Source organism: Silene latifolia, chromosome Y, assembly GCF_048544455.1.
Source record: "Silene latifolia isolate original U9 population chromosome Y, ASM4854445v1, whole genome shotgun sequence".
Lineage (NCBI taxonomy): Eukaryota > Viridiplantae > Streptophyta > Magnoliopsida > Caryophyllales > Caryophyllaceae > Silene > Silene latifolia.
This window is the reverse complement of record NC_133538.1, coordinates 126,574,801-126,646,889: the sequence shown is the minus strand read 5'-3', so window position 1 is coordinate 126,646,889 and position 72,089 is coordinate 126,574,801. Positions and strand designations below refer to the sequence as shown.

The 72,089-nt window shown below is 39.7% G+C and overlaps 1 protein-coding gene and 1 non-coding gene across 2 annotated transcripts in view; one reads left to right on the top strand and one right to left on the bottom strand.

The window, feature by feature from the left end:
- Positions 1 to 47,556: 47,556 nt before the first annotated feature.
- LOC141637042 (small nucleolar RNA R71) lies at positions 47,557 to 47,663 on the top strand. Its single transcript, XR_012541606.1, has one exon. It is a non-coding gene; the product is annotated as a small nucleolar RNA R71 (small nucleolar RNA).
- Positions 47,664 to 70,587: 22,924 nt separating this feature from the next.
- The window catches only part of LOC141628868 (uncharacterized), a 2,702-nt gene continuing 1,200 nt past the window's right edge, over positions 70,588 to 72,089 (bottom strand). Inside the window, exons 2-4 of the mRNA XM_074441957.1 lie at positions 71,588 to 71,972; positions 71,207 to 71,412; positions 70,588 to 71,130 (exon numbers count right to left, since the gene is read on the bottom strand). Coding sequence (XP_074298058.1) covers positions 70,588 to 71,130; positions 71,207 to 71,412; positions 71,588 to 71,972 — 1,134 coding nt within the window. The remainder of the gene's footprint in view (positions 71,131 to 71,206; positions 71,413 to 71,587; positions 71,973 to 72,089) is intronic.

Sequence of the window (72,089 nt, the reverse complement as noted above, 5' to 3'; positions counted from 1 at the left end):
GTCATTAGGACGGGTTAGAAAACCGTTTTAAACTTTGAAAGACGGTATGCATATCAAAAATTGTGAGAATTGAAATCGTCATTACGACGGCTTAGAAAAGCCAAGTTTGATTTCCAAAACGAGATTTGAAATTTCGAAAGTTGCATGGGTTGAAGTCGTCGTTACGACGGTTTGAAAAACGTTTTTGCTTGAAAACTGATTTGAATTTTGAAAATTGCGGTACAATTAAATCATTACGACGGCGTAAAAAGTTTTGAGAATGCAACGGTCGGCGACAGACCGAGGTTTCAAATGGCCATTACGACGACGTAAAAAGGGCATTTGAAATGGTTATAAAAACCGGGTTTTAAAATGGCCATTATGACGACATAAAAAGGTGTTTTGAAACGGTTGTAAAAAAAACAGGGTTTGAAAATCGTCATTACGACGGTCTAAAAAGGTGTGCAACGGTCGGCGAAAGACCGAGGTTTGAAACGGCGAGTATAACGGCGCAAAATGTGTTTTTGAAACGGTTGTAGGAAACCAGTTTTGAAAGTCGTCATTAAGACGGCATAAAAAGGTGCTTTGAAATGGTTGTAAAAAGCGGGTTTGAAAATCGTCATTACGACGGCCTAAAAAGGCGTGCAACGGTCGGCGAGAGACCGATGTTTGAGATGGCCATTATAACGGCACGAAAGGGTGTTTTTAAAATTGACACGGAAGGACTTATGATCACATAACACATAAGCACTCGCAGTTCATTATATTATGCATAATGCTGACACGGGTTTTGGCTTAATAAGGGTGGTTACACACCAAGCGATCAAACCCCTATTTGCGAGAGGGATACCAATCCAAACAAAATGTGTAAGGAGGGTGCCCTACCCTCGTGCTCGAAGGTGATGAAAGCTCTTTGACGAAACAGAAATGTGTAACGTCAACGGTATGCTTGACTCAATCGGGATTCGAAACGCGGGGTTGAGAAAACTCACGCCGACGGGACAAGCTAATTGGTTGATAAAGGTTAGGTTAAGAGCCCGGACAAGGAACCCTACTTATGACTGTAATATCAATTAATGCACTTTAACCACGATCTCGTTCGATTTTCACCTCTATGGATCACAAAGACACAACTGTCCTAGTTTTCCCCAGCGGAGTCGCCAATCTGTGGACATGGGCCACAGGCCGGTCTGCGGGCAAGAGCCAACTACCGGTCCGTAGTCATGGGCCACCTATACGCCAAGCCAATCTTTAGACATACAACAGTCTTTTGAAAGCCACGCTCGGTGACGTAAAAAAGCTTTCGACCGGATCGCTTTAGATCGGTCGGTTTCGTCTCGGTAAAGGTCTCGAAACGATGCAGAGATGTTCGGAGTCGCCACCAAGCATTTGTAGGATGCTTGGAACCCGTTCGAATCCACTTTATACCTAAGTCAACTAAGGCAAAAAGAGGTGTTTTACATAGGTACTAAACATAAGGAATCGTCCCCTTTTTAACATTCTATGCCTAAAATGACTCTCGTGCGCCCTGGATAAGGCCATCCACTATCCAAAGGTTCCAAGTAAGGGGTGAGGGTACGTATTAGGAAGCCCTTTAATCGGACACCCAATCCCGCCCGCGTTAGCGGCCTCTACTGATCGATCGTGGTTGCTTAAGTGCAAGAGTTGATAAAACGGTTTAAATGCATGAATGCACATCCAAATGTCTTAACCTAACATGTGAAGATTTCCTAAGTCGGTTGTTTATGAATGTACCAAGAAAGTGGTGTCAAAGTTGGATTTAGATTGATTTGCATGTGAAAACGAAAATTAAACATCCATTTACCAAATTCGGGTTATGGTGCTTAACACGATCCATTTATTTGAAAAAGTGTGTTTAAAGGATAAAGTGTAAAAACATAAACTTGTCAATCTGATCCGTCATGTATTTGGATTAACCATAATCGGCATCGTCCTAGAAAAGTACTAAAACGGGACATAACAATGCCAGGCAGCCCCATTGGGGCGCGAGCCTATTGGCGAGAGAATGGGGCCTGTCCGGCTTTTTGAAACATAAAAACAGACGAACTCTTGTGGCGCGAGCCATGAGTCGACCCAAGGGGCGTCTTCTGGTTGTTAAAAAAGGTTATGAAAAAACCGTATTTTGTAATGAACGATTTGCAAGTATTGTTTGCATGCCTCGGAATAATTACAATTATGTTAGTAATACTCGTTGTCGGATTTGCAAGTTTGAAAAGCGTAATAAAATGTGTAAAAGGAAAATGTTTGATTTGAGCTAATTATGTTAAGTTCAATTATTTATAATCAGTCAAGTTAATCATCGTACTCGGATTAAACCGACATGGTATAAAGAACCAAGGATGATTTTGGATTATGACTAATATGTTTGCAAATGTAAATAAATGAGAAAGATGCTAAGTAAAATAAAAGGGTGTTAAAATACCCATTAAAATGTAATTAACCAATAATATCATCAAGTCACGGAATAAACCATCATGGTATAAGGAACCAAGGATGATTATGATTTATGGTTAAAAAGTTTGTCATAAAAATGATTTGGAACATTTGAAATGGTAAAAACCGATTACAAATAAGAAATGAAATAAAGAGGAAATGCGAGAACAAACACGTTTGAGTCTGACCCGAGACCCACAAGAGGCGCGAGCCTCTTTGCATAGCAAAGGGCTTCTGTCTCGGGCCAAAACTCGGTTTAGGCTCGTCTAACCTATATTTGAATTGTGTCATACATTGTTCATGCATATAAACTCATAAAAACAGTAAAGACATGAAATAAATGAGATATTTACACCCTCAAACTTTAGAGACGGTTTTCTCGTTGTGACTACTCGCGATCAAAAAAGTTTAAAAGAGTGCCTTAAAAAAGGATTTTGTTTTGAAAATATGTTGTTGAAAAACATGTTGATTGATGAATTGAGTTGGTCAAATGGGTCGGTCGAATGCACGGCGACGGTATCAAAGAAAATGTATAAAGCTTGTGTTTACGATCGATAGGTCGTAAACACGTGTCGATTTTGTGACTTAGAAAGTCGAGTCTAGAAGTTTAAGAGAGAAGTGAGGGAGCGGACGCTCGCGTGAGTTTTTTGGTGTGTGAAGGGTGGTATTTATAGAGAAATGTAGGGAGGTAGGTCGGTTGAGTTTGCTTAGAGGCTAAGCAGACACCTGCTTTAGGAGCGAGCTACCTTGTGATACAAATGAGTGTATTGTCCTTTTCAATTGGGACGTGGCCTTTGCTCTATCCCTTGTTTGGTTTGTTTGATATGTGGTGTTTATATAAGATGTCGTGTAACAATATGGGCATATAATAAGATGATTTTGGTGTTACTTGGGGTAGGTAATTTGTGTGCTTGACTCGGGTTTGACCCGTGTGAATCGGGATTTGAATTTGGAGTCGGTTTTGGCCCGGTGTCAGTTTTGACTCTAATTAGGGTCATTTTAATGGAAATGACATGATAAAGACATTCATGGCATTATTTTCGACATTCAAGATCTGGTTTGACTTGGGTTGACTCAGATTGACTCGAGTTGCGGGTTTCTGAGTCGGTTTTGGGTCCGAAGACGATTTTGATTCTAATTATGGTCATTTTAATGCAAATGAAGTTAGAAAACTTTTGAAATCATTTTTCATATCCGAGTAGTGCATTAAACCATCTCATGTATAGCCAATCCACGCACGCATATCAAAAACACGTTATAATCCGATCATCATCGGGTGGTTTTTGTAAGGTGGAGATACTAGGTATCTACAGTCCCCAATAATAGTTATCTATTTCATTTTTAGGGTGTTTCATTCTATAGTTATCTATTTCCATTTATGGTATGTTATTGTAGATCATCTCCTAAGTAAGTAGATGGATATTATAATTTTGTCTGGTCCAAAATCACTCTCTTTTTCTTTTTTTAAATCACTCTTCTTTATTTCTTTAATCTTCATGCCAAAATATATACACCTTTTTATCCTTTAAAACAAAAAGTACATCATACAAAGTATCGGATGACATTTGTATTAAATTATTCGCAACACAAATTTTTCTAAGAGTCGTTTTCTCAGTAATGTTTATGTGAGTTCGACCTCTCACATAATAGGGTAATTGTTTTGTTTTGTTTTTCTTATTTTTTTTGTTAGTTTTTTTAAGGATAGTTTTATTATGTCTCACATTAATTAAATATAAGACAATCTCTTAAAAAACTTACGTATCTAATTCTATTAAAATTCTATCTACATTTACAAATTTAATCTCCTCGCTAACTTCCATTGTATTTTTTTATATCGTTTTATATAGAAAAATCGGTACAGAAAAAATTGTGCTCCATATTTGCTTGTGCTGAGTCTCCTTGTAGCTTAGTTGAGATAATGTGCATTGATATGCATGACATAGCGGAAATTGGACACACCTATCAAATAATTTTTTGATGAGTTAGTACATAAGTTTGGTTAAAACAAACGAAATGTACTAATAAAATCATTAATAATCAAAAATTAAACATACATGAGAACTTACAAAATTGTATGAAAAAACATAACTGCTGGGAATAAAAAGTATCATCAAAAGTAAATATATACGGAGTAACAACAGAAACATAGGTATCAAATATCAAGTATCAACCCCAGTAAACATATACTCCCTTTGTCCCGGTTTTTTGTTGTCCTTTTTTTGTTTTAGAGTGTCTCAGTCAATTGTTGTCCTTTCTATTTTAGGAATACATTTGATGAACAATTTGGTCATTCACACTTTATTTGATCCTCTAAATCATTTAGTAATTGGTCCTTTCCTCTTTTATTGGTCTTTGTGCCAAAATCAAAGGACAATAAATAACTGGGACGGAGGAAGTACAACGTATACACCCAAAAACATGATATATTGCTTTTAAGAATTTGAGGGAGATAAAAATAATACTCCGTAGTTTGGTATAGATACGTAAATTGATTAGAATAAATTGTAGTTATGCACGTATATATAGAGTTGTTGTTTGAATTGACGTGGCAATATAAGTTAAATAGAACTTTAATTCGATTAACACGTCTTGAGGTTAGCTGTCCTTTTTATAGTCTGCAGGCTTGAAACGTCGTCATTGTCCAATGAGACTCATGAAATAAGACAAATTCCGGGGATTAAAACGGGCAAGGCGCGGTGCCTGGGCTTGGTTGAAAGACGGCACTTTGACTTGGAATAATTGTTGAAGACTCAAATGATAGATATGCAATCAGCATGATAACTTATATGAGCTGTAGTTTTACTTTATTATTTTATTACAATTACAATTTCTAGAATATTGAACTCTCTAATATTGTTCGAAAATCTCTTACCAATAGTCTCATATTCTTAATTTACAACTTTCTATTTGCTCTAATTTTATAGATTACCTGGATAGTTATGTTATGAGTAAACTTTCCTCTACCAACAGACATTGTATATTACTCATACTATAGTTCTTAATAATAATCTCTCTTTAAAAGTTAAGTAGTTGAAAAAAGATGGACTTTTTGCGATAAGTTTGGAAAAAGCTTCATTTAATCAATTCGCCTAAATGTATGAAGGTGATAATTTTCATTACCTTAATTATGGAGATATACATGCTTATTGATATCTTCTCTTATGATCAATCTATTCATTCCCATCCATAAATACCTGCAACAAAAGCGCCTATATGTCAATAACATTTATTAAAATATACGTCATACAATTGAAACAATATACGTCATACAATAGAAACAATATACGATAGAAGCAATTATGAATCAAGCGCGAAATGAATACATGAAATGGGCTAAGTAATGGTTAAGTACCAAACTACCAAAAACATATAGACACAAAAAAAAAGCGTAGCAAAGAGAACAAAAAATAAGAATTGTGTTAGTTTTCATAAACAAATCCACTATTTATAGGAGTATAATATTGTAGTAGTTAACATGGTTAACTATTCTAATTCTAATAAAACTATATCTCTCGCAAACACTATCAAAGTACTATTAAAGTACTGCATACAATTTGGTAGACTTTCGTTAAGATAAACATAAAATATAACCTATTATTAAATAAATAGGTAGTTTAACTCAAACGTAATTTGTTAATATTGGACTCTCTATAATCGCTCGAAAAAAGCTTCATTTATTAATATAGATAGATAGATAGATAGATAGATAGATAGATAGATAGATAGATAGATAGATAGATAGATAGATAGATAGATAGATAGATAGATAGATAGATAGATAGATAGATAGATAGATAGATAGATAGATAGATAGATAGATAGATAGATTGATTGATAGATTGATTGATAGATTGATAGATTGATTGATTACTTGATGATAATAATGATTTGAACTTTCTTATATGTTTATATACAAGACTTATGTTGTTTGTCTCCTATTTAGAGTCGGTGATAGTATGCTAAATAGGTTTCTATCTTGTTATTTTTTTTGTTTATAATTATATCACCCAGTTTAATCCGGAATCAAGTCGGGTAGGACCATAGGGCGGTTGTAACACTCACTCATACCAAGGTGCGTTACCAGGACCACCCTACCATGAAAGAGTGTTACCATCTCGGTTGCCCGAGGTTAGTATATATCAAAAGCGTCTGTCCTAAGCATATTTATTAGAAATACTATAAAGTATAAATGTTTACAACCATACAAATCCAAATCCAAAACCAATAAAGTGAATCCAACTGATGACAACTACAAAATCATAACTAAGACTCATCACTGTGATACTACAACAGGTGAAGACGACTCCCCCATGACCACCCAAGCTCACCAAATGCAATACCTGTCAAGCCTGCTCACCATCCCCGAATGGATCACAGTAGATTCCACGAACCACAACAACGAGGTCAGTACCGTTAAATCAAGATAAGACAAACAAACAATGTAACTGGCTGATCATACCCTCCACAGTAACTGACTACACACCGAAGTGTGTAGCCCTGCCGGATTACCCATCGCAACAGGTAATCCACTCCACCGGTGGGGGACCGCAGCCCATCCCCACCAAGTCCAGCTCATCAACGAGCGACAATCCCTGTCCCTTAGTGTGCACATCCCCTCCCGTGACGGGTTCCACGGAGTGCGATCTAGGGTGTGAAGCCACTCCCGCAAGTGACTCCACCACAATCAACACAATCATCACCACACCAGAGGTTCACAGCTGTCACAACACCACAACCATCACAACACAATCACATCACCACCGTCACCACAACACCCATACTCCGACGATCAGCAGATAACAACAATTACAAAACAACACAAATCTTAAATCAATTAACAATAACTGAGTAGGGAAAACCCTACCTTAGCAACAACAGCAATATGGAGAATCAGGTAACTAGAATGGCTCCTCTACGAAGTCTTCTCCTATATAATAATCACATAACACAATTACACATTGCACCATCCCCTTTTCCCCCAATTCATGCATAAAGTAAACCCTTAGAATAATTCATCAATGACATGGGAATAAGGACTTACCGACGGTGGAATGAACGATTGAATGAAAACGCTACGATGATTACACACACAGTGGAAGATTAGGGTGTGATTAGAGTATCGTAAAAGTGATTAGGGTTTGAAATACCGTTTAGAAACTGTTTTCACACATAAATAATCCCTAAACACTCCCGCATCAAACCGCTGAATAATTACACGCTAGACCGGATACTCGGTCGAGTATGGAGTATACTCGGCCGAGTATCCTCTACTCAGTCGAGTATTCGTCATACTCGGCCGAGTATTCCTCGGTAGTAGCCACACAGAACACACTTTTGACACTACTCGGCCGAGTAGGCTCTACTCGGTCGAGTACTTAGCTTATGAAAATCCGTAGTATTACAGTCTTCCCCCCTTAAAAAGAACTTCGTCCTGAAGTTCACACTCTACCCTAAGACCAGACACAACAACACCCAAAAGGACTCCCCAACGAACACTTAACAACACCCAAGAACTACACAAAACATCACAAGGCCCACTATCCCGACTCAAAATAAGACAAAACACACGCGCGACCATCTCCTACCCCCCTAAAAAGACAATGGTTACGTCCCTGTAACCAATCAAACCTGATTAAAAAGATTAGGAAAGCGTTCTCGCATAGCTTCCCCGGGTTCCCATGTGGCCTCTTCCACATTGTGATTAGACCAAAGTACCTTGAGTAAGACGGTCTCACCATTCCTTGACTTACGAATTTTGCGATCTAGAATCTCTTTGGAACCTCGGCATAGGATAAGGACTCATCAAGCTCGATATTCCCTACCTCAAGTATATGTGACGGGTCACTCACATACTTCAAAGTCATGTGAAACATGAAAAATATTGTGGACTCTATCCAAAGCCGGTGGCAAAGCTAATCTATAGGCTACCTCGCCTATACGGTCCAGAATCTCATAAGAACCTATAAACTTCTGACTTAGCTTACCTTTCTTTCCAAACCTCATCACCCCTCGCATAGGTGACACTTTCAAAAGAACCTTGTCACCTACCGCGAACTCTATGTCTCTGCATGGTGCAAATCGGCATAACTCTTACGCGATCTTGAGCTGCCCTCATCTTTTGCCGAATCATCCGAACTTGCTCAACCATATCCTGTGCCACTTTGTGGTCCTAAAACCACAAATCGAATCGTCATCCCAACTAACTGGACTTCGGCACTTCCGTCCATACAACGCCTCAAAAGGTGCCATCCCGATACTCGTATGATAACTGTTGTTATGAAAACTCAATCAGATCAAGTCTATCCTCCCAGCTGCCCCCAAACTCCATGACACATGCCCTCAACATATCCTCTAAGGTCTTGATGGTTCTCTCCGTCTGACCATCAGTTGCCGGATGAAAAGCTATACTCATCTTTAAGGTAGTACCCATCAACTCTTGCAATTCTTGCCAAAACTTGGATATGAACCTCGCATCACGATCAGAAACGATATCCTTGGGAATACCATGTAACTGTACCACCAGGGCCGGCCCTGGGGGTGGGCAACTGTGCGGTCGCACATGGCCCCCAATTTTGAGTGGCCCAATATGAGTCCAAATTACTGAGTACAGTTATATATGGTTAATATTTCGCTTCAAAATCAACATACTGTTAATATCTCAGCGGTAGTAGTTAACCCTTGCACTCTGAACATCTAGGGTTCGATTCCACTCAACAGTGAAAGCATCTTTATATTTTCATTTTAAAATCAAATAAATTGTTGTTAATGAGGTTTTCTTTTAAAAATCAAATAAGTTATTGTTAATGAGGATCGAACCCGTGCAACCTTATGACATTGGGAGTAGTTTAACCAAGATGTCAATGAACTCTTCTTGATATTTAAATAGCAAAACTTTAATTTCTCATATATGAGTTGGGGGGGCATAAGCTCTTTTTTTTAATCAAATTTGTGCTGATATTTGTTACAATTATTGATTCATTTTTCCAACTTGCTTTTTTCTTTCTTTTTAAGGACAAGGCAAACAAATACTTCGTAATTGAAATAGGGGGGCTAGTTTATATTTATATATTAACATAGGTATAAATATACTAGGGGCCTATTTTTTTAGTTTCGCACAGGGCCCCCAAAATGACAGGGACGACCCTGCGTACCACATGTCTCCTATAACCCAATGCCAGTTGCATCTTAGACCAGGTATCTTTCATCGAAACAAAGTGAGCTGACTTGGTTAACCGATCAACAATCACCCAGATCATGTTATTACCTTGCTGTGATCTAGGTAATCCCACAATGAAGTCCATAGATATCGACTCCCACTTCCACTCAGGTACTTCCACAGACTGAATCTTACCCTGTGGTCTCCTCTGCTCACCTTTGACCCGCTGACAAGTCAAACATCTAGCCACGAACTCAGCTACATCCCTCTTCATGTTTGGCCACCAGAAATTCATCTTAAGATCTTTGTAAAGCTTGTCACGACCTGGGTGAACTGAATAAGGAGTACAATGAGCCTCCAACAAGATCACTCTCCTCAACTCCGCATCCTCTGGGACACACCATCTCCCATCAAAGCGAACACTCCCATCTGTGTGGATAGATAATCTGGAAACTGTTCCACTCTCCACTCTTGACTTCTATTCCTGAATCTTAGGATCAAGCTCTTGCTTACTCTTGATGTTCTTATACAAGTTTGGCTCTATTGTCGAATCCCTGATGGTATCCCCCTTCCATATCATAAAGATCCCCATCTGAGACATCTCATCCCTTAGCTTCGGCAAGCACATGGCCGTACATAGCGAATGAACGCTCTTCCTACTCAAAGCATCTGCAACAACAGTAGCCTTACCCTCGTGATAGATGATCTGCATATCATAATCTCCGATCAGCTCCATCCACCGTCTCTATCGCATGTTAAGCTCCTTCTGATTGTAGATATACTTTAGACTCTTATGATCGGAAAACACTTTAAAGGTTGCCCCGTAAAGGTAGTGCCTCCAAATCTTAAGAGAAAAAACAACTGCACCCAACTCCAGATCATGAGTAGGGTAATTCTCCTCATATGGTTGTAGCTGCCTCGAAGCATAAGCTATAACCTTCCCTGCCTACATTAGAACACAACCCAGACCATTCTTTGAAGCATCGGTATACACTTCAAAGTTCTCACATCCCTCTGGCAAAGCTAGAATAGGAGTTGTGGTCAAACGTTCCTTTAAGGTCTGAAATGCCATCTCACAACTCTCATCCCAAACAAATCTGGTCTCTTTCCTCATCAAGGAAGTCATGGGCCGTGCTATGGTAGAAAAGTCTTTTACGAACCTCCTGTAGTAGCCAACAAGGCCTAAGAAACTCTGAATCTCAACAATACTCTTCGGTGATTCCCACTTGGTCACGGCCTCAATCTTGCTAGGGTCCATAGACACCCCCTTCTTAGATATCACATAACCCAGAAAAGCCACCTCCTCTAACCAGAACTCGCACTTAGATAGCTTGGCATAAAGTTGATTCTCTCTCAGAGTCTGCAAAACCATCCTCAAGTGCTCCTCGTGTTCTTCCTTAGTCTTGGAGTAGACTAAGATGTCGTCGATGAAAACAATCACAAACCTATCGAAAAACGGTGTAAAGATCTGGTTCATCAAAGCCATGAAAGCTGCTGGTGCATTGGTCAAACCAAAAGGCATCACAACATACTCATAATGACCATAACGAGACCGAAAAGCTGTCTTTGGAATATCCTCATCTGCTATCCTCAACTGGTGATAACATGACCTCAAATCGATCTTGGAAAACACACCTGCTCCACTCAGCTGATCAAACAAGGCATCAATCCTGGGCAAAGGATACTTGTTCTTCACTGTGACACGGTTAAGCTCCCTGTAGTCGATGTATAACCTCATGCTCCCATCTTTCTTTTCACAAACAAAACTATAGCTCCCCAAGGTGACACACTTGGCCGGATATAACCCTTGTCTAATAACTCATGTAACTGTTTCTTCAACTCAACTAATTCTTTAGGTGCCATACGTTATGGTGCTTTGGATATAGAATCCGTTCCTGGTTTGAGCTTCACGCTGAAATCAACATCCCGCTTTGGCGGTAACCCCGATATTTCCTCAGGAAATACATCATCAAACTCTCCCAATACTGGTATCTCAGCAGCTGTTTGCGACTCTACTCGGCCATCTCTCACATGACAAAGAATCAAGGGGCACTTCTTCCTCAAACGTGACTTTAAAGTCATCACAGCTATGAACTTACACTTAGGTCTAACAACAAACCCTCTATAAGACACCTTTATACCCTTTGGACCCCTTAAAGACACTTTCTTTTGTTGATAATCTATCTTGGCATCATACTTACTCAGCCAATCCATCCCGACAATCACTTCAAACCCATCCATAGGAAACTCTAACAGGTCTATCGGTAAGTCTACCCCTCCAACTACCATAGACACTCCCTTATATAACTTGACACATGACACAGACTCCCCAGAAGGTATGAACACGTCATCCTTTACCATCTCAAACTCCCCAAAGCCCATAGATAAAGCACGACTACGAGACACAAAAGAATGTGTTGCCCCCGAGTCAAACAAAACAAAAGACGGTACATTATGAACGAGAAAGGTACCGGTGACTACATGTGCATCATTCTGCTCTTCCTGCTTATCCATCATGAAGAGCTTTCCACTGCTTTTCTGCCCTCCTCCCTGAACCGAAGCATTAGAAGTACTCGGTTTGGCTGTCGAATCCTGGGTGACACTGCTGTTCTGACGCTGATAAGATCCACCACTGCGGTTATAACTGCCATGGCGGTTATAACTGCCATGGTTGCTATGTCCACCTCTGTTGCCCCATGATCCACCCGACCGGTTGCTAGCAAAGCTCTGAGTCGGCCCCTGAGAGAAATTCCCTTGATAAGCTCCCGAACCTGCTCCGGTCTTGGCACTTGTGCACTCCCGCTTCTTGTGGCCTACACCACCACAGTTGAAGCATGTAAGGTTGGAGTTGTCACTCATACTTCTACCACCACCTTTTCCCCAACCGCGAGATCCTCCGGAGATATCAGCTCCACCAGAAAAAGCCTTGGCATGGTTGAAGTTACCCTTCTTGTTGCCCGACTGATTGTTGCTTCCACTGTCAGCCTTCCTTTTCTTGGCAGCAGTCCTTTCATTAATCTCTTTTAAGAGATCTACCATTCTCTCAGCTTGACTCGCTCTCAGGTACACTTCCTTAAGATCAGTGGCGACTCTAGCTAGTAGACAGTTCATGATCTTGGCAGACAAACCCCTCTCGAAACGAAGAGCCAAACCCCTTTGTCCCAACTGCATGTCCTCAACATAACGAGACAACTCTAGGAACCGGTCATAATACTCAGTGACTGTCACATCATCGGTCATGGTGAAGGAATTGAACTCAGATCTCATCTTGTGTCGGATATGCTCCAGCACAAACTGTTCCCTCATAGCGCTCTTCAAACCTGACCAAGGAATAGCCCCCAGACCCTCAGCTTGGTAGTAGGCTCTAGCATCCTCCTTGACATTTTGCCACCACACGGCGGCTTCACCTCTCAGGTAGTATACTACCTGCTCAACGATCATATCTTCTGGACAATTGACCACTTCCATGAGACTTTCCATCTCACGGTGCCACTTCTCAAGCAACTTTGTTTCCCCAACTCCCTCATATGTGGGTGGGTTGAAGCGAGCGATGATGATGCTAAGCTGAGTAGCATCCACTGGCTTCTCGTTCCCTGATACGTCTGTCGTGTACATATGAAAAATAAACTAACTAAACTAACTATATAGCTAGGGAAGTCAGGTCGATCTCCTCAGGGAGGCAAGATATCTGTAGAAGTCCGTCTATTTGGTCACAAATGGGGGGGTATTTAAATTGGTTTTCTAAACTAAAAGGTTAAAAGGAAAGAGAAGCAGAGATAAGAGCAATAAAGGCAAGAAAATAGAATTAAACTATTAGATAGAGAAGGGACATGTCAGGATTTCGGTTCACTACGATAGTCCAGTGAATCAACTGTAAACAACTTAGACAAATTAATGCGAGACGGATATGGAAAGGTCCTTCCGGTCCACTTTCTACCCTAAACTTCCACTAACTTAACTTTCGTCCTCGTCAGGGTAGTCTACTGTTCATAGCAGGCCTATTTAGTCCAATCTTCCGATCCAGGATTAAATTTAGCCAGATTAAAGGTTGACTCAGAAGCGTGCACTCAACTAAGTCGGTAAAATACAGTTAAATTGCTATGGTGACAGAATCTCACAATTAATTCATCTAACCTATTTACTACATCGTCACATTTCTACCGTAGATCTCCTAATCCCAACATGAAATAGATTTAGCTACTCATATCGCTATTAATATTATCAAAACTAACAACAAACGATGAACTAACAATAAACATAATGAAATAATAAATAAAGTGCATAAAAGAGAATTAGGGCAGAAAGTAAATGAAGCAAAACAAGTAATTAAAAAAAATGAAATAAAGATTATTATTAAGAAAGGAGAAAGAGATTACAATCGTGAGAATCCGGCGTAAAGAACGACAAAATCCAAGCGAATTAACCCCGAAAGCAAAGTTGCAGTGAAGGATGAAAATGATAGATGAAAAACTGAAATAAAGTGTCGATGATAATAGAATAGATGATCCTAATGACCTAGTAACGTAATGCTTAAATAGAAAATAAACTAAGTCCAAAAGCTAAAACAAGCTTACGGGCTAATTAAAGCCCACGCGAAAAACCACTCGATCGAGTAGAATAAATCCACTCGATCGAGCAAAACACCAGAAAATCTACTCGATCGAGTAGATTAGTTACTCGATCGAGTAACCTCTCTTTTCAGCACCTCTTGATCGAGTAATTAAATGCTCGATCGATCAACTGAGGCCATAAAAACCACTCGATCGAGTAACAAAACCACTCGATCGAGTCTTCTTCCTTCAAATCAACCTAAACTCGTCACCGACTGCCTCGTAAACCGTGCCTTCACGCATTCCAATGCAATATCTCACTCTGGAAAATCCCGTCTCCTCATAATGCATGCAAAAAGGACGAAAAATGGTACGATTCCACTACTTTCGCGTTCATTTCTACAAAACGGACAAAACGAACCAAAGTAGCCAATTCGGGGCATAATACTATATAAACAGTACAAAAATGCATGGAAATACGTGCTAAAATAGGCTAAAAAGACTATATAATATGCACGTATCAAATCTCCCCAAGCCGAACCTTTACTCGTCGTCGAGTAAACTAAAATGCAACTAATGGAACGGAAATGATAACTCAGATCTAGCTTAACTTATCTACTTGAACCAATTTAATGCAACAAAAACTAACGATTATAGCTAAGCGATCAATACGCAAACGAGTTATAAGTCATTGTAAATATAGCCAACCTATCGACCTTGCAAGACCAACAAAATCGGACTCTCTCGTGGTCACTCTTATCTCATGAAGCAAAGGGTGAATGTTATATGTAAAAGAGAGAAGGAAAGACAGCCACTCACCTAACTGCGACCTACATAGCATGCATGCAACAAAAATGAAAGACAATTCAAGTACTAATGCACACACTCCAACCAATAATGTCCGTCACAGCCAAGGGCTTACAAATAATATGGGAATAGTGAGGTTCAGGTGAGAAAAGGCAAAACAAGTTATGGTAATGTGGAGGTAAAAGCGTCAAGCTAGTTCCTAACAGGAGCATAATAAACCATCCGAATCTCAACTGACTGAAAAAAAAGAGTACAAGTGCCCTTCATTTGGCACACTGCTCACTAAACTCAAACACAATCTCCTCAAAAATATGGAATAAGAATGGAGGAGTTAGACGGTCACAAACTTTCCTTTTTAACACCAACTAAATGAATCAAATGAAACAAAACAATTATTTTTCAAACTTCTTTTCTTTCTTTCTTTTTCACGTGAATCAGCTTTTTTTTTTCATTTTTTTTCTTCTTTCACGTTTTTCCTTCTTTATTTTCTTTTTCAATTCTTTTTTTTTCTTTCTTTTTCTCCTTCCTCTATTTACACCAACTCCATACAAAAAGATACGGGCCAAACTGCAGACGAAAAATCATACCACAAAAGACATACTAAACTAGCTTGACTAGGCAGGCTCAGTTTGGGATGTAGTTAATGGGTCAAAAAGGCAAGTTTTGGCTTAAGTGGAGCAAAATGGGTGAAAAAAAATATAAGGAAAAGGGGAAATTTGCAAGCACCTCCCTGCATGTGACACCAACCACAAACCCGAATGTGTGCATTTGACAAGAAATTGAATGTCATAAAAGTGCAAAAACGATGAACATGCTATGCAAGGAGTACTACTCTCAATTCCTAATGAACCGGTCATGAATGTCACCAGTTATGGGCTCTAAAACTCAGAATTTATGGAGTAGTTTGCCAATTTATCGTGTCCAGATCTAAACAAATCGGCTATATTTGAACGAAACTCGTAGACTATGCGTATGACAAAGCTAATAACTATCAACAGAAGTGCAAGGCTCAAGTGAAATGACAAGTTATAGTGCAGTTTCATCATGGAAATCTACCGTTCCGACTCAACCTTTATGCAAAAATAAACGTGAATATTTTTTAATTTTTGAAATTGTCTAATTTTTTTTTATTTTTTTGAATTTTTTAATGAAATAAACAAACAATGGAAGCTGAAATAAATAAACGTGAATGCAAAACAAATGCAAACACAGGCTCAAAAGGATGCAATACCCTCCCCAAACCAAAACGGACAACGCACTCATTGTCCTCCAGCATACACCAGCAGATATATACAGGGGAAGGGGATATACAACCAATAAAGAATAAAAACAATAAAATAAAAAGGAGATAAAAATAAAAGAGTAAGATGTACATATAAACCACGAACTTCCCCAAACCAGCCAGAAAAGTGGGGAAGTGAGTAGACCAGTAGCTACTCATCAGCCTCGTCGTCACGGACATCCTCCACCGTGAACTCTGGATCCTCCTCTTCCTCTCTCCTTCTCCTCTGCTCAGCTCGAGCTCTCTCCGCTGCCACCTCCGGGTCCTCGTCCTCCTCCTCCTCCTCAGCAGACTCCGGGTACCTCTCACCTGGGTACCGGTAAAAGGAAGGGTGTGGCCAACCCTCTGGGATCGGACGGTGTCGACTCAAGTGGTACTCGTATAGAGGGAACAAAGTCAAATCTAAGTCCCGCTCCATACGACCCTGTCTCTCTGCAATCTCAACTAACAAACCGTCACGACGCCCTTGGTCCATGACCGAGGACGCCTCAAAGGGTGGTGGAGGTACAAAATTAGCCGGTAGGACCGGCTGTGCCTGTGTCTGGTCGGCGGGTGCGGGAGTAGGAGTAGGAGTAGGAGTCGGGATGGGAGTAGCCGTGGAAGGCTGGACACTCTCAGAAGGTGTGGACCCCTCTCCAGTATCAAGTCTACACCGCTTCTTGGCGGCGGGTAACGTGGGAGGTGGTCGGAGTGGAAGGTGGTAGTCAGGCAGTGGTAGAAGTCGAGCGCCCCTAGCGACAGTAGGCAAAGGGGCTAGACGGGGGAGAGTGTCACAAGGTAGGTCCACAGACAAGGAACCGTCTATAACAACCCGACCCACCACTGTCGTAACACAACCCAATAAGATGGGTGTGCACTTTTGGGCCAGTTATTTGTCCTAACTTAAGCCCAAAAGCACAAGGCCTTGTTACTAAGTGGTGGGTGAAATCCCTTATAAACATATCACAACCTCCTCAATTCCCCGATGTGGGACAACCTTACTCTCAATAACTTGGGGTGTTACACCGTCTATCTTCCATGTCTGGTAGTCTGTGGTCAGCCACTGCTGAGAGTGCATGTCATCCAGGCTCAAGTACCTCTCTCCTCGGAGGTACGGTAAGTCACGAGGCCAGACGGGGAAAAGGGAACGGGCAAGAATGGTGGCAATGCCACCGCAGGCAATAGATCTCGTGACCTTTAGCCCCTGGGCCTGGAAGTCTTGGGCTGTCAGATAGGCGATGTTGAGGGTAAAAGGACCCTCGCAGTCAATGTTCAGGTAACCGCCTAAGATGGAGAGCTCGTTGTTGTTGATGTTATTTGGCTCCTTTCGGCCAAAAATGGCGCTCCCCATCAGTCTAAGAAAGTAACGGGCAGGGGGAAGGTGGACCTGTGCGATCTTTCGCTCGGGAAAGGTGGTCTGGACCAAGGTCCACCAAAGCTGACGAATGACCCTCCTAGGGGCAGTAGCGTTGCCCGTAGAGGAAAGTCCAAGTCTGCTACCAAACTCCTCCAAAGTCATCGAAAAAGTCTGGTTGAACAACCGGAAAGACACAGAAGAACTAGTGGGGACAGCGTTGTGTGCCCCGGAGGAGAAGGTGAAGGAGCTGAGGAACTCAAGACTCAGCTCTAGAAAAGTACGGCCACTCATAGTAATGAGTCCGGCCATCCCCGTGCCCCGTAAAAGCTCACAAACTGACTTGTAGATGCCGAGTCTATCAAGTACCGGTTTATCTAAAAACCGGGCAGGTAAAAACTCACAGCCTAGGAGGTTATAAAACCTCTTACGATGTACACCGTTAATGAAAAGTACATGCGGGTAGTCGGGGTGAGAGTCGAGGGAGTTATCCCCTCGAACAGTGATCGTGCCAGAAGGAGCAGCAGAAGTGGAAGTGCTAGGAGCTGGCGTAGAACGGGAACGTCCACGACCTCGGCCCCGGCCTTTAGAACCCGAAGTAGAAGCCCGTGCGGTGATGGTGCGAGGAACTAGGGCCACTCTAAAGGCGGTTGCAATCTGCGGGTGAGTCTCGCCACAGTGTGCTCACCGTGGTCGGAGTAGAGGTTGTGGTATTGTGACCACCACCGAAGAAGAAAGACTAGCGGCGGTGCTAGCGGTGGTGGTGGTTGAATCAAGTGCCCGGCCAAATGCAGCTAGCAAAAGCTAGTGCTAGGTGGTGTAAAAACAATCTCGCGGTGAAACTAAGAACACATAAGTGATGGCCTATGCGGAGACGGTAATGCAGGGGGGACTACCGTCTCAGACAAAGACAAAGACGGACTAGCAGAAGAGCTCGAAGAAGGCATTGAGCTAGAATCCATCCTAAAAAAATTGGGCAGGGGAATTTGATAAGAATAAGACATGAAACAGCGTGAAACAGCATGAATTCGGCATGAAAATTCCCCTAACCAGTCGAAGAAATTCGACTTACAGCAAAAAAATTCCCAACTTTCCTCAAGACATTCGAATAAAAGCGTATAAACAGCGATAGAGCGAGGTAGCAGGCATCAAAGCATGAAATTAAGCAACAAATCGAGGTAAATTAAGCATGATAGCATGAAAACCCGATTGACATGATGAAAACCAGATCGACGATCGAAAAATTTGATCGCTTGAACCATTATCGCATATTTCTCGCAAAATTCGAATTTAAACATGTAAAAGCAATGAGGCATGGGCATTGATCATCAAGTAATACAAAGAAGGGCAAGCAATGACAGTTATAGTCGAAAAAACTCAACTAAGCCAGGAATTTCGAAACCCTAACCTAATACACCTCATAAAAAATGCGAAATATATGAAATTAAAATGCAAAAAGGTGTAAGGATCACTTACTTGATAATTAGAAACCCACAAATAGCAATTAATCGGCAAGAAACAAGCAAAAACAACGATTTTTTTGATCGAAAAACCGCAACCCTAATACCCTTAATAGACTGAGTAAAGCAACACGAATCAAGGGGAAAGTAGAGGGCTTTTGTCGATTAATTAACAATGAACACAATGTAGGTGACGGATTTGGTAAAAGGGCAACAAAAATGAGGGATTTGGGGATTTTTTTGGTCGCAAGAAAGAAAGGTAGTTGAAAAAATAGAGGTAAAATGAATTAAGGATGAAAAAGAGGGAAGTTAAAGAAACTCCCTTCGCGTGATTTCCACTTTTACTCGATCGAGTGGTTTAGAACTCTGCTCGATCGAGTCCTTCTTGTATTCATCTACTCGATCGAGTAGAAATTTACTCGATCGAGAACTCCCCTTTTCTGCTTTATTTGATCGACTGATGTGGCATTACTCGATCGAACAGAATCCACTCGATCGAGTACAAAAAGTACTCGATCGAGCTCTTTTCCTCGTGTTAGCTCTTTAATTCGTCATTCTTCCTTTAAATTTGCGTAAAATTCCCCAAACCTGCATAGAAACACTTGCAAAAATATCCCAAAATACCAAGTACGCAAAGTAACAGTCTATAGTCTCTATCTACGCTAAAAATTATCTAAATTCTAATTGTCCTAAATAAAAGCAATAAAAGAAATTCAACGGAAATTCAAAAATTGTTTATACAAGTTGGTACACGGGGCATTTCCCCGCTCACTTCCCAAAGCAATTCAAGAGCCTCGGAGGGCTCCCGACGGAGGACGTCACCTCGGCCCAGAACATTGATCGTCCTCTTCAGCTTCCATGAGCTTGAACTTGAATCATTAGCATGAGAATAGTTCACATCCACATATGTGCGAACTTTTCTCACCCTTGCTCCTTTCTCACCAGCTTTAACACTGTCACTCCCACTTTGACTGACATTAATTGCACAATGCCCTTTGACAGCTCCTTCATTGTTTTCATCTGTACCTACAGCAAGGAAAACAGACGATATTTCCTCCTTTTTGCTCTCAACTTGAGGCGGAGAGGTCACAATAGCAGCACAATGCTCCAAATTTTCATTTGGAGTGTCAATAATAGGGTCAATAGAAGAGAGGGCATTGCAAGGCTGAGCTTGCATGGGAGCCCTCCGGAACTTAGACTGATGGAATATCAGCTCCTTGTCCCCAACCTGAAAAGTCAATGTCTTGCCCCCGATGTCCATTACTGCACGGGCAGTAGATAAAAATGGTATCCTTAAAATAATAAGGGTATGTGCATCTTCGGGGATGTCAAGTACAACGAAGTCAACGGGAATAAAGAACCTCCCGATCTTAACAGCTACGTCTTCTATTACACCTAGTGGCCGTGATATGCTACGGTCGGCCATCTGAACAGTCATGTTGGTGCAATTAAACTTTGTCAAACCAAGTCTTTTAGCCAGAGACAGCGGTAAGACACTCACGCTAGCGCCAAGATCGCATAACGCGTTATCAATCAAGTGGGTACCAATATGACACGGAATTGAGAAACTACCCGGGTCTGACTGTTTGGGAGGTAACTTATTCTGAACTAGGGCCGTCCCTACCTCAGTCAAGGCTACCGTCTCATTATCACTAATGTGCCTCTTACGCGATAAAATTTCTTTCATAAATTTAAGGTAAGAGGGTACCTTTGTCAGCAGTTCGGCGAATGGCACAGTGACCTGCAAGCTTCTCAGGATCTCGGCAAATTTGCCGAATTATTGATTAGCTTTAGTACTCTGCAGACGCCTCGGGAAGGGAACCGTGATGGTTATCTCGAGTCCCTTGTTTCTCTCTTCCAACGTGTCAGCCGGATCAAGCTCTGTATCTTTTGGACGCTTCTTTCCTCTCGAACGAGGTCTTTCAGGCGATTTCTCACTCGATCGAGCACTAGCAGGCTCTCGATCAAGCTGTCCATTATCCATACTACTCGATCGACCGAAATTCCCATTCGATCGAGTAGTTTCTTCAACAGAGTCACTCGATCGAGTAGAAATTTCACTCGATCGAGCAGTTGCATTTTCCTGTTCACTCGATCGAGTAGAAATTCCACTCGATCGAGCACTTTCTTCAGCAAATCTACTCGATCGACCTCCGAAAACTAGTCGATCGAGTACATTCTTAGCCGTCAGCTCATTTCCTTTGACAGAAGACTGTTCATCAGCTATATTTCCTTCCTCGGGTCTGATTTCAACACTTCCGGTCCCTCATATGAACGACCGCTTATCAAATTAATTAAATTTACCGTCTTATGTGGATTTTTGTCAGTTTGTGACGGTAAATGACCCGGTTTCCTTGTGGACTGGTTAGCGGCTAACTGAGCAACTTGAGTTTCAAGTGCCTTGATAGAAGCATCTTTTTGTTGGTCGCTTAACTTCCCCTGCTTTGTTAAAGACTGCAACATCGTCTTCAACTCACCTATCTCACTTACCCCACCAGAAGACGAGGCACCTTGATTAGGTGTAGGAAAGGAAAGAGGCTTCTGAAAGCCTTGTTGAGTCTTATGTGGAGGGACATATGACTGCTGCTGGTGCGGAGGAGGGGTAGGATTGAGCACATTTTGACTAGTCCACCTCAAATTGGGATGGACTACCCCTTGGTTATTATAATAGAAACCCCCTCCTTGCCTGTATTGTTGAAAGGCATGAGCCTGTTCCTTCTCTGTAAGACAGCCAACAGCAGTGTGACCGTCGTTGCTACCACACCTCTCACATGTGACGGTCTCCCCTCTAGTAAGCATATAGACCATCTGAGGCTCCCCAGCAGAATGTAACTCCAACTTATCAAATATAGCATTCATGGCTTCCAGCTGAGCCACCACTTGCTTATCGACGCATGAATCGTTCTAATACCATCCCTCGGGTTTCCATATTCAAAGACCGTGGTTCGCCATCTCTTCAATAAGGGCCCATCCCTTATCATCGTCAGTATTCTCTTGGAATCTCCCATTAGATGACGCATCAAGTATGGCTCTATGATCATCATACAACCCATTGTAGAACTGGTTAGACAGAAACCACGGGTCAAAACCATGGTGAGGAAGAGACCTCACCAACTTCTTGAAACAGGACCATGCTTCATAGAGAGTCTCATCCGGTGCCTGCTTGAAACTCGTAATCTTTGCCCTCAGCTGATTGGTGCGCTGTGGAGGGAAATATCTCTTATAAAAAGCAAGAGCAAGGGTCTCCCAGTTTGTAACCCCTGCGGCGGTACGATCCAAGTCGATCGACCACTCCCCGATCGCATCGGTCAAAAGAAAAAGGAAATAGAACTTCCTTAATCTTGTCTTGAGTTACCCCCTTTGTGGCGGGGATAGTAGAACAGGAGTCCGTAAAGACCTCCATATGCTTCCTCGGGTCTTCACCGCCACACCTCTATAGAGATTTCTCTCCACCGTTGATATAGGAAGGATGGATGTCAAATGTATTCCCATCCTCAGTCTGAAGATTGAAACCTTTAGGAATATACGATGCTTTAGGCTCCGAGTGACTAGCAATGTTCGGCATCTTTACTGGTTGAAAGACAGAAATAGGAATGTCTTCTTCTAAAGACTGGTCTTCTGCGAAAAGAGAATGATGTAGCTTTAATTTGAAAGTACTCAAATCTTCCTTTCGTGATTTTCTCTGCTGACGGAGTCTATGCCTGAATAGTCTCTCTGGCTCTGAATCAGCTGAAACTACCTCAAACCTGTCTGACATGGGCATAAACAACACTGAAAGAAAATAAATAAGAACTGCCTCAAGGAATAAAAATTCCCTGAGACGGATAAAATAAACGAAACAAAGATAGATAGGGCAATTTCCTCCCCGGCAACGGCGCCAAAATTTGATACGTGCTAAAATAGGCTAAAAAGACTATACTGTAAACAACTTAGACAAATTAATGCGAGACAGTAAATTTAATTAATTTGACAACTTAGACAAATTAATGCGCCATAATGTGGATTTTTGTCAGTTTGTAACTAGTCAAAATTTGATACGTCTGTCGTGTACCTATCAAAAATAAACTAACTAAACTAACTATATAGCTAGGGAAGTCAGGTCTATCTCCTTAGGGAGGCAAGATATCTTTAGAAGTCCGTCTATTTGGTCACAAATGGGGGGGGGGGGTATTTAAATTGGTTTTCTAAACTAAAAGGTTAAAAGGAAAGAGAAGCAGAGATAAGAGCAATAAAGGCAAGAAAATAGAATTAAACTATCAGATAGAGAAGGGACATGTCAGGATTTCGGTTCACTACGGTAGTCCAGTGACTCAACTGTAAAAAACTTAGACAAATTAATCCGAGACAGATATGGAAAGGTCCTTCCGGTCCACTTTCTACCCTAAACTTCCACTAACTTAACTTCCGTCCTCGTCAGGGTAGTCTACTGTTCATAGCAGGCCTATTTAGTCCAATCTTCCGATCCAGGATTAAATTTAGCCAGATTAAAGCGTGACTCAGAAGCGTGCACTCAACTAAGTCGGTAAAATACAGTTAAATTGCTATGGTGACAGAATCTCACAATTGATTCATCTAACCTATTTACTACATCGTCACATTTCTACCGTAGATCCCCTAATCCCAACATGAAATAGATTTAGCTACTCATATCGCTATTAATATTATCAAAGCTAACAACAAACGATGAACTAACAATAAACATAAGAAATAATAAATAAAGTGCATAAAAGAGAATTAGGGCAGAAAGTAAATGAAGCAAAACAAGTAATTAAAGCAAATGAAATAAAGATTATTATTAAGAAAGGAGAAAGAGATTATAATCGTGAGAATCCGGCGTAAAGAACGACAAAATCCAAGCGAATTAACCCTGAAAGCAAAGTTGCAGTGAAGGATGAAAATGATAGATGAAAAACTGAAATAAAGTGTCGATGATAATAGAATAGATGATCCTAATGACCTAGTAACGTAATGCTTAAATAGAAAATAAACTAAGTCCAAAAGTTAAAACAAGCTTACGGGTTAATTAATGCCCACGCCAGCAGAAACCACTCGATCGAGTAGAATAAATCCACTCGATCGAGCAAAACACCAGAAAATCTACTCGATTGAGTAGATTAGTTACTCGATCGAGTAACCTCTCTTTTCAGCACCTCTTGATCGAGTAATTAACTGCTCGATCGATCAACTGAGGCCATAAAAACCACTCGATCGAGTAACAAAACCACTCGATCGAGTCTTCTTCCTTCAAATCATCCTAAACTCATCACCGACTGCCTCGTAAACTGTGCCTTCACGCATTCCAATGCAGTATCTCACTCTGGAAAATCCCGTCTCCTCAAAATGCATGAAAAAGGACGAAAAATGGTACGATTAATAATTAATTTTATGACTAAATTAATTTGAAACATATGTGAATATGTTAAATAATGAGATATAGATTTCTAACAAGCGGTATCAAGAGCCTTGGTTGTTTGCATGCAAATCGGTTATAGTTTTTCCGAGTTATACGATTAACATATAAAACTTGTAAATTTGTGTTATTATGATATATCACGAAATAAATTTATGCATGTTAAAGTTTCTGGTCCTAAAATGTTTTTAGGATATTTTGTTTAATTTATGGATTTTTATTGTTCATTTTATTTAATAATGGCATTAAAATGTGATTTTTATGATAAAAATGTCATTTTTGGACGAAAATTAGCTAAACTTCGAATTATCCAGTGGTTTTTGGATATGTTTTCACATATATTATTTTTATATGATCTGTAAATTTTCATAATTTTATGAGTTTTTATGCCCGAAATATGGATTTTTTATGTTACAAATCGAATTTAAATGAAAAATAGGTTAATATGAGATAAATTTCGAATCTGGTCATAGAAATTTAGTATGCTGTCACATGAAATTTTACAAGATGTGTGTAAAATAATAGGCTATAATGAAGTCTTCATGCATGATTTATGGTTTTTTGATGAAAAATAGCATAAATAGTGACTTAATTAGTGAAAAATTGCTAAAACATACTTCATGACTAAGGAAAAACGTCACATGTTGCATTTTATTATCTTTTTTAGATCTAAAATTGAGAAATTGATGAATATAATTTTTCTCATGTTTTTATGATTATAATTGTTAAATCCGATAAACCGCAACAATGTTTTTCCCGATAAATTTTCGAAATTTTTAACCTAAGTTTTTGAACATTATGAGTGTCATGGTATTTTTCCAGAATGTTCAGGAGTTTACATTTCAAATTTTGAATTTATTTGAATTTTTTGTGATTTATTTGAAGTTTATAGCATTTTATTGTAATTTTGAGTCCATTAATGAACAATTTTAAGTAATATAAGTTAATTATAGTCAAATGGTTAGTGGAGACTAATTTTGAGTCCTAAGTTGGTTAGGGTAATTAACTTGTACACAAATATGATTTTATGTAATTTATCGTGATTATAAAACGTTGAATCACGCAAATCCGTAAAAACCATGAAATATACGATATTGGCTCCTTAAAGGCGATTTGGCATAAAATTGGGCATGTTCATACATATTATAATGCTGCATTTTATTTATGATTGTCATAATTTTATTTTATGTAATTTTTGATTATGTAATTTTTACTTAGTATGGCCTTAGTTTTTAATTGATATTACTCGAAATGTATGGGAATATCGATTCGGTTGTAATTTTTGTGATCTCGTATCACCGGTTTGTAATTTAATAGATATATTTTATTTTAATTACAAATGTATAATAGGAAATTATGTAATTTGTTATGTAATTTAATTATTCCGGAGTTCCTTGAAGACGGTGTCACTCAAGAAGGCGATACATAAAGACGGTGTTACCTCGAGATGCGTGCCATAACCGAAGTTCAACGGACCAATGGAGTTGGTTTCCGAATATGTAATAGTTAATTAGATTTTCTATTTTAGGAAGGCCATACTAGGATTTTATTTTTTTTATGCTTTGCATTTTATTTAGATGTCGCATGCATCGCTAAATCGCCATAACTAAAACATGCATTATCTTCTTAATCGAGTAGATTGACCGTGTCAATTATAATTATCGTAGTTCACCGCTTTAGTTCACTTAAAACGTGATAGATAATAAATTAACATGACCTCTCGCTAAAATAAACAATTGAGACATAGCCTTTCCAAATAGTAGAAACTATGAAGTACCAGTTTCGCAAGGAGTTGAGCTAAACTTTTACCGTAAGACAAACCTTGTTACGTTGGTGAAGTGGGTGATAAATGTCTATCCACCGAATTCGTGTTGATGAGGGTTTCATCGGCTATCCCGTGCCCAAGTTGATGTGGATTTGGATCATGGATACATTTATTCGAAATTTAGATTGAGCTCAACGGAAGTATTCGTGACCGTAGTCGCATGTGTTCCGGACTTCCGGGCTATAGATAAAAATTAGAGTAATTTTATCGACCAAGAATTCTAAAAGTAGAATCGATTAAAGAATTAGTCCACCGAGTTATATTGACAAGGGTTCCATCGGCTATCCCGTGCCCAAGTTAATATGAATTTGGATCTCGGAATCATTTATCATAGTTGGGTAGAGGTCACTATGTAAATGCTTTACTTGTTATCTACAAATATTATTATAACGATGAATGTTTTGTTTTCACTATTCCGTTATCATATTGTTCTATTTCTTTACCACAATTCATATACAATATCATTTCGTTTTTGATTAAAATCTCCATTAAAACATCAAAACTAAAGACAAATATGAATTTGCTTCTAAAACCACAAATGAACCATTGCTAAAGATCTCTTGTAAAGAGTATAGATAAAAGTTATTCATTATCAAACAGGTTTTTGATTCTTGACTAACACATCTACTTACAATGCATTGTTATTCATATACTTAATTGAATTAAGTACCTTGAAGCGATAAATTATTTTGGTAATTAGATTTGTCAGAATTCGTAATTGACCAAAATAACGCAACCACTTCAATGAAAGTTTTAAGACTAAAACGAACAAATGAAGAGTAATCTTCATGAATTCAATTTTGCTTCTCAAAACAAAGACTCATTGAAATGAGTGGGAGCATTCTCTTAAACCGTTAAGATGAGGACGAGGTTCAAGAAGTAAAGATTATAATGTAATTGATACAAGGTAATGTTAAAAGTAAAGTTGTTGAGAATAGCGATACTAAACCTATCAATCCTGACCGATAAAGATTCCACTGTCTTAAATGTTTGACACTAGAAAGAAAACTACCCCAAATTATTGAAGAATCAACAAGTTAGTTGTGGGACATCTAATGGGACATTCTTCTTTAAAAGTTTATTTGATGACATAAATCTTGCTAGAACTACTTCGTCAATATTAGAAACCAGTGGAAGTTTTCATCATTGTATGCGATACATAGAATGATTAGAATATGACGACTAGCAACAATGATATCAAGAGATAGAGTCATTGTGTAATCAATCTAGTTTTGGGGTTTGGAGTTGTACTTAATTGTGACTATTAAGTACATAAACTCTAAATAAGAATACAAACTTGTTAAGATACAAAAGAGGTTTCACTTTTGTGACCCTATAAACCACAATTTGATGTATGGCTAGCCCATTATCAAGGTGATAATATTCTAAACCAAACTAGAATGATATATCATGAAGATGATGCAAGACTCAAATTGGTAACCCAAGATTAAACCTTAAATTTTGGAATGATGAACGCAAAGAGTTATCGAGTACTCTTGAAACCATTAGATTGTTAATGGTATATGCGTATCTTGTATTCAAAGCAAGATGTCTCGTGCCTTTTGGTTGAAAAGGAGATCGAGGTTGTAAATCATCGATCCAAAATAGGTTGATCATTTTCTTTTACCAACGATTTAAGTTGACGCTAATGTGTTCACTTAATAAGGTAAATAGAAAAATCTTTGAAGAAGTTTAAAGAGTTCAAGGAATCACGATTTAGTTGTGATGGGATTATCAAAGTGAAGACTTTGATATAAGCCAAAGGAAATGTGATTTAGTATCACAAGTTAATCTCTCTTAGCACGCAATATGGAATAATGTGTGGTTGGATAAGAAATCAAACACTATTCGATATGGTTTGGACTTCAATCAAGTTACTTTGAGTTACTTGATCCTTTTGGGGATTTTATCATTTTGTCTAAGTTATTTTTCCACTAAATCTAAAACAAATCATATGAGATATGAAATGATAGGGTACCATGTTTATAAGTTTTCACAAGAAACAAATGCTCATTTTTCCCTTTCAATTATCACGAGTACGACGGGTTTGCGGCTCGTGAAGCTGTCTTTCTAAAATACAAGTTTATTTCTAGAAGACAGAGTGGGAGAAATTATTCAAGAGCCACAAAGAATGTTTATTCAAGAGCCACAAAGAATGTTATGTCGCAAGAAACTGGTCTTTCTTAGCTACATGAGACGTTTTGTGTAAGACATTGTTTCTTTAAAACCTAGGAGGTTAAATTCGTCACTTGTTAAAGATGGTGAATTCATGCTACTTTTAAGAAAGTAAAGAGCTTATAACTTACAAAATAAATTGTTTGATTCAAGTTGATTACTTCTGGAAAGTAATCAACAAATGACTTACATAAGAGTGTTTAAGTCACAACTCAATACAAGGCTTGGAGCCATGAAAATCCGAAATAAAAGGCTTGATTAGTGACAAAGGGTTTTGCACTAATAAAGACAGATTTCAAAGTTTGATTGGTTGCAAAGGGTTTTACACCAGTTGAAATGCTTAAGTCTATTTGGATCTTCTTAGGGATTATGTTTCATTATTATGAAATACATAGCAAGTGAATCTAAAAACCGACTTCTTCAATTAGAAGGAATGTATTCAATACATATCTTGAGTTTTGTAGATTCTTGCAATCCTAAGATAATGTGAAACTTAAGAGAGGGTCTTAAGTAGGACATCAGTGAGTTGGAATCAATGTTTTGATCATGTTATAAAACTTTTCTCGATAAGTCCAGAAGTTGTGTTTATACATGGAATTTAGTGGGAGTTACGGAAATTTTAATTAGTCTTATATGTGGAAGACATATTGATCATTACGAATGATTTAAGACTTATGGAGTATTAAAATACATCTTTAATATCTAGATTTATGTAGATAAATCCACATGATATTGGCGTCAATAAGAAGTCTTATGTTGATAAGATTCATGACTAGTTCAATTAAATTGAACATATTTGATTGTTTCCATTTGCTTCCACTGCCGAATCAATTATATAAGTAATGATGTATAACACTTCATATACTTTGAGTATGATGAGTTGTTATCAAAATCGAATTGAAGTAATCTTTACCAAGTAAGCCATAAAGATTACCCTTAAGTGCTTGCAGAAGCATTAAGGAAGTAAAACAAAGTGTTTATGATGCAATTTTGTGTAAGGGTGTTACACAAGTGACAATTGACAATTGAGATTGCGCATGGTTTCCGACAAAACCATAATCAAAACACATTAGGATGGTTAAGATACCATTGTGGCTATGTTAATTAAGAAGTAGATTTTTTTAGAATCGTTCTAGACAATAAAGAACAATGAGAGATATTTATAACGGAAATTGAGTACACTTGCAATCATGAGATGTGCAAGAAGAATGAGTCCTGCACACTGTGAAAACAGTGGGAGCTATTCTTAGGCTAGAGGGCCTATGTCTTGATTGGATCTCGACACGTACTCAGAAAGTTTTGTGATGCAAATGTATACATTACAAAGGAAAACGAGTATGTAGTAAGGTTGAGTAAGGTACAAGAAGTTGATAAAACCTACTAACCAAAGCCTTCTCATAGACTTAACATGATGAGTCATGTCATTTCAATTAAATTGAGATGAACAACTACATTCAAGATCAAATTAGATTATAGAATATGAAATAGTAATCAGGCATTGACTATTCATATGTGATAATCGCATTTGTCGTTCGAGTTTTTCTTTAAAACACTTTTATTATACTTTGTTACGTCCAAACGGGTTGTAGAGACCATTGAACCCCGTTAAAGTGAACACGGATTAGCATTGTATTCGCCCATAGTCACTTACATGAAGCGACGTCTCGAAGTGACTAAAGTGTGATGCGATTGATGGCAAGTTCAAGTGCCATAGAGTCATGTGAGATGACTAGTCGATCACATAGGCAGACTGTTAGGAACACTTTGTCGAGCAGTGACCACTTATAGAGTTCTGGCAAATTTATAAAGCCTGGTCGTGGCGAGAGCTACTATAGTATTCTAATGAGTCGATTCTTTTGACTAAAGACAGTTCACCTAAGATGGCACAGTTTCAGATTAACTTTGATTTGTGTTACTACGACCTTCTTAAATGGGGTCAAATGGGCATATTTTGGGTTATGATGGCTGTGGCTAGTCGAAGGGAATAAGTGCGATAGGAATTGTCCACCCCCTTGTCAGGGTTAAAACAATATCTCAGGGCCACTCGAGGAGTAATGAACTGGAAATGCGTGGCCACGCTCAGAAGGTATCCATGGTGGATAAATTCCGGTCAATCAGTTATTCTCCAGATCGAGGAAACCACTCTCGATATGATCACTTGCAAGCACGGCCCGAAAGACACTTTGCATTGAGTGGGAGATAGTAATAGGACAAGAGAATTGGTGACGCACACTTGCCGAGGACAAGTGGGAGATTGTTGGGAAATGTGTCCTCAACAATAGTGCGATCACATGATTTAAATATCATTATTAAATCTCATACCAAGAATACGAAAGGGATGATACATAATATATATAGTCAACTGGTCCACACATATCAGTAATGATTGGCTGGCTAGAGTTTGACATTACTGTCGTGCGACGGTGGTGATCAGTTGATCCCTTGAGGTCACACCTAAAGGACGATTCCCTTAATTGAAAAGGTTAATTAATTGTATACCGATACAGATTAATTAATTCCTTAAAATTGAACAAATTATTATCACAAGAGAGAGAATGACATCTCATTATAATGTGATTAAATGAGATTTTATTTAGTAATTTAAGAAGTTATATTACTAATATTAATCGGTGTTTATGAAACACGCGAGATGAGAATGATAAGTTAGTTATAATTACAAGATATTGTGAATTATACTAACTAGTAATTAAATGACCATTTTATGAGAAAGTAATTTTATATTACTAGTCAATTTGTTAAATATGATTTATTTAATTTGTAAATGATATTTAATTTGTTAAATATGCATTTTAAATTAAAACATGACATAAGACATGTCACATGTCACATGTCACATGACATACAATTGTACAATTGACAAAAATAAAATGGACTCCATATTACACTATGTAAACCGAAATATGGGTGAGCTTATGAGAAATTTTGTCTTGTTCATTTGTCTTATTCATTTGTCTATAACACTTGATAGTGACTTGACCATGCAAAAGCCTTACACCAATTTGTCTTGTGAAGACAAAAAGAAAAATAAAAATTGGTCCATATACTCCACACCAACCGGTTTTGGTGGGCATTGTAAGAGGATTTTTCTTATTTTTTATCATTCTCTGATGTTTTATGAAAAGCAACTACTTCTCTCTCTTGTTCTTCATGAAAATTCATTTTTGTGAATCAAATTTGTTTAAATCAAACACTAATAATACTAGAAATAGTATATGAGTATTAGTAATAGATTTTAAGGTAAACTACATTACAAACATCTAGTACATGTTAGTTTGTGGGATTAAGGGATAGTCTTGGGTGCTACTAATTAGAGGACTTCTATTTTGAAGTCATATATGTTCATCCATTTTGGAAAGCTCAAGAACTAACAAGAAGGAGATCTTGTTGGTGCCCATTTGACCGAAATTTATTTGGTGAGAAATTGATTTTCTTATCTCTTTTGTTTTAGTTTGCATGCATAAGATTAGTAATTAATTTTATGACTAAATTAATTTGAAACATATGTGAATATGTTAAATAATGAGATATAGATTTCTAACACGGACATCCTCCACCGTGAACTCTGGATCCTCCTCTCTCCTCCCCCTCTGCTCAGCTCGAGCTCTCTCTGCTGCCACCTCCGGGTCCTCGTCCTCCTCCTCCTCAGCAGGCTCCGGTTACCCCTCAGATGGGTACCGGTAAAAGGAAGGGTGTGGCCAACCCTCTGGGATCGGACGGTGTTGACTCAAGTGGTACTCGTATAGAGGGAACAAAGTCAAAGCTAAGTCCCGCTCCATACGAGCCTGTCTCTCTGCAATCTCAACTAACAAACCGTCACGACGCCCTTGGTCCATGACCGAGGACGCCTCAAAGGGTAGTGGAGGTACAAAATTAGCCGATAGGACCGGCTGTGCCTGTGTCTGGTCGGCGGGTGCGGGAGTAGGAGTAGGAGTAGGAGTCGGGATGGGAGTAGCCGTGGAAGGCTGGACACTCCCAGAAGGTGTGGACCCCTCTCCAGTCTCAAGTCTACGCCGCTTCTTGGCGGCGGGTAAAGTGGGAGGTGGTCAGTGTGGAAGGTGGTAGTCAGGCAGTGGTGGAAGTCGGGCGCCCCTAGCGATAGTAGGCAAATGGGCTAGACGGGGGAGAGTGTCACAAGGTAGGTCCACAGACAAGGAACCGTCTATCTTCCATGTCTGGTAGTCTCAGTCGCCCAATCTTTGAGAGTGCATGGCATCCGTGCTCAAGTACCTCTCTCCCGGGAGGTACGGTAAGTCACGAGGCCAGACGGGGAAAAGGGAACGGGCAAGAATGGTGGCCATGCCACCGCAGGCAATAGATCCCGTGTCCTTCATCCCCTAGGCAGTGAAGTACTGGGCGGTCAGATAGGCGATGTTGAGGGTAAAAGGACCCTCGCAGTCAATGTTCAGGTAACCGCCTAAGATGGAGAGCTCGTTGTTGTTGATGTTGTTTGGCTCCTTTCGGCCATAAATGGTGCTCCCCATCAGTCTAAGAAAGTAACGGGCAAGGGGAAGGTAGACCTGTGCGAGCTTTCGCTCGGGAAAGGTGGTCTGGGCCAAGGTCCGCCAAAGCTGACGAATGACCCTCCTAGGGGCAGTAGCGTCGCCCGTAGAGGAAAATCCAAGTCTGCTACGAAACTCCTCCAAAGTCATCGAAAAAGTCCGGTCTAACAACCGGAAAGACACAGAAGAACTAGTGGGGGCAGCGTCGTGTGCCCCAGAGGAGAAGGTGAAGGAGCTGAGGAACTCAAGACTCAGCTTCAGAAAATTACGGCCACTCATAGTAATGAGTCCGGCCATCCCCGTGCCCCGTAAAAGCTCACAAACTGACTCGTAGATGCCGAGTCTATCAAGTGCCGGTTTATCTAAAAACCGGGTAGGTAAAAACTCACACCCTAAGAGGTTATAAAACCTCTTACGATGTACACCATTAATGAAAAGTACCTGCGGGTAGTCGGGGTGAGAGTCGAGGGAGTTATCCTCTCGAACAGTGACCGTGCCAGAAGGAGCAGCAGAACTGGAAGTGCTAGGAGCTGGCGTAGAACGGGAACATCCACGACCTCCGCCCCGACCTCTAGAACCCGAAGTAGAAGCCCGTGCAGTGACGGTGCGAGGAACTAGGGCTGCTCTAAAGGCAGCTGCAACTACAGGTGAGTCTGCCACAGGTGTGCTCACCATGGCTGGAGTAGAAGATGTGGCTGTTGTGACCACCACTGAAGAAGAAAGCCTAGCAACAGTGCTAGCAGTGGTGGTGGTTATAACTGAAGTGGCAGCCGAAACAGAGCTAGCAGCAGTGTTAGCTGGCGTAAAAACAGTACCGGCGGCTGAAACTAAGAGCACATAAGTGCTGGCCGGTGCGGAGACGGTAGTAACAGCAGGGACTACCGTCTCAGACAAAGACAAAGACGGACTAGCAGAAGAGCTCGACGAAGGCATTGAGCTAGAATCCATCCTAAACAAATTGGGCAGGGGAATTTGATAAGAATAAGACATGAAACAGCGTGAAACAGCATGAATTCGGCATGAAAATTCCCCTAACTAGTCGAAAAAATTCGACTTACAGCACAAAAATGTTGGAGCTTGTGTCCTCCACAAATTAGTGTGATAACATTTGTAAATCTCTTACAGGTTCACAAGGGTATACTTCGTATTTTAATCAGTTGATTAACGATTACCTAATAACGGTTTGCTTGCTAGAAAGTTTGACGTTATTATCATACAGATGGCGGTGATCAACTGGTCCCTAATGGTCACACCTATAGGATGTGTTTGAGAGATGTGGTTATAGAAATATAATCACATTGATGTCTTATATGACTAAACAGTTAGTCAATATGTTGATGCGACAATTATTTAATGAAGATTAAATAATATTTGTTGAGACGAATTAACTGTCAATTCGTAAAATTGAATATAATAAGTTATATTTAATTGAATGTATATAATGTTAGCTTGGACGAATTAATATGTTAATTCGTAATTGAATGTAATCGGTTATATTTAATATCAACAAGTTGAATGGGTCATAGTGGTAATAGTGAGGGTACTCAAACCAAGAGGTTGTGGGATCGATCCTCACTAGATGAAAATTTATATATAACACATTTTATACATTTTTGGAATAACCGAAAATAAGGAAATTATACTCTCTTATTTTCGGATATGGGCCGGAAATTAAAAAAAGAAATATCTACCATAATTGCTCAACCTACACGGTTTATAGGTTGATTAGGAGTAGCTTTTCCTAACCTAATTTTTCATCTCATTCTTGCCTCCTCTCATCGGAAAAACACAAAAACCTAAAATTAATCTATTGATTTGGGGATCGATTCTAGCAAAAGAACAAGTGCATATCTCATATCTTCTTGGGTGCAACTGATAGGAGAATATCATTGCGATATTGTTCATAGGCCATATAAGCTAGGACCGAAGGTTATTTCTTAATCCTTTACAATTTTGTTTATGCAATTTATTTTATGACTAGTTTCATCATGTTATAATTCGTTATAGTCCTTAAATTTAAAGGGATGCAAACAGATAAATACCACAAGTGCTATCAGAGCCAAGGCCACGATTTTTATTTTTTTAATGATTTTCATAAAATCGTTTGTAAACAACATTAGGGTTTTAAAAAAAAAAAATTAATGGTTCGGCTGAAAAATTTTGTGCCGAGAGGATTTTTTTTGCAGATTGTTGCGTTTTTTTTTTGTTGCTTTATTTCCATTTGATTCTCATATTGTTGTTTTTAATTGGTTAAGATAATAATATGATAATTTGTAGATGTTTCGATTTATTAAATCGAGATGTAAATGGAAATCGGTTTTGCCGAATTGATAAAATATTATGGGGTTGTTTTATTTTTTTTATAGCCGTGAATTTTTTTTTCTGCTGTTTCTGTACTGTTCACGGATGAACAGTATTAAAAAAAATTATTTCTGTTTTTTTTCTCTCTCGGTTTTTCCTGAAAAACCGATTAAAGTTTTTTTTTGTGGTTGTTTTTGTTTATGCCGATTTGAAAAGCATCCGAGAAAAGAATTTTTTTTCTTGTTGTTACTGTTCACGTGTTACTGTTCACAGGGGGCAGATTTTAAAAAAAAAAAAATTGTTTTGGTTTTTACAGATAAAACCGTGTATAAAATAAGAAACAGGCTTGTTTTGTTTTTCCTTGATTATGCCGAGAACTTTTATAAATTTTTTTTTGTTTTTGGCCAATTAGTTATTGTGAAACGGTTAACAATTTAAAGATACCTAATTATTTTAAAGCAGTTTAAAATATTGATGGATTAAATTCATATTACAAGTTTAATATGAATTAAGTTTGAAATTAATGTGATCAGTTGAGGAATTGTCGCTTAATTTGTTATTTTAAATAGGTGGTTTGGATAAATTAATCAACATAATTAAGGAATTGTGTCATGTATGTTTAATTTATTTTTAGTTGATGCATTTTATTTTTATTTTTGTTGAATGAATCGTTGAATGAATTTATTTACGTATTTTTGCAATCGGTTGTAATTTGTAATACTTAGTGTGGCCTTAGTCAAATTATGTTTTCATAATGAAGGAAACATGATTTTTTATGTAATTATGATATCTCGAATCTCCTTTATTTTTCCTTTAGTTTTGGGTTTTGAAATTAGAATGTAATAAATAGGTTTATTATGTAACTTTATTTATTGTAATTTTCAAAGAAGACTAAAGATGGAGATTGGAGCTCACTCCCGCTACATGGATCAAGATGGAACATCAAGACAAGCTTCTCGGGTCCAAGGATGGATTCCAAACTTGTATTTAATGTTCATTTTGATAGGATAGGCCACACTAGGACTTTTATTGCTTTTACGTTTTTCATTCCTATTGCTTTTCATCCACATGATAGTTTATGCATCATATTCCGCCTAAAACCAAACCACCTACTACTAAAATGCATGAAAATTGACTCATATAGAATGTATGTTAGTTTTCATGGACATACAGATGTCATATACTCATTAAGCCATAACCTTAGTTTATTCATTCTCGCATGCTAGATATTAGTTCACTTAAAATGAATTAAAATTAAGTTGATGGGATCTTCCTCTAAAACGGAAATTGAGACTAGTCTTTATAAGGGCAAAACAACTATGAATACCTTCTTCGTCGGTAGGCATAATATGACCCCTTCTACGTTGGGTAAGTAGTTGTGTTGACTTAGTTTACCTCAACATCATAGTCCGAAGAGTTTCTCGTGATTATGATGGACTAAAGATAGAATTTACAGAAATTTATCGACCAAGAATTCTAACGGTAGAATTAGCTAAAAGGTTAGCTTATCAATTTGCAGATAATTGAGTCATGGGATCATTTATATAATTCTTGAGGGAGGTCAATTGTATAAATGTTTTGAGTCTTCGCGTTATGACAGTAGTTCATTAGACTTAAAAATTATAAACGATGCACATGCTTATTATTTTTATTCTTCTTCTCGCAGTGTAGAACACGTATATTTTGATAATACTGTTACAACTAAATGGCTGGAAATAACGCAATCCCAATGCCTAGTGCCACACTTGGACGCGAGTCCTGGCTGAAAGCTTTCATGGACCACATGAATCAGTCCACGCGACTGAAGAATGATGGGTCCAACTTTGCGGACTGGGAGGCGGCAATACGGAATGCTGCCATTGCTAACGGTAAGCTCAGGTACTTAACTGAGCCAATACCGGTAAACCCAGGCCCCAATGCAGGAGTCAACGAGTCACTCGCTTATAGTGACTTCGTTATGGAAGCGGGTGCGATAAAGAACGTACTCATATTTGCAATGGAAACCAATTTGCAGAGACGCTTCATTGCTCAGGGTGCAAACAAGATTTTAACCAAGCTCACTAACGAGTTCTCAAAGGCACCGAGAATCGTTACTTATGAGCATACCTGTCACTTCTTTGATGCGAAGCTCCAGAAGGGCCAACCGGTTAGCCCACACATTCTTCACATGATTGAGAATGTCGAGAAGCTGGAGGCACTTGATTGTAAAATCAGTGAGAGCATTGTCATAGACCGAATGCTTCATTCTCTTCACGATGGTTTTGCCCTTTTCAGGGCGAACTACTACATGAATGACTTGAAAAAGACTCCTCATGAGCTACACTCCCTTCTCGTACAGACCGAGAAGGATATGAAATTGAGTGGGAGCATGAAGCAGGATGTTCACATAATTTCCAACAAGGGTAAAGGTAAGGGCAAGGCTCATGGCGACCTAGCTGTAGGTAAGCCAAAGTTTAAAAAGCCAGGAAACGGTAAGAGTGGGCCCGGTGAGACTAGTGGCTCACAGGGCAAGGCAAAGAGCAAGGGCGGTGACATTGAGTGCCACCATTGTCACAAGACTGGACATTGGAGGAGGAACTGTCCCGTGTACCGTGAGGACATCAAAGCAGGCCGCGTCGTTTCTGTTGTTTATGTCATCTTATATTCATATGATTGAGATTAACCATGCAAGTTTCGGAACTTGGGTACTTGATACTGGTTGTGGTTCTCATCTGTGTAATCATTTGCAAGGCCTAAATAACATCACACTTCACGCAAAAGGTGATGTGGACCTGCGAGTCGGGAATGGAGCACGAGTTGTTGTTGTCTCGAAGGGAACATATGTAATCCAACTCCGTAGTGGTTTTGAGTTATTTTTAAATAACTGTTACTATGTACACAGTTTGTCTAAGAACATTATTTCTGTTTCCGTACTTGCTATAGACGGTTTTGCATTTTCAATAAAGGATAATAGCTGTATTTTCTCTTTCAATGAAATGATTTATGGCAAAGCAGTTTCCATGAATGAAATTTACATCTTAGATCAAACCACAGAAGTATTACACATGAATAATAAGAAATTAAAGGTTGGTGACAAAGATCAAACCTATATATGGCATTGTCGAATGGGACACATAAATGAGAAACGCGTGAAGAAACTCGTCGATAATGGGACTATTCCCGCATTCGATTTTTCTTCATTTGGCACGTGTGAATCATGTCTCATTGGCAAGATGACTCGAATTTCCTTCAAAGGTGTAGGAATGCGCGCTAGTGACCTATTAGGACTCATACATACTGATGTTTGTGGACCTATGTCAATAACCGCTAGAGATGGCTATAGATATTTTATCACTTTCACGGACGATTTGAGTAGATACGGATATGTCTACTTAATGAAGCATAAAAGTGAGTCCTTTGAGAAATTCAAGGAATACCAGAATAGGGTACAGAACCAACTGGGTAGAAAGGTTAAAGCACTCCGTTCAGATCGGGGTGGCGAATATCTTTAAAATGAGTTTGATCAACACCTGAAAGACTGTGGAATCGTTTTACAGTTAACTCCACCTGGAACACCTCAATTGAATGGTATGTCCGAATGGAGAAATCGAACCTTACTTGATATGGTTCGATCCATGATGAGTCACACGGTAGTGCCTGATTCATTATGGGGTTTTGCTCTTTTGTCAGCTGCTCTTATACTTAACCGAAGTCCGTCTAAAGCTGTCGGCAAGACTCCATATGAAATGTGTGATCGGTCCGTTTCGTGTTCACAATTAAATAGATGTGGTCGTTGGGTCACGTCCGAATCAAAACACAATTTATAGCTTCACAAACAACTCTACAATTAGTAAAGAGGCAAGTAAAGGTCGGATCCCAAGGGACGGGAATTGAGATGAGATTTCTATTGAAACAAGTGGTGTCTTAGGGGTGTCACAATTTGGGTTGATGTAGAAGGTCACTAAACTAAATAGCAAAGAAAGTAAATAAGTAAGATGAATTAAAAGAGTTGTAAACAATTGATAAAAAGCACTAGGGTGTCATGGGGTCATAGGGGATTCATGGGAATTGATCATACAAACATGTTCTCAAATTATAAGCAAGCAATTATTGTTGTGATGGATTGAGTTGGGTTATATCTTACAATCCTAGGAAAGTTTGGGTCCCGGATCCGAATCGATTAGATTGTACAACACCTACAAGTCGACTTAGTCTTCCCTACTCAACAACATGCATGGTCTAATGAGACTCGAGTTGGTTTATGTCTTACAAGTCTCATTGAAAAGATAGGTGATGGGTAAAAAATACAAGGATTCATAAGCTCACATTTCATTAAACATAACATGTGCATGAGTTGAAATCAAAACAAGCAAGCAAATAAACCATGAAAGCATATTAATTTAAGCATGAATCATTCCCCATGTTGGTTTCCCCTAATTACCCATTAACCCTAGCTAAGAGACTACTCACTCATTATCATGTTGATCATGCTAGCAAGGTTGTCAATCATACTAACAAAAGGAAACATGATGATTAAATGAAAGTAATTAACAATAATTAAAGAGGGATTAAGAGAATTATACCTACTAATGATTCCAATAATAAAGCAAAGAATAAAAGAAGTACTTGATGCTTGATTGAGAGGTTGTCAATCTCCCAATAATAACCCAAATAATCTTCAATTACCCAAAATAAGGGATGAACAAAAGAGAGATTAAGGAAATAAAACTTGTATTAGAACTTGATTAATTGTTGATTACAATACTAAAGAGAGATTTGATTGATATTAACTACTCTAATTATTGATAAGAAGAACACCCTCTTCTAATTAGACTAATGGGGTATTTATAGTGGAAATTAGGTGGATGCATTAGGGTTAACTAAAGGCTAAACTAGTAATTACACTTTTTAGATTGAGCAGGGAGGAGCCGGTATTTTTCGAAGGAATGGCTTCTTTCTTTGTAGCTTGTAGAAGATGAAATTGCGCTGTACAGGAATCCGTGCGTTTTGGAGTCGGGACGGGCGAATTCAGGCGGGAGAAAACGGGCGTCTTCAGGTGAATCTGGGCCGATTGTGGTGGCTGCTAACCCTGGCGTCTTAAGGAGAAAACGCACGGATTGTGATGTGGAGGACGGGCGGATTGTGGAGAAACCGCACGGATTGTACCTCAGCAATATTTCTTCTTCTTTTCTTCCCTTTTCTTCACAAAATCCTTGGGGATTTCCTCGGGGAGGCAAGGATCCTTTCTCAACATTGCTCATCTACTATAATATGTACAAAGGCCTTCTAATCTTGTCTCTCCTTGATGCTTGGTCATTGAATTCAATCAATTTAGTCTCGTTTTGCCAAGAAAGTGCAAGATTTGCACTCCTTTCCTACCAAGGGATCAAAATCTCAAAGAATATGCAAAACAAAGAACTAAAGACAATAAATGACCCAAATATGCACTAAAAAGCATGGGAACAAGGCTAATTCGGGGGCTAAATATGCGCTAATTATGGTCACATCAAATATCCCCAAACCGAACCTTTGCTCGTCCCGAGTAAAGAGGTGACAAAGACTAGGACCATTATTTAAACAAACCTAATAACATAGCCGATATGAGGCAATTAGCGGGTCTCACTCCGCCCCTTCAACTCACAACAAGACAACCATGAGGTAGGATGCCTTCTTGCAAGGCAAGGTGGATCTTGCCAAAATGGCGACACATTCAAACATTAAGCACACAAAATCAAATAATGGATGCATCTACAAAAGGAATAGCCACTTCCTCATCAAGTGGCGGAGGCAACTAAAAAGGAACAAATTTAAGAGCATGTAATCCTTCACAAATACTAGTTCAACAAATTACTAAGGCTAAGAGGATGGCACTAAATCACCTCCAAATGGTGTTAAACTAGACTACTTTCGTCCTCAATTTCCAAATGCTTTCGTCAAGGGCGATTGGATGGTGGTGGAATGATGATCCTTATGATGCTAGTAGCATATGACATGACAAGTATCGAATTCTCTACAAAAGTAAAGGTCATGGATCGTCCCAAGCTCGACAAAGTGGCTTGATAAAAAGGCTTTTTGGGAATGAAATGCTCAAATCTTTATAAACAAGGGTGGATATGACTAGTATTCAAAATTGTCCTCATTCAACTTTCACATTTCAATTTTAAGATGGGGTTTGTCCCTTCCGGGCTAGTGTCCTTTGCTTTCGCCAATCGCTTATTAGGCAACCGGTTAACCTCTAGACAATAGCTTTTCGGGGTGATAGTCACTCTGTCTCTGGGCGGCCGAATTCACAACCGTGTGGGGGCCCAATTCAATGGATCCCGCTCCAAAGCACATCGAAGTGGTACGCCTCCATCAAAACAATTAAATTTCTCAACATTCAACAATTCATAACATTTGAGGTTTCCTTGGCATTAAATTACTTCCACATGACAAAATTCTTTGAAATGAGCACTTCAAACTTATTGATAGAAAGTATTTTTGGGTTGCCTTACCACAAGGTCAATCAAGGTCACCTAGACAAGTTAACCAAGTCCACATCGCATCACGGGGTTGGATAGGTGATTCACATGCAAACCCTTGACTAGGCTTTAGGTCATGGGTCAAAAGACACTAGTATGACACTATCTAGGGTGTTTTACAACCATTCTAGTAGGCAAAGTCTTAAGTTGAAAAAGTATTTGTAATGGCTTAGTTGCTCTTGTCAAAGTTCCTAATTAGGCATTTTTCAAAAAATTTGTTTAAATGCAACTACATGCTATGATGCAACTAATATATACATCCTAATGCAAGTGATTCTATCAACTAATATGACATATAAACTAAATGCAAGTCCTAAGTTCACATTGTTATACCGCATCAATCAAAATAAAGCCACATAGTCATTAACATAAAGAGGAAAAAGGAGATTGGAAAGATCATACCATGCGGTCTTCATGATCCTCATGTATCGGATGTGGCGTAGTCAATCAATGTGAACAAGGATAGAACAAACACAATATATACAATATATATAATATAACTACACTACAAAAGGAATAAACATGTTTTTGGGTTTTTCAATTTTCAAATTTTTATGGTTTTTCGAAATTTTTCAATTTTTTTGGATTTTTGAATAAAAGTTAAGTTAGAATTCCCCATCCCCACACTAATATGGGCATTGTCCTCAATGGCCAAAATGATGGGAAATTATGCAAACATGATGCATGATTTCTACGCTAAATGCAATCTACACTAATCTATACTACATGATGCATGGTTTTTGTTTATGACGGAGAGGATAATTTAGATTACCTCCCGTTGTGTATGCATTAACTTCCCCAAACCGATCTAGACATTATTGCTAATGTCCAAGGATGGGTGTAGTTCATGCACACACTATGCAATGCATGAAACTAATTTGTCATTTTGGATTTTTAAAGTGGGAACAATAAAATGAGAACACCTCAAAAAGTACCGAGGTCTGAGTCCTCAATGGTGCTAGGACTACTCCAACAATGATCAAGAAAAATAAATAAATAGAACAAAGAGAGAAATAGACAAACCTTGAGAGGGTAGGAGCCTCCAAAGCTTGCTAATCTTCCATCATATCATCACTATCATCATCTTCCTCATTAGAAGTGGTCTCATTGCCACTTCCCTCTTCACTTGCTTCTTCACCTTCTTCTTCACCTTGCTCATCATCCTCTTCTCCTTCTTCACTAGCTTCTTCATCAATGTTATCATCAACTTCTTCATTACCAACAACCTCATTATCACCCGGAACAACCCTAGATGCACTCGGAAATAGGACTTCCTTATCCGCCCAACTAGGCAAAGGACATGATGGGTCAAGTAGTCCTTGCCTAGCTAAGTGTAAGAGGGGTGGATATTAAGCTAAGTAAGCATTTTTCCGATCCTCAAAGGCTTGCTTGTGCATTGCTTGCATGAGAAGAGTCAAATAATCATTTCTTGCTTCAACACCTTCCGGCTTGAACTCTTGGTACTCAAAAGGGTAAGGTGGTGTGACAATGGAAGAGGAGGGTATTTCAAGTTCACCCTTTTGTTTTTGGATAATATACTCGGCCTCTTTTGAAAGGGGAAGTAGATAATTGGTCCGGTGGACACTCAATCGACAAATCTTTGAAGGCAAAGTGAAAGAACTAGCCTCACTAGTGAGCCATCCATACTTGGTGTCAAAAGGGTTATGGGCAACCCACATGTACTTGTGTATCATAGTATGCAAATCAACGAGATGACCACCTTCTTTCGCCTCATACTTGTTATCTTTATTGAAGTTAGGATCAAAGTATTTAGTTAGGATAGTGACTAGGCCTCCATTCACAATAACGGTAGTGCCTTTCTTCCCACAATCAATGTTGAGCCATCTATCCACCAAGAGCCTTAGAAAGTTAAAAGGCTTGGTGTGTACTCCTCTAATGTTCAAAGCCGACTCAAGAAGAACAAAATCGAGTTTGGTGAAATGGTTGGTGTCTTTTCTTGCATTGATGGTGCTCCCTACGACCTTGTGCCATACTCTTATGCCCGGATGGTGGACTAAAAGTGCACGACTCGCATGAAAGTCTTCAAATTTCCTTCCGGAAATCCCCTCCCAATGAGGGTCGGGGTCATATTTGCCAACATTCTTAAAATAACTCGGTTCATCACTAAGAACCAAAGCTTCATCCAATTCCTTAAAGGAGATGCGCCTACTAACATTAGCTAGACGAAACTCGAGGTTCTCCATAGTCTCAACCTTGTTAACTTTCAAAGAACTCAAAAATTCTAAGGTAAGGGAGGGGTATGTCAATTCTTTTGATTCAAACAATTTCTCCAACCCCATGGCTTTGAAAAAGGCTCTAGTTTGCTCAAGGACACCCAACTTATTTAAGGTATCTTCACAAATAAACTTGGTGGATTGAAATGATTTTATAGCAAACTTAGCAAAATTGTCCCTATGGGTTTTGGAAATGAAAGTTACCTCCGGATAGTTTACAAGTTGATCAATTTCCGGAGTAGTAGATGTTGTTGCACCCATGGGAGGTTGTTGTTGTTGTTGCACTTCCAATTTTGGGTTTGCTACAACCATAGCCAACGCTTTCTTTGCTTGAAGAGTCTTTTGCCTTAATGAAAGTGTCTTTGCCTTTGGTGCCTTTGCCTTTGTTGCCTTTGTTGCTCCCTTAGTCCTTGCCATTGATGAATTAACCAAGAAAGAGTGAAAAATCTTCAATTTCTAGTGCACCCAAATCGATTTAAAGATAAAAGGCTTTGCCTTTATGAATTCAAAAATCGACTCAAAGGTTGAAGATTTTGTGCTTGGTTTTGATTTTTATTGAAAAAGGAGTGATTGATTTGTTATTAAAAGGATGTTTTGGTTTGATTTTGGTGAATGTAGTTGAGGAATTTTGTTTTTGTGATGGAGAGGATGAGGGTTTTGAGGGTTTTGAGTAGTGTTATGAATGAAGGAATGAAGAAATGAATGTGGGAGGGGTTTTATAAAGCCCGAAAAAAATTGAACTGCAGGAGCAATCCGTGCGGTTTCTGCTCGGGACGGGCGGATTCTGCCTTTTCTGGGTTGGGAAAAACTCGCCTAAAGACGGGCGTCTTTAAGGGAAGACGCTCGGATTTGCAAACACGGGACGGGCGTCTTCTGAAGACGGGCGATTTCGATCCAGAATTTTTCTTGTTTTCCTCAGCCAAGAAGACGGGCGTCTTCCTTTCAGGACGGGCGGCTTTTTGAAGACGGGGGAATTAGGATGTAGGACGCCCCGATTCGCTGACAATCAAAAATTTCAAAACTTCAGCTCATTTCAGGACGTGCGTCTTCTACTCAACACGCCCGGATTGCTTGAAAACGGGCGGATTCTCCTGAATCCGCTCGGATTCGACCCCTTTGTACCCGGATTCAGTTCCATCCGTGTACAACGCATATCTCTTGCTATTCTTCCATTCTTCTTCATATCTTGTGTTCTTCATTGTGGGGGCACTACTAAGGCATGGATAGCCTAGGCAATTGCCATCCCCACACTAAGCTAAAGCACTACACATTAATTGAAATTATTAATCCCTCCCTCACTTCTCTCAAACATGATAATTATCTTGATCAAAGTATAAAAATCCAAAAATAACAAAAATGCAATACAAGAATTGAAATGCAAGTTAGGGAGTTAGAAATATTTACAAATGGTGGTTTAGGGAGGACACCACCAAACTCTCATTCTTGATGAGATGTCAAGGGGGCATGTTCAAGGTGTTGTTGATGTTGCTCAACACCTTGAAAAAGTAATCAAAAGCTTGTTCATTATCATGGTAGAGGTCTTCAATAGACCTTGGCCCTTGTTGTCGGTCTTGATCGATGGCATTACCAATGTAGGGATTAAAAATCCCTTCAAATTCATCGTCCCAAAGACCACAAACTTCATTAAGTTGATCATTGAAAATCTCTTGATTTGATGGAGACAACTTTCCCATTTCCTTTTCTTGGCCAATGAGGCCATCTTCTTCATTGCTTGTCTTTGATGAGCTTTGCAAAGTCTCTTTGTCACAATTCACTTGCTCTTTGAATGGAGCATCTTCAATTTTCTTCTTCCATTGGAGTTCCGACTTCTTCCTTTTATCCTTCCGACTATAATGATCGATCATAAAACACGGTTCATGTAAACGGGGAGCTCTCATAGTCTTGTCAAGATTAAAAGTTATACTCTCATCTCCTACTTCTAGAGTGAGCTCACCATGTTTTACATCAATCACCGCACCCGCAGTGTGTAAGAAGGGTCTTCCAAGAATGATTGGAATGGTGGAGTCTTCCTCCATATCAACAATGACAAAGTCCACCGGGATGAAAAACTTCCCAATTCGCACGGGGACATCTTCCCATATCCCTAATGGTGTCTTCGTCGATCTATCGGCCATTTGGAGTGTGATATTGGTGCATTTAAGCTCTCCCATCCCCAACCTTTTACTTACCGAGTACGGCATAACACTCACACTAGCCCCTAGATCACATAAGGCTTTGTTGATCGTGGTGTCGCCAATGGTACACGGTATTGAGAAGCTTCCCGGATCCTTTAGTTTTAGAGGTGAACTCCCTTGAAGTATTGCACTACTCACCTTAGTGAAGGTGATAGTCTCAAGTTTCCGGATCGACTTCTTCTTTGTGAGGATGTCTTTCATGTATTTCGCATAGGCCGGCACATGATTAATTAATTCCGTGAAAGGAATTGAGACTTCCAAATTCTTCACAATTTCCATAAACTTTCCAAGTTGGTCATCAAATTTGGGCTTGGCTTGACGACTTGGAAAAGGAAGTGTAATCACAATGGGCTCCTTGTCCTTGACCTTGTCTTCATTTTTCTTTGAAATTTCTTCTTTTGATGATTCTCCATCTTTGGAGTTTTGCACAATTTCTTCCTTATCACTAGCTTCCACAACTTCATCCTCAACTTGCTTCTTCGGTGCTTCATACCTTGTACCACTTCTCAAGTGAATGGCACTAACCGTTTCATGTCTTAGGGGATTACTTTGAGGTGGTAATTGCCCCTTTTGTCTTTGTGAGCTTGAAGATGCTAGTTGAGTCAATTGTGTTTCCAACATCTTGGTGTGAGCTAGGATGTTGTTGATGGTGGTTTCCTTTGCTTGAATATCTTTTTGCATTTGAGTGAAAAACTCTTGTTGATTCTTGAGCATTTGGAGGACCGCTTTTTGAACATCAAAACCTTGGTCATTTTGGTGATTGTATGGATTTTGATATTGGTAACCTTGGTTTTGGTTGTAAAAGAGTCTTTGATTTTGGTTTCTCATGGGAGGTGGGGTGTAAGTTGTTTGAGGGTTTTGAACATTTTGGCTTTTGTATGAGAGATTTGGATGAAACTTGGTGTTTTCATTGTAATAATTGGAATAAGGGGTACCACTCTTGTATGCTTGGAAAGCATTTACTTGTTCATTTGTTCCCCTACATTCACTTTGGTCATGTCCCAAAGTTCCACAATTCTCACATATCCCACTTGGGATTGATGAGGATGTCGTCATGGCATTAACATGATGCTTTGGTGATTTTGAGACTTCTTCAAGTCTAGCCATAGCTTTTTCAAACTTCAAATTGATTGTGTCAATGTGGGCACAAAGTTGAGCACCTAATTGAGTAACGGAGTCCACTTCATGCCTTCCTCCTCTAGTAGCCTTGCGAGGTCTACTATATTGTGAGTTATGGACCGCCATTTCCTCAATCTTGTTCCATGTTTGATTGTAATCAACTTCGGTGAACATTCCATTTGATCCCATGTTGAGAATGTTCCTTGAATCTTCATATAAACCGTTCCAAAATTGTTGTACCAAGAACCATTCGCTAAGTCCATGGTGAGGACATGAGCGACAAATTCCCTTAAACCGCTCCCAAGCTTCATACAAAGATTCTTCATCCCTTTGCTTAAAACCCGTAATTTGAGCTCTTAGCATGTTAGTCTTTTCCGGTGGGTAGAACTTTTTGTAGAAAGCTAGAGCCAACTTCATCCAAGAATATATTCCGAGAGTGGCCTTATCAAGGCCCTTCAACCATTGTTTCGCGGTGCCAATTAGAGAAAAAGGAAATAAGACCCATCGAATTTGGTCTTGAGTCACACCGGTTTGAGAAATCGCATCACAATAGTCACAAAAGGTTTCCATATGAGAATGAGGGTCTTCACTAGGCATCCCCCCAAATTGGCTCCTTTCGACTAATTGGATAAAGGCGGATTTAGCTATAAAATTTCCGGTTAGATGTTGTGGTGTGGGAGTACCATTGGGTAGGTTCTCCTCGGTGGGTACGGAATGTGATGAAAACTTAGGCATTCTAGGTTGATTTTGTGGGGTATTTTGTAATGGGTTCTCCTCACCTTCTCTTGCAAAAGGGTTGATGAACTCAATAGTTGGTTTAACAACCTCACTAATACCTCTCAAATTCCTCCTAGCAAATCTCCTATTGTTTGTCAAGGTTCTTTCAATTTCACGGTCAAAAGGTAATAAATCACCTTGTGACCTTCTAGACATGCAAAATATCAAACAACTCAAAAAAAAATTAGAACAAACCTTGAGGAGTTTTACTTCCCCAAGGCAAAGAAAGACACAACTAATAACAATAAAAGAAAATCTAAATCAAGTAAACACCGTCCCCGGCAACGGCGCCATTTTTGATCGGTCCGTTTCGTGTTCACAATTAAATAGATGTGGTCGTTGGGTCACGTCCGAATCAAAACACAATTTATAGCTTCACAAACAACTCTACAATTAGTAAAGAGGCAAGTAAAGGTCGGATCCCAAGGGACGGGAATTGAGATGAGATTTCTATTGAAACTAATGGTGTCTTAGGGGTGTCACAATTTGGGTTGATGTAGAAGGTCACTAAACTAAATAGCAAAGAAAGTAAATAAGTAAGATGAATTAAAAGGGTTGTAAACAATTGATAAAAAGCACTAGGGTGTCATGGGGTCATAGGGGATTCATGGGAATTGATCATACAAACATGTTCTCAAATTATAAGCAAGCAATTATTGTTGTGATAGATTGAGTTGGGTTATATCTTACAATCCTAGGAAAGTTTGGGTCTCGGAGCCGAATCGATTAGATTGTACAACACCTACAAGTCGACTTAGTCTTCCCTACTCAACAACATGCATGGTCTAATGAGACTCGAGTTGCTTTATGTCTTACAAGTCTCATTGAAAAGATAGGTGATGGGTAAAAAATGCAAGGATTCATAGGCTCACATTTCATCAAACATAACATGTGCATGAGTTGAGATAAAAACAAGCAAGCAAATAAACCATGAAAGCATATTAATTTAAGCATGAATCATTCCCCATGTTGGTTTCCCCTAATTACCCATTAACCCTAGCTAAGAGACTACTCACTCATTATCATGTTGATCATGCTAGCAAGGTTGTCAATCATACCAACAAAAGGAAACATGATGAATAAATGAAACTAATTAACAATAATTAAAGAGGGGTTAAGAGAATTATACCTACTAATGATTCCAATAATAAAGCAAAGAATAAAAGAAGTACTTGATGCTTGATTGAAAGGTTGTCAATCTCCCAATAATAACCCAAATAATCTTCAATTACCCAAAATAAAGGATGAACAAAAGAGAGATTAAGGAAATAAAACTTGTATTAGAACTTGATTAATTATTGATTACAATACTAAAGAGAGATTTGATTGATATTAACTACTCTAATTATTGATAAGAAGAACATGCTCTTCTAATTAGACTAATTGGGTATTTATAGTGGAAATTAGGTGGATGCATTAGGGTTAGCTAAAGGCTAAACTAGTAATTACACTTTTTAGATTGAGCAGGGAGGAGCCGGTATTTTTCGAAGGAAGGGCTTCTTTCTTTGTAGCTTGGAGAAGACGAAATTGCGCATGTCGAGAATCCGTGCGTTTTGGAGTCGGGACGGGCGGATTCAGGCGGGGGAAAACGGGCGTCTTCAGGTGAATCCGGGCGGATTGTGGTGGCTGCTAACCCGGGCGTCTTAAGGAGAAAACACACGGATTGTGCTGTGGAGGACGGGCGGATTGTGGAGAAACCGCACGGATTGTACCTCAGCAATATTTCTTCTTCTTTTCTTCCCTTTTCTTCACAAAATCCTTGGGGATTTCCTCCGGGATGCAAGGATCCTTTCTCAACATTGCTCATCTACTATAATATGTACAAAGGCCTTCTAATCTTGTCTCTCCTTGATGCTTGGTCATTGAATTCATTCAATTTAGTCTCGTTTTGCCATGAAAATGCAAGATTTGCACTCCTTTCCTACCAAGGGATCAAAATCTCAAAGAATATGCAAAACAAAGAACTAAAGACAATAGATGACCCAAATATGCACTAAAAAGCATGGGAACAAGGCTAATTCGGGGGCTAAATATGTGCTAATTATGGTCACATCAATGTGGAAGGAAACGGTCCCTAACTTGTCCTTTATTCGGGTTTGGGGCTGTGAGGCTTATGTCAAGTGGAGACACGAGGATAAGCTCGGCCCGCGATCGGTCAAGACATACTTTATAGGTTATCCAAAAGGAAATGTTGGTCATTATTTCTATTCGCCTACCGAACATCGAGTTTTTGTTGCGGCTAGTGCGACGTTCTTAGAGAAAGAATTTCTCGAGAACAAGACGACTAATAGAACCTTCGAGCTGTCGGAGATTCCAGAACCAACAACCGAGGAACGGATGGAGGAAGTTGTTCCTCCAACTGATGATACGGTTAATATTCCTGAGGAACCTAGGAGGTCGGGTAGAATCTCTCATCCTCCGGACAGATACATTGGTATGGTCGAGGAGAATGACGTTTTACTCCTAGAGAGTAATGAACCCGCTACCTATAAAGGTGCCATGACCTGTTCCGACTCAAAGCTATGGCTCGAAGCCATGCAATCCGAGATGGACTCCATGTATGAGAATGACGTATGGGATCTAGTTGATTTACCTAATAAGGTAAAACCTCTACAGTGCAAATAGCTTTACAAAATAAAGCGTTTTGTAGACGCGCAACCAGATACCTATAAGGCACGGCTTCTGGCAAAAGGTTTCACTCAAGTGCACGGATTGCATTATGATGAGATTTTTGCACCTGTAGTCATGCTACGTTCCATTCGGATAATCTTAGCGATTGCCGCTTTTCATGATTATGAAATTTGGCAAACGGATGTGAAAACTGCCTTCTTAAACGGTTATTTGGAGGAAGAGTTGTACATGGTGCAACCCGAAGGTTTCATAGATCCTGAACATCCTAAGAAAGTATGCAAGCTTAGGCGCTCCATTTATGGACTTAAGCAAGTTTCTCGGAGTTGGAATCATCGTTTCGACCAGGTGATAAAAGAGTATGATTTCACTCGATCGGTCGAAGAACCATGCTTATATATCAAGTCGAGTGGGAGCAAGATTGTAATCTTAATATTGTATGTCGATGACATACTCTTGATTGGGAATGACATTCCTCTCCTATATTCAGTTAAAGGATGGTTGAAGAACCATTTCCAGATGAAAGATCTGGGTGAGGCACAACGCATTTTGGGAATCCGTATCTACCGAGATAGATCACGACGGACGTTATCACTTAGTCGGGAGTCTTATTTAGATAAGATTCTTGAGACGTTCAGCATGACCAACTCCAAGAAGGGGAACCTTCCAATGACGTCTGGGATGCAGTTGAGCAAGTCTCGGTCACCCACGACGCCTGAAGGGGTTGAACGCATGAGTCGTATTCCTTATGCATCTGCAATAGGATCGATCATGTATGCCATGATATGCACACGTCCAGACGGGGCATATGCATTGAGTATGATCGGTACCAAAAGAATCCAGTTACCTACGGAGGACTAAGGATTAGGTATTGACTTATGGAGGAGATACTAAGCTATGCGCAATCGGTTACGCAGATGCTAGCTTCCAAACGGATCGAGATGATTCAAAATCTTAGTCCGGGTTCGTCTTCACTCTTAATAGTGCTGCAGTCAGCTGGAAGAGTTCCAAACAGAGTGTTGAAGCAGATTCTACTACTGAATCGTTGAATTTTGATAAGCATGTAGGGCACGTTATTTCCAAAGGAATTAAACGTGTTCCTGAGTTGTAGTAGTTGATTATGAATTTGATACATTATCGTTTCATATACTATTTATAACTTCATCGTTTTTATATATAATATTTTTGTTTTTCATGTGGATTATACTGACAACATTGAACGCCACAAAGTGAACTGAATTACATTATATTTGTTTGGTCCGTAATCGCCCATGTGAGCTGATAACTCCGGCTATTATATTGTGCATTTGATTGATGGTGGGTTCAAAGAGCCATAAGTCAAACGGTTGACTGATCGTTCACAAATACGAGATTATAACGATACCTCGTAGGACAAATTTTTGGTGACAACGTAATGGAGTCCTAAATGTTTAAAAACATTCGGTGTCGGGTCGTGGATAGGACATCCATTATGTTCCTAGAGTCGATTCTTTTGACTATCGACTGTCTCTTGAGATTAAGGCAGTTTTTGGGTGACCTTGGTTTCTTTCTCACGGTCTGCCGTAAATGGAGGCTAAGTAGATTTTTTCTGGGTCATTTCATACTGTGCTTACATCTGCAGGACTCGAGTTGAGGAAAATATCCAACCCTTATCAGGTATAGTTATTTCTCAGGGCCACTCGAGGAGTTGTAACTGAAATGCATGGCCATGCTCGAATGTTGATTCGTTTATCAGTTAAGTTACTCTCTAGTCGGGGAAACCACTCTTGATAATGATCGTTTGTAAAATACGACCTTTGTGAATACGGATTTTCAAATTGTTTTACATTGAGTGGGAGAAATTTTAGGATATGAGAATCGGTTATCGCACATACACTTGTGAGGACAAGTGGGAGTTTGTTGGAGCTTGTGTCCTCCACAAATTAGTGTGATAACATTTGTAAATCTCTTCCAGGTTCACAAGGGTATACTTCGTATTTTAATCATTTGATTAACGATTACCTAATAACGGTTGGCTTGCTAGAAAGTTTGACGTCATTATCATACAGATGGCGGTGATCAACTGGTCTCTAAAGGTCACACCTATAGGATGTGTTTGAGAGATGTGGTTATAGAAATATAATCACATTGATGCCTTATATAACTAAACAGTTAGTCAATGTGTTGATGAGACAATAATTTAATGAAGATTAAATAATATTTGTTGAGACGAATTAACTGTCAATTCGTAAAATTGAATATAATAAGTTATATTTAATTGAATGTATATAATGTTAGCTTGGACGAATTAATATGTTAATTCATAATTAAATGTAATCGGTTATATTTAATATCAACAAGATGTATGTGTCATAGTGGTAATAGTGAGGGTACTCAAACCAAGAGGTTGTGGGATCGATCCTCACTAGAAGACAATTTATATATAACACATTTTATACATTTTTGGAATAACAGAAAATAAGGAAATTATACTCTCTTATTTTCGGATATGGGCCGGAAATTAAAAAAAGAAATATCTACCCTAATTGCTCAACCTACACGGTTTATAGGTTGATTAGGAGTAGCTTTTCCTAACCTAATTTTTCATCTCATTCTTGCCTCCTCTCATCGAAAAAACACAAAAACCTAAAATTAATCTGTTGATTTGGGGATCGATTCTAGCAAAAGAACAAGTGCATATCTCATATCATCTTGGGTGCAACTGATAGGAGAATATCATTGCGATATTGTTCATAGGCCATATAAGCTAGGACCGAAGGTTATTTCTTAATCCCTTACAATTTTGTTTATGCAATTTATTTTATGACTAGTTTCATCATGTTATAATTCGTTATAGTCCTTAAATTTAAAGGGATGCATACAGATAAATCCCACAAAAATTTCCCAACTTTCCTCAAGAGATTCGAATAAAAGCGTATAAACAGCGATAGAGCGAGGTAGCAGGCATCAAAGCATGAAATTAAGCAACAATTGAGGTAAATTAATCATGTTAGCATGAAAACCCAGTTGACACTATGAAAACCCAGTCTGACTGTCGAAAAATTTCGACTGTACTGAACCTTTATCGCATATTTCTCGCAAAATTCGAATTTAAACATGTAAAAGCAATGAGGCATGGGGATTGATCATCAAGTAATACAAAGAGGGGCAAGCAATGACAGTTATAGTCGAAAAAACTCGACTAAGCAAGGAATTTCGAAACCCTAACCTAATTCACCTCATAAAAATGCGAAATAAATGAAATTAAAATGCAATGAGGCGTAGGAATTACTTACTTGATGCTAGAGGTCCTATAAAGAACAATTAATCGACAAGAAATAAGCAAATTAGGCGATTTTTTGAACGAAAACCGCAGAACCCTAATTCCCTCAATAAACCGAGTAAAACAACACGAATCAAGGGGAAAGTAGAGGGCTTTTGTCGATTAATTAACAATGAACACAATGTAGGTGACGGATTTGGTAAAAGGGCAAGAAAAATGGGGATTTGGGGGTTTTTTTGGTCGCAAGAAAGGAAGGTAGTCGAAAAAATAGGGGTGAAATGAATTAACAATCAAAAGTAAAGGAGTTAAAGGAAACTCCCTGCGTGTCAATTCCCATTTTACTCGATCGAGTGGTTTAGAACTGCTCGATCGAGGACTTTAATAATCCATATACTCGATCGAGTAGAAATTTACTCGATCGAGAACTCCCCATTTCTTCTTTACTCGATCGACTGGTATGGCATTACTCAATCGAACAGAATCCACTCGATCGAGCTCTTTTTCTCGTGTAAGCTCCTGAATTCGTCATTCTTCCTTTAAATTTGTGTAAAATTCCCCAAACCTGCATAGAAACACTTGCAAAAATATCCCAAAATACCAACGCAAAGTAACAGTCTATAGTCTCTATCTACACTAAAAAATATCTAAATTCTAATCGTCCTAAATAAAAGCAAAAAAGGAAATTCAACGGAAATTCAAAAACTGTTTATACAAGTTGGTACACGGGGCATTTTCCCGCTCACTTCCCATAGCAATTCAGTAGCCCCTCGGAGGGCTCCTGACTGGAGGACGTCACCTCAGCAACATTGATCTTCCTTTTCAGCTTCCATGAGCTTGAACTTGAATCATTAGGAGGAGAATAGTTCACATCCACATATGCGCGAACTTTTCTCTCCCTTGCTCCTTTCTCACCGGATTTAACACTGTCACTCCCACTTTTGCACAATGCCTTTTGACAGCTCCTTCATTGTTTTCATCTGTACCTACAGCAAGGAAAACAGACGAACTTTCCTCCTTTTTGCTCTCAACCTGAGGCGGAGGGGTCACAATAGCAGCACAATGCTCCAAATTTTCATTTGGAGTGTCAATAATAGGGTCAATAGAAGAGAGGGCATTGCAAGGCTAAGCTTGCATGGGAGCCCTCCTGAACTTAGACTGATGGAATATCAGCTCCTCGTCCCCAACCTGAAAACTCAATGTCTTGCCCCCGACGTCTATTACTGCACGGGCAGTAGATAAAAATGGTCTCCCTAAAATAATAGGGGTATGTGCATCTTCAGGGATGTCAAGTACAACGAAGTCAACGGGAATAAAGAACCTCCCGATCTTAACAGGTACGTCTTCTATTATGCCTAGTGGTCGTGATATGCTACGGTCGGCCATCTGAACAGTCATGTTGGTGCAATTAAACTTTGTCAAACCAAGTCTCTAAGCCAGAGACAACGGTAAGACACTTACGCTAGCGCCTAGATCGCATAACGCGTTATCAATCAAGTCGGTACCAATATGACACGGAATCGAAAAACTACCCGGGTCTGACTGTTTGGGAGGTAACTTATTCTGAACTAGGGCCGTCCCTACCTCAGTCAAGGCTACCGTCTCATTATCACTAATGTGCCTCTTACGCGATAAAATTTCTTTCATAAATTTAAGGTAAGAGGGTACCTGTGTCAGTAGTTCAGCGAATGGCACAGTGACCTGTAAGATTCTCAGGATCTCGGCAAATTTGCCAAATTGTTGATTAGCTTTAGTACTCTGTAGACGCCTTGGGAAGAGAACCGTGATGGGTATCTCGAGTCCCTTATTTCTCTCTTCCAATGTGTCAGCCGGATCAAGCTCTGTTTCCTTTGGACGCTTCTTTCCTCTCGAACGAGGTCTTTTAGGCGATTTCTCACTCGATCGAGCACTAGCAGGCTCTCGATCAAGCTGTCCATTATCCATACTACTCGATCGACCAAAATTCCCATTCGATCGAGTAGTTTCTTCAACAACATCACTCGATCGAGTAGAAATTTAACTCGATCGAGCAGTTGCTTTTTCCTGTTCACTCGATCGAGTAGAAATTCCACTCGATCGAGCACTTTCTTCAGCAAATCTACTCGATCGACCTCCAGAAACTAGTCGATCGAGTACTTTCTTAGCCGTCAGCTCATTTCCTTTGACAGAACACTGTTCATCAGCTATTATTTCCTTCCTCGGGTCTGATTTCAATACTTTCGGTCCCTCATATGAACGACCGCTTCTCAAATTAATTAAATTTACCGTCCAATGTGGATTTTTGCCAAAATTTGATACGTGCTAAAATAGGCTAAAAAGACTATAGTGTCTTTCCTTCTCTCTTTTACATATAACATTCACCCTTTGCTTCATGAGAGAAGAGTGACCACGAGAGAGTCCGATTTTGTTGGTCTTGCAAGGTCGATAGGTTGGCTATATTTCTGAACAGCTTATAACTCGTTTGCGTATTGACTGCTTAGCTATAATTGTTAGTTTTTGTTGCATTAAATTGGTTCAAGTAGACAAGTTAAGCTAGCTCTGAGTTATCATTTCTGTTCCATTAGTTGCATTTTAGTTTACTCGAGGACGAGTAAAGGTTCGGTTTGGGGAGATTTGATACGTGCATATTGTATAGTGTTTTTAGCCTATTTTAGCACGTATTTCCATGCATTTTTATACTGTTTATATAGTATTATACCCCGAATTGGGTACTTTGGTTCGTTTTGTCCGTTTTGTAGAAATGAACGCGAAAGTAGTGGAATCGTACCATTTTTCGTCCTTTTTGCATGCATTTTGAGGAGACGGCGCGCCAAAATTTGATACGTCTGTCGTGTACCTATCAAAAATAAACTAACTAAACTAACTATATAGCTAGGGAAGTCAGGTCGATATCCTCAGGGAGGCAAGATATCTGTAGAAGTCCGTCTATTTGGTCACAAATGGGGGGGGGGGTATTTAAATTGGTTTTCTAAACTAAAAGGTTAAAAGGAAAGAGAAGCAGAGATAAGAGCAATAAAGGCAAGAAAATAGAATTAAACTATCAGATAGAGAAGGGACATGTCAGGATTTCGGTTCACTACGGTAGTCCAGTGACTCAACTGTAAACAACTTAGACAAATTAATGCGAGACGGATATGGAAAGGTCCATCCGGTCCACTTTCTACCCTAAACTTCCACTAACTTAACTTCCGTCCTCCTCAGGGTAGTCTACTGTTCATAGCAGGCATATTTAGTCCAATCTTCCGATCCAGGATTAAATTTAGCCAGATTAAAGGGTGACTCAGAAGCGTGCACTCAACTAAGTCGGTAAAATATAGTTAAATTGCTATGGTGACAGAATCTCACAATTAATTCATCTAACCTATTTACTACATCGTCACATTTCTACCGTAGATCCCCTAATCCCAACATGAAATAGATTTAGCTACTCATATCGCTATTAATATTATCAAAACTAACAACAAACGATGAACTAACAATAAACATAATGAAATAATAAATAAAGTGCATAAAAGAGAATTAGGGCAGAAAGTAAATGAAGCAAAACAAGTAATTAAAGCAAATGAAATAAAGATTATTATTAAGAAAGGAGAAAGAGATTACAATCGTGAGAATCCGGCGTAAAGAACGACAAAATCCAAGCGAATTATCCCCGAAAGCAAAGTTGCAGTGAAGGATGAAAATGATAGATGAAAAACTGAAATAAAGTGTCGATGATAATAGAATAGATGATCCTAATGACCTAGTAACGTAATGCTTAAATAGAAAATAAACTAAGTCCAAAAGCTAAAACAAGCTTACGGGCTAATTAAAGCCCACGCCAGCAGAAACCACTCGATCGAGTAGCATAAATCCACTCGATCGAGCAAAACACCAGAAAATCTACTCGATTGAGTAGATTAGTTACTCGATCGAGTAACCTCTCTTTTCAACACCTCTTGATCGAGTAATTAACTGCTCGATCGATCAACTGAGGCCATAAAAACCACTCGATCGAGTAACAAAACCACTCGATCGAGTCTTCTTCCTTCAAATTAGCCTAAACTCGTCACCGACTGCCTCGTAAACCGTGCTTTCACGCATTCCAATGTAGTATCTCACTCTGGAAAATCCCGTCTCCTCAAAATGCATGCAAAGAGGACGAAAAATGGTACGATTCCACTACTTTCGCGTTCATTTCTACAAAACGGACAAAACGAACCAAAGTAGCCAATTCGGGGCATAATACTATATAAACAGTACAAAAATGCATGGAAATACGTGCTAAAATAGGCTAAAAAGACTATACAATATGCACGTATCATTCTCCTTCCCACATTCTTGAGAGCCTCAAGAAGAGCATCTTGTTGCTCAATCATACGAGCAATCTCATCAATGGTCATCTCAGAAGCTTGAATTTGCGCGGCAGTTCTTTTAGGCGGCATTTTGAGCTGATAAGAAACAAGAAAACGTACATGCTCATATATGACACAACTCTCAACACATTTCCCCCCGTGACCGGCTCGAGTTAATGAGGGCCAAATTGCAACTCTGGGACGTCTCCCGAGTCTTTGCGGTAGCTCCAAACTACTCTCCCTGGGTTCATTTTATTTAGACTCCCTAAGTTCATTATGTTCATTTATTTTAGGTACCGGAATATTCGGCTCTGATACCACTTTTTAACACCCCCTCATACCAAGGTGCCTTACCAGGACCACCCTACCATGAAAGAGTGTTACCATCTCGGTTGCCCGAGGTTAGTATAAATCAAAAGCGTCTATCATAAGCACATTTATTAGAAATACTGTAAAGTATAAATGTTTACAACCATAAAAATCCAAATCCAAAACCAATAAAGTGAATCGAACTGATGACAACTACAAAATCATAACTAAGACTCATCACTGTGATACTACAACTGGTGAAGACGACTCCCCCATGACCGCCCAAGCTCACCAAATGCAATACCTGTCAAGCCTGCTCACCATCCCCGAATGAATCACAGTAGATTCCACGAACCACAACAACGGGGTCAGTACCGTTCAATCAAGATAAGACAAACAAACAATGTAACCGGCTGATCATCCTCCACATGAATCGACTACACACCGAATCGTAGCCATCTTTGGATTACCCATCGCAACAGGTAATCCACTCCGCCGGTGGGGGACCGCAGCCCATCCCCACCAAGTCCAGCTTATCAACGAGCGACAATCCCTGTCCCTTAATATGCACATCCCCTCCCGTGACGGGTTCAACGGAGGCCGAACTAGGGTGTGAAGCCACTCCCGCAAGTGACTCCACCACAATCATCACCACACCACAGCATCACAGCTGTCACAACACCACAACCGTCATAACACAATCACATCACCACCGTCACCACAACACCCATACTCCGACGATCAGCAGATAACAACAATTACAAAACAACACAAATCTTAAATAAATTAACAGTAACTGAGTAGGGAAAACCCTACCTTAGCAACAACAGCAATATGGAGAATAAGGCAACTAGAATGGCTCCTCTACGAAGTCTTCTCCTATAAATAATCACATAACACAATTACACATTGCACCATCCCCTTTTCCCCCAATTCATGCATAAAGTAAACCCTTAGAATAATTCATCAATGACATGGGAATAAGGACTTACCGACGGTGGAATGAACGATTGAATGCAAACGCTACGATGATTACACACACAGTGGAAGATTAGGGTGTGATTAGAGTATCGTAAAATTGATTAGGGTTTGAAATGACGTTTAGTAACTGTTTTCACAAATAAATAATCCCTAAACACTCCCGCATCAAACCGCTGAATAATTACACGCCAGACCGGATACTCGGTTGAGTATGGAGTATACTCGGCCGAGTATCCTCTACTCGGTCGAGTATTCTTCATACTCGGCCGAGTATTCCTCGGTATTAGCCATACAGAACACACTTTTGACACTACTCGGCCGAGTAGGCTCTACTCGGTCGAGTACTTAGCTTATGAAAATCCGTAGTACTTAACAACACCCAAGAACTATACAAAACATCACAAGGCCCACTATCCCGACTCAAAATAAGACAAAACACATGCGCGACCATCTCCTACCCCCCTAAAAAGACAATGGTTACGTCCCTGTAACCAATCAAACCTGATTAAAAAGATTAGGAAAGCGTTCTCGCATAGCTTCCCCGGGTTCCCATGTGGCCTCTTCCACATTGTGATTAGACCAAAGTACCTTGAGTAAGACGGTCTCACCATTCCTTGACTTACGAATTTTGCGATCTAGAATCTCTTTGGAACCTCGGCATAGGATAAGGACTCATCAAGCTCGATATTCCCTACCTTAAGTATATGTGACGGGTCACTCACATACTTCTGAAGCTGTGAAACATGAAAAATATTGTGGACTCTATCCAAAGCCGGTGGCAAAGCTAATCTATAGGCTACCTCGCCTATACGGTCCAGAATCTCATAAGAACCTATAAACTTCTGACTTAGCTTACCTTTCTTTCCAAACCTCATCACCCCTCGCATAGGTGACACTTTCAAAAGAACCTTGTCACCTACCGCGAACTCTATGTCTCTGCGGTGCAAATCGGCATAACTCTTCTGGCGATCTTGAGCAGCCCTCATCTTTTGCCGAATCATCTGAAATTGCTCAATCATATCCTGTACCACCTGTGGTCCTAAAACCACAGCCTCAGAACTGTCATCCCAACAAACTGGACTTCGGCACTTCCGTCCATACAAAGCCTCAAAAGGTGTCATCCCGATACTCGTATGATAACTGTTGTTGTATGAAAACTCAATCAGATCAAGTCTGTCCTCCCAGCTGCCCCCAAACTCACATGCCCTCAACATATCCTCTAAGGTCTTGATGGTTCTCTCCGTCTGACCATCAGTTGCCGGATGAAAAGCTGTGCTCATCTTTAAGGTAGTACCCATCAACTCTTGCAGTTCTTGCCAAAACTTGGATATGAACCTCGCATCACGATCAGAAACGATATCCTTGGGTATACCATGTAACCGTACCACATGTCTCCTATAACCCAATCCCAGTTGCATCTTAGACCAGGTATCTTTCATCGAAACAAAGTGAGCTGACTTGGTTAACCGATCAACAATCACCCAGATCATGTTATTACCTTGCTGTGATCTAGGTAATCCCACAATGAAGTCTATAGAGATCGACTCCCACTTCCACTCAGGTACTTCCAAAGACTGAATCTTACCATGTGGTCTCCCTGCTCACCTTTGACCCGCTGACAGGTCAAACATCTAGCCACGAACTCAGCTACATCCCTCTTCATGTTTGGCCACCTGAAAGTCATCTTAAGGTCTTTGTAAAGCTTGTCACCACCTGAGTGAACTGAATAAGGAGTGCAATGAGCCTCCGACAAGATCACTCTCCTCAACTTTGTATCCTCTAGGACACACCATCTCCCATCAAAGCGAACACTCCCATCTGTGTGGACAGATAATCTGGAAGCTGTTCCGCTCTCCACTCTTGACTTCTATTCCTGAATCTTAGGATCAAGCTCTTGCTTACTATTGATGTTCTTATACAAGTCTGGCTCTATCGTCAAATCCCTGATGGTGTCCCCCTTCCTTATCATAAAGATCCCCATCTGAGACATCTCATCCCTTAGCTTCGGCAAGGACATGGCCGTACATAGCGAATGAACGCTCTTCCTACTCGAAGCATCTGCAACAACATTAGCCTTACCCTCGTCATAGATGATCTGCATATCATAATCTCCGATCAACTCCATCCATCGTCTCTATCGCATGTTAAGCTCCTTCTGATTGTAGATATACTTTAGACTCTTATGATCGGAAAACACCTTAAAGGTTGCCCCGTAAAGGTGGTGCCTCCAAATCTTAAGAGCAAATACAACTGCACCCAGCTCCAGATCATGAGTAGGGTAATTCTCCTCATATGGCTTTAGCTGCCTCGAAGCATAAGCTATAACCTTCCCTGCCTACATCAGAACACAACCCAGACCATTCTTTGAAGCATCGGTATACACTTCAAAGTTCTCACATCCCTCTGGCAAAGCTAGAATAGGAGTTATGGTCAAACGTTCCTTTAAGGTCTGAAACGCCATCTCACAACTCTCATCCTAAACAAATCTGGTCTCTTTCCTCATCAAGGCAGTCATAGGACGTGCTATGGTAGAAAAGTCTTTTACGAACCTCCTGTAGTAGCCAGCAAGGCCTAAGAAACTCTGAATCTCAACAACACTCTTCGGTGATTCCCACTTGGTCACGGTCTCAATCTTGCTAGGGTCTACAGACACCCCCTTCTTAGATATCACATGACCCAGAAAAGCCACCTCCTCTAACCAGGCCTCGCACTTAGATAGCTTGGCATAAAGTTGATTCTCTCTCAGAGTCTACAAAACCATCCTCAAGTGCTCCTCTTGTTCTTCCTTAGTCTTGGAGTAGACTAAGATGTCGTCGATGAAAACAACCACAAACCTATCCAAAAACGGTTTAAAGATCCGGTTCATCAAATCCATGATACCTGCTAGTGCATTGGTCAAACCAAAAGGCATCACCACGTACTCATAATGATTATAACGAGACCGAAAAGCTGTCTTTGGAATATCCTCATCTGCTATCCTCAACTGGTGATAACCTGACCTCAAATCGATCTTGGAAAACACACCTGCTCCACTCAGCTGATCAAATAAGGCATCAATCCTGGGCAAAGGATACTTGTTCTTCACTGTGACACGGTTAAGCTCCTTGTAGTCGATGCATAACCTCATGCTGTTGGAGCTTGTGTCCTCCAGTTAGTGCGGATAACGTCATTGCACATACACTTGTACGGACAAGTGGGAGCTTGTTGGGGCTGGTGTCCTTAACAGTTAGTGCAAGGACTTATAAATCTCTAAAAGGATCAAAGGGCATACTTTTGGTATTATTATCAGTTGATCCACGTTTATCAATAACGGTTGGCTTGCTAGATAAGTTTGACGTTATTGTCATACAGATGGCGGTGATCAACTGGTCCCTAAAAGTCACACCTATAGGATATGTTTGAGAGACGTGACAGTATGAAAATACAGTCATGTAGATGCCAAATTTGACTAACCAGTTAGTCCGAGTTTTTTTGACTAATAATAAGTCAAAATGTGATGTTGAGATATTTTATTTAATACGGATTAAATAATAATGGCTAAGGCGAATTAAGCAGTTAATTCGTAAAATTGAATATAAGCGTTTTATATTTAATTAAATGTATATTGAATATAATTATACAATATTGTCTTTGTCGGACACGTATTAATAATTCAACTAACCCGTATTATTAGTTGATGCCTTAATTTCCGATAACCGATGACAGTTTATAATTAGACCGTGTCATATACATTTAACTATTTGGGTTCGGACCACGAGTTAAAATGAAGAGGAAATGGAAAAGCCCATATACATTTAACTATTTGGGTTCGGACCACGAGTTACAACTGTTTGCTAAATAATTAAATACGTAATTAAAAGGCATTCAAAACATTCAAAATATAAACAAGAACGATAAATTAAAATGCATCAACTAAAATTTAAATTTATTCGTGACATAATTCCGTAATTATGTTAAATTTTTATCCAAACCACCAAAGATAATTAAAATTACATGACAAAACCGCTTTAGTCAAGTTAATTTTAATCCGAGATAATCCGTTACAATAAATCATGTTAAAGTAACTTTATATTACGTGGGTGAACCGTTTCACTAACAAGCGAGAGCATAAAAACGTTTTATGCATTAAAAAGGCCGGAAAAAAAAAACAACGAAATTTTTTTTTTTTTTTTTTTTTTTTTTTCTGTACTGTACGTGAACAGTACCAGGGGCCAAAAAAAATTTTTTTTTTTTTTTTTTTTATAAACCGGCAGAAATGCCGAGAGCTACAAGAGGCAAAAAAAAAAATTTACGCGGCTCAAAACGTGAGCAAAAAGGATCAAAACAAAACGGTTTGATAAAAACACAATTGTAGTTTTAATCTAATCCGTATAGAAATCACACTACAATTGTTAATCTTCAACATTTTGCAATAATTATCGGTTAGAATTGCAACATGTGAAGAACGATTGAATACTTGAGATCGAACGATCTAAACAAAATGTGTAGCACGCAAATCAATGTAAAAACAGAAAAAACAGGCCGAGACATGAGGCCACACGGTTTTCAGAGATTTTCGAGACAAAAATTTGTGCCACACGAAATTTTATGCAATCAATTTGATGCATCTTAAACATATTGAAATGAATATCGATTTCAAAACAATATGCAATCAAAATTAAAACAAAACAATCATCACCGTGTAAACTAGACACGGATCCCAACACAAAAAAAAAACGCAGCAACATAAAAATTGCCGAGACAAAAAAAATTGTGCCGAGTAAAAAAACATTGCAGCCGAGACAATTTTTTTGAACAAAATCATCGATTCAAATATCGTTTGATGAAAATCACATAGAAAAATTTGCGTGGCCTCGCTCTGATACCACTTGTAGGTTAATATCCGTATAAAACCCTTTAATTGTAGGATTATAACGCAAATATCATATGTAATTTATAGTCATAAAACGAAAATAACATGGAAACGATAAAGATTAGAAATCAACCTCGGGTCCTTTGTAGTGCGGCGTAAAGATCAGAAATCAACAGAGATTTCCTCCTAATTGAAACACCCAAGACCGTCTGAGATTATGCCCTTGTGCTAGAAGAGAATTCTCTAATTGTCTTGCAATATTGAGAGAATTTGTGTGAGGTTTTCTTAGATGAGAGATCTAGGTTTTTGAGAGAATGAACTCCAAAACCCTAGCTATGTTGCAAATGAATTAGCATTAGGTTACAAAAGAGAGAGAGCTCTCTTTTGTCTAAACCATTCGGCCAAAACCGAGTGAAGGAGAGGATATGGGCTTTTCCATTTCCTCTTCATTTTAACTCGTGGTCCGAACCCAAATAGTTAAATGTATATGACACGGTCTAATTATAAACTGTCATCGGTTATCGGAAATTAAGGCATCAACTAATAATACGGGTTAGTTGAATTATTAATACGTGTCCGACAAAGACAATATTGTATAATTATATTCAATATACATTTAATTAAATATAAAACGCTTATATTCAATTTTACGAATTAACTGCTTAATTCGCCTTAGCCATTATTATTTAATCCGTATTAAATAAAATATCTCAACATCACATTTTGACTTATTATTAGTCAAAAAAACTCGGACTAACTGGTTAGTCAAATTTGGCATCTACATGACTGTATTTTCATACTGTCACGTCTCTCAAACGTATCCTATAGGTGTGACTTTTAGGGACCAGTTGATCACCGCCATCTGTATGACAATAACGTCAAACTTATCTAGCAAGCCAACCGTTATTGATAAACGTGGATCAACTGATAATAATACCAAAAGTATGCCCTTTGATCCTTTTAGAGATTTATAAGTCCTTGCACTAACTGTTAAGGACACCAGCCCCAACACATGCTCCCATCTTTCTTTTTCACAAACAAAACTGGAGTTCCCCAAGGTGACACACTTGGCCGGATATAACCCTTGTCTAATAACTCATGTAACTGTTTCTTCAACTCAGCTAATTCTTTAGGTGCCATACGTTATGGTGCTTTGGATATAGGACCCGTTCCTGGTTTGAGCTCCACGCTGAAATCAACATCCCGCTTTGGCGGTAACCCTGGTATTTCCTCAGGAAAGACATCATCAAACTCTCCCACTACTGGTATCTCAGCAGCTGTTTGTGACTCTACTCGGCCATCTCTCACATGACAAATAATCAAGGGGCACTTCTTCCTCAAACGTGACTTTAAAGTCATCACAGCTATGAACTTACACTTAGGTCTAACAACAAACCCTCTATAAGACACCTTTATACCCTTTGGACCCCTTAAAGACACTTTCTTTTGTTGACAATCTATATTGGCATCATACTTACCCAGCCAATCCATCCCTACAATCACCTCAAACCCATCCATAGGAAACTCTAACAGGTCTACCGGTAAGTCTACCCCTCCAACTACCATAGACACTCCCTTATATAACTTGACACATGACACAGACTCCCCAGAAGGTATGAACACGTCATCCTTTACAATCTCAAACTCCCCATGCCCATAGATAGAGCATGACTACGAGACACAAAATAATGTGTTGCCCCCGAGTCAAACAAAATAAACGACGGTACATTATGAACGAGAAAGGTACCGGTGACTACATGTGCATCATTATGCGCTTCCTGCTTATTCATCATGAAGAGCTTTCCACTGCTTTTCCGCCCTCCTCCCTGGACCGAAGCATTATAAGTACTCGGCTTGGCTGTCGAATCCTGGGTGACACTGTTGTTCTGACGCTGATAAGATCCACCACCACTGCGGTTATAACTGCCATGGCGGTTATAACTGCCATGGTTGTTATATCCACCTCTGTTGCCCCATGATCCACCCGGCCGGTTGCTAGCAAAGCTCTGAGTCGGCCCCTGAGATAAATTCCCTTGTTAAGCTCCCGAACCTGCTCCGGTCTTGGCACTTGTGCACTCCCGCTTCTTGTGGCCTACACCACCACATTTGAAGCATGTAAGGTTGGAGTTGTCACTCATACTTATACCACTACCTTTTCCCCAACCGCGAGATCCCCTAGAGAAACCAGCTCCACCAGAAAAAGCCTTGGCATGGTTGAAGTTACCCTTCTTGTTGCCCGACTGATTGTTGCTTCCACTGTCAGCCTTCCTTTTCTCGGCAGCAGTCCTTTCATTAATCTCTTTTGAGAGATCTACCATTCTCTCAGCTTGACCCGCTCTCAGGTACACTTCCTTAAGATCAGTGGCGACTCCAGCTGGTAGACGGTTCATGATCTTGGCAGACAAACCCCTCTCGAAACGAAGAGCCAAACCTCTTTGTCCCAACTGCATGTCCTCAACATAACGAGACAACTCTAGGAACCGGTGATAATACTCAGTGACTGTCATATCATCGGTCATGGTGAAGGAATTGAACTCAGATCTCATCTTGTGTCGGATATGCTCCGGCACAAACTGTTCCCTCATAGCGCTCTTCAAACCTGACCAAGGAATAGCCCCCAGACCCTCAGCTTGGTAGTAGGCTCTAGCATCCTCCTTGACATTTTGCCACCACACGGCGGCTTCACCTCTCAGGTAGTATACTACCTGCTCAACGATCATATCTTCTGGACACTTGACCACTTCCATGAGACTTTCCATCTCACGGTGCCACTTCTCAAGCAACTTTGGTTCCCCAACTCCCTCATATGTGGGTGGGTTGAAGCGAGCGATGATGAAGTTAAGCTGAGTAGCATCCACTGGCTTCTTGTTTCCCTTCCCGCATTCTTGAGAGCCTCAAGAAGAGCATCTTGTTGCTCAATCATACGAGCAATCTCATCAATGGTCATCTCAGAAGCTTGAATTTGCGCGGCAGTTCTTTTAGGCGGCATTTTGAGTTGATAAGAAACAAGGAAACGTAAGCACAAAAGCCTACGGCTCAAAATGGGTGTGACCTTCCGTCAAAGAAGCACTCGGCCGAGTACACAGCAATACTCGGTCGAGTAAGGACTACTCGGTCGAGTATTACTGATTCTCGGTCGAGTAGTCTACTCCAGTAGCCAATGTCAAATTCACGAAACTCATACTCGGTCGAGTATAAAACATCACTCGTCCGAGTATGCTCTACTCGGTCGAGTATGCCTAAATACTCGGTCGAGTAAACACATCCAATAGCCACTGCTACTTACTACCAAACAACACTCGGTCGAATGCCTGGTTACTCGGCCGAGTACCCCCTACTCGGTCGAGTACCTGCCCTGCTCGGCCGAGTCATGCTAAACGAGCTACAAACAATACATAGTATCCCCTATCATGCTTTCTGCCCCAACAAGCAATCATATATCAATAGGAATTCGAATGCCACATAATAAACATGTAATCATGTCAATCATTCATATGCTAAAACCGTTTCACTAAATTTTCACATATTTATTCTTTCTACTTCGTTCCAGTTCTCAATATACTTTTACGAATTCCACATTCACATTCCTTATCACCACATGTTCCAACCATGGACCTTCACATACATGCTCATATATGACACAACTCTTAACACATTTCCCCCCGTGACCGGCTCGAGTTAATAAGGGCCAAATTGCGACTCTGGGACATCTCTCGAGTCTTTGCGGTAGCTCCAAACTACTCTCCCCCGGTTCATTTTATTTAGACTCCCTAAGTTCATTATGTTCATTTATTCTAGGTGCCGGAATTTTTGGCTCTGACACCATTTTGTAACACCCCCTCATACCAAGGTACCTTACCAGGACCACCCTACCATGAAAGAGTGTTACCATCTCGGTTGCCCGAGGTTAGTATATATCAAAAGCGTCTGTCTTAAGAACATTTATTAGAAATACTGTAAAGTATAAATGTTTACAACCATACAAATCCAAATCCAAAACCAATAAAGTGAATCCAACTTATGACAACTACAAAATTATAACTAAGACTCATCACTGTGATACTACAACTGGTGAAGACGACTCCCCCATGACCGCCCAAGCTCACCAAATGCAATACCTGTCAAGCCTGCTCACCATCCCCGAATGAATCAGGCAGATTCCACGAACCACAACAATGGGGTCAGTACCGTTCAATCAAGATAAGACAAACAAACAATGTAACCGACTGATCATCCTCCACAGTAACTGACTACACACCGAAGTGTGTAGCCCTGCCGGATTACCCATCACAACAGGTAATCCACTCCGCCGGTGGGGGACCGCATCCCATCCCCACCAAGTCCAGCTCATCAACGAGCGACAATCCCTGTCCCTTAATGTGCACATTCCCTCCCGTGACGGGTTCCACGGAGGGCGAACTAGGGTGTGAAGCCACTCCCGCAAGTGACTCCACCACAATCAACACAATCATCACCACACCATAGCATTACAGCTGTCACAACACCACAACCGTCACAACACAATCACTTCACCACCGTCACCACAACACCCATACTCCGACGATCAGCAGATAACAACAATTACAAAACAACACAAATCTTAAATCAATTAACAGTAACTGAGTAGGGAAAACCCTACCTTAGGAACAACAGCAATATGGAGAATCAGGCAACTAAAATAGCTCCTCTATGAAGTCTTCTCCTATAAATAATCACATAACACAATTACACATTGCACCATCCCCTTTTCCCCCAATTCATGCATAAAGTAAACCCTTAGAATAATTCATCAATGACATGGGAATAAGGACTTACCGACGGTGGAATGAACGATTGAATGCAAACGCTACGATGATTACACACAGTGTGGAAGATTAGGGAGTGATTAGAGTATCGTAAAAGTGATTAGGGTTTAAAATGACGTTTAGAAACTGTTTTCACAAATAAATAATCCCTAAACACTCCCGCATCAAACCGCTGAATAATTACACGCCAGACCGGATACTCGGTTGAGTATGGAGTATACTCGGCCGAGTATCCTCTTCTCGGCCGAGTATTCGTCATACTCGGCCAAGTATTCCTCGGCAGTAGCCACACAGAACACACTTTTGACACTATTCGGCTGAGTAGGCTCTACTCGGTCGAGTACTTAGCTTATAAAAATCTGTAGTATTACAACAGTAAAGCTCTTCCACATGAGCTAATTGGTAATTTATCTTGATCAGTCAATTTAGAGGTGGCAATTGGGTCACTTGGGGCAGATTTGGGTCAGATCAAGCCAACCAATGGCGGGTCGAATTTGTTAGCTCTAGTCACTTTAAATAACCAAAATAGGAGACAAAACATATTGCTTGTTCCTGTCTACATTTTTTTTTACAGCAACAAATAGCATAGCTTACAAAAGAGCTTCTTGAGCAAGATTATGAGCTATCTTATTCACCCCCTAGGACAGTAACTAAGAGAGTAACAATGAAAATGAGACACAATAGACTTTAAATCATGGATAATGCACTTAACAGATGCATTTGCCTTCTTTGCTCCAGCAACCTGGATAACCAAGATAAGATAATCTGTAACTAGTCCAACATGAAGGTAGCCTTTATCCAAGGCCCATTTGAGTTCCATGATAGCTGCATTTCCTTCGGCATGCAGGGCAGACGAGGCAAACGAGCGAGCGTGAGCAGTATTCCTTAAGGTCCCATTACCATCAAACAAGCACCACCCCATGCCAGAACTTCTATTGGCCCTCCAGGCAGCATCACACTTGATAGTGCAAACATTTTCGCACCCAGGTCCACCAATAATCTAATAGGGGAAGGAGTTTCTAATTCTCTTAGCTAAACCAAAAATAGGAGAGGAATCCAACAAAGATGCTCTAAGGAGGCTAACATCCTTACTGCTCACTGCCTCATTCATACACTGAATGTCACCAAGAATAGAATTGAGAGCACTCAAAGGCCAAAGGCGACGGTTTTTGAAGACTATCTCATTCCTACAACACCAGATTCTCTAAAGGGTAACAATAAGGGGAAATAGGAGGGAGTTGGAATCTAGGCCAATTAAGAAATAAGTAACCCAGTTTATGACCTAAACCCTAGCATCAATGTCCACCCCTTCCGTGATTCTAAGTCCTAAAGGACAGCCAAATCATAAAGCCTTTGCAAAGCTACAATCTCTGAAGAGCTGAGAAATAGATTCCACACAAGAAGATGATTCATCACAAAAAGAACAGGAGGAGCGCCAATCCATTTTTTGTTTGAGGAATTCAGAGCCCACTAGAAGGGCATTAGTCATAAATTTCCATAGAAACACCGTTAGTTTGTTAGAAATAGGCAACTTCCAGAGCTTTGATTTGCAAAAGGTCACAATTGGTGCAGACATTCTAAAGCGATCAACATTCGAGTTAAGTCCATTAGATAAGGCCATAGCGGCAACATAGTATCCCGAATTGACTGTGAAAACACCAAGTTTAGAGAATTTCCAGTAGAAGGAGTCATCCGAGGGTTGACACGGGATATAAGTTGCGAGGATTTTCTTTGTAACTCCCTCACCCGTATCGAAACCAAGAGAAGAGAGATCCCATCTCCTATGATTATCATGAAGATCTCCAACCAGTAGCGTGGAATCAATAGGAGCATCAAAAAAATCCCCATAAAGATCATGAAGACTATAGCCCTCAATCCATTTACTCTTCCAAGCATTAAGCCGAGAAGAATATCCAATAGTCCAAGCAATATTTTTGTAGATAAGATCAGAGCCCCCAGACAAGGCTTTTTAGAGCCCATGACGATGCTTGAGGAGCCTTCCAATGGTTCTGGAATAAAATATCATCTTGAACACCAAGCTTGGGACCAATAACTTTGCTAATAAGGCTTCCCGGAACACATAAGATTCTCCAAGCAGACTTGGCTAGAAGAGCTTGGTTACAACATCCAATATTGCGAAGTCCAAGACCCCCCTTCTCCCACAGGCCTACAAAGGAATTCTTTACTACACCAATGAATGGACTTATTTGTTCTAGTGCCACTCCACCAAAAATGCACCATCAAGGACTGAAGCTTTGATGTTACACTTACCGGTATGCGAAATACCGATAGAGAAAAAAGAGATAGTGAAGAGAGAACGGAACGAATAAGAGTCAATTTACCAGCCGAGGATAGAAGAATGTTATTCCAAGAGGATAGTCTTCGCTTAGTCTTGTCAACAATAAATTTAAATAAATCCCTCTTAGAAGACCCAATACTTGTTGGTAAGCTAAGATAGTTGCCAAAATCATGCTTGGGAGCAAATTTAAACTTAGTCAAACACTTCTTGACCGTCATAAGTGAGCAATTTGGACTGAAAAGTAAAGAGGACTTATCTTTATTAAGGCATTGCCCAGAGGCAACACAGTATTCATCGATTATGTTCATAATAAAGTCCAAATCCCCAAAGTCACCTCGAATAAAGAAGAGAGAATCATCCGCAAACAATAAGTGCGAGATTTCCGGCCAATTCTTGCAAATTTTGATACCCTTAATGAGATTGACATCCTGAGCATAGAGAATCATTTGGGATAGGACTTCCGTACAAAGCGTGAATATATAAGGGGATAAAGGATCACCTTATCTAATTCCACAGCGAGGTTCAACTTTTTCCATAGGAGCACC